The 60,948-nt window shown below is 45.3% G+C and overlaps 1 protein-coding gene across 1 annotated transcript; it reads right to left on the reverse strand.

Annotated features, from left to right (window-relative positions):
- Positions 1-7,599: 7,599 nt before the first annotated feature.
- LOC139009571 (phospholipid-transporting ATPase ABCA3-like) lies at positions 7,600-58,958 on the reverse strand. Its single transcript, XM_070413829.1, has 6 exons — positions 58,947-58,958; positions 33,009-33,077; positions 31,775-32,036; positions 14,012-14,139; positions 12,171-12,365; positions 7,600-7,674 (listed from the first exon to the last, which is right to left on the reverse strand). Exons 2-6 carry the CDS (start codon positions 33,066-33,068, stop codon positions 7,600-7,602), a joined length of 720 nt encoding a protein of 239 aa, XP_070269930.1. The 5' UTR covers positions 33,069-33,077; positions 58,947-58,958.
- Positions 58,959-60,948: the final 1,990 nt, after the last annotated feature.

Below are 60,948 nucleotides of genomic sequence, written 5' to 3' on the forward strand. Positions count from 1 at the left end.
AAAATCAGAAATGATAGAGGCGAAATGACAACAGACCCCACAGAAATACAAATGATTGTTAAAAATTACTATGAACAACTCTACTCCAACAAACTAGACAACCTGGAGGTAATGGACATATTCCTAGAAAAACACAACATTCCAAAACTCAATCAGGAAGAATCTAAAAATCTCAATAGGTCAATAACTGTGGAAGAAATTGAAGCAGTCATCAAAAAGCTTCCAGCAAACAAAAGCCCAGGACCAGACGGCTTCACAGGGGAGTTTTACCAAACATTCAAGGAAGAACTAAAACCTATCCTTCTCAGATTACTACAAAAAATTCAAGAGGAAGGAACACTTCCAAGCTCATTCTATGAAGCCAGCTTCACCCTAATACCAAAACCAGATAAAGACAACACAAAGAAAGAGAACTACAGGCCAATATCCCTCATGAACATAGATGCCAAAATCCTCAACAAAATCTTAGCAAATCGGATCCAGCAGTACATCAGAAAGATCATACACCATGACCAAGTAGGATTTATCCCAGGGATGCAACGATGGTACAATATCCGCAAATCAATAAACGTGATACATCGCATAAACAAATCAAGAGAAAAAAACCACATAGTCATATCAATTGATGCAGAAAAAGCATTTGACAAAATCCAACACCCATTTTTGATAAAAACTCTCAGCAAGGTGGGAATAGAAGGATCATACCTCAACATAATAAAAGCCATATATGACAAATCCACGGCCAACATCATACTCAATGGACATAAACTAAAACCATTTCTCCTAAGAACAGGAACAAGACAGGGATGCCCACTCTCACCACTCCTATTCGACATAGTACTGGAAGTATTAGCCATTGCAATTAGACAAGAAGAAGAAATAAAAGGCATCCACATTGGAAAAGAAGAAGTAAAACTGTCCTTATTCGCAGATGACATGATATTATACATAGAAAACCCTAAAGACTCCATCAAAAAACTATTAGACTTAATAAATGAATTCGGCAATGTAGTAGGATACAAAATTAACGCCAAGAAATCTATGGCATTTCTATACACCAATAGTGAACTTACAGAAAGAGTTTAAAAAAGCAATCCCATTTACCATCGCACCAAAAAAATTAAGATACCTAGGAATAAACTTAACTAAAGAGGTAAAAGACCTCTACTCAGAAAAGTACAGGACGTTGAAAAAAGAGATAGAGGAAGACATAAACAGATGGAAGAACATACCATAGAATCAACATCATTAAAATGTCCATACTGCCGAAACCGGTTTGGCTCAGTGGATAGAGCGTCAGCCTGCGGGCTGAAAGGTCCCAGGTTCGATTCCGGTCAAGGGCATGTACCTTGGTTGCGGGCACATCCCCAGTAGGAGATGTGCAGGAGGCAGCTGATCAATGTTTCTCTCTCATCGATGTTTCTAACTCTATATCTCTCCCTTCCTCTCTGTAAAAAATCAATAAAATATATTTTAAAAAATGTCCATACTACCCAAAGCAATCTATAAATTCAACGCACTCCCCATTAAAATACCAACAGCATATTTCACAGACCTAGAACGAACTCTCCAAAAATTCATCTGGAATAAAAAAAGACCCGAATAGCTGCAGCAATCCTGAGAAAGAAGAACAAGAGAACAAAGTCGGCGTTAGTTATAGCCATCACAGAACTTAGTACACTGCATCTGTGCATACAACTGTCTCATTCATGTGCCTGCTTCGCCCTACTGAATTACTAACATCTTGAGGACATAGCTCTGTCTTATCCTGCTTCAACTTCAGTACCTGGCCTGGTGCCATGGACCTGAGAGGGTTTGCTGAGTGAGTGAATGAGTGAGTGAATGAGTGAATGAATGAGCAAGTAAGTGAATGAGCAAGCAGCTACCAGCGGGGATAGTTCAAACTCTGCTCTGGGCTGCCTGACGCAAACCCCGAGAAGTTCCCATTCTGCTCCCAGCGGCCCCACTCCCCTCTGCTGGCTGCATAGTTCGTGCAGGGCAAAGGCGGCCCAGGTGTGCGTTTTGGCAGATTGGTGCATTAGCACCTGCCAGCCTCCAATCCCCCCAGGAGGGGCGTTTGTGGGCGTGGCCAGTGGCAGATTGGTGCATTAGCACCTGTCAGCTGGGGATGCCCCTGGGACGGCTGTTTGTGGGCATGGCCACTGGCAGATCAGTGCATGAGCACCTGTCAGCCGGGGATCCCCCAGAGGGCCGTTTGTGGGTGTGGCCAGTGGCAGATCGGTGCAGTAGCACCTGTCAGCTGGGGATCCCCCCCAGGAGGGCTGTTTGTGGGGTGGCCAGTGGCAGATTGCTGTGGTCCCACCGCCGGCCCTGGGTCTGTTCCCATACGGGCTGCCTGCTGCCCGGGTCGCAAATAGCAGGCCTGGATGGCAGCGAGACAGGCGGGATGGTGCTGTCCCGCCCTGCCTGCAGTATGCAAATTAGCCGCCATCTTTGTTGGCGGTTAACCACCATTTTGGTTGGCAGTTAATTTGCATATCGCCCTGATTAGCCAATGGAAAGTGTGTCGGAGGTACGGTTAATTACCATGTTTGTCTATTATTAGATAGGATACTAATAATAGAGGAATATGCAAATTGTCCAGGATGCCATCACAGTAACAGTAATGACTGAACAGTAGGCTGCGTGGGGCAACCAGGCTGGCAGGGGGGTTAGTGAAAGATGACCAAACAACTGAACAGCAGTCTGCATGGGGCAGCCAGGCCAGCAGGGGGGCAGTTGGGGGCATCCAGGCCAGTGGGGGGGCAGTTGGGGGCAACCAGGCCAGCAAGGGGGAGCAATTGGGGCAACCAGGCCAGCAGAGGGGGGCAGTTTGGGGTAACCAGGCTGGCAGAGGGGGGCAGTTGGGGGCAACAAGGCTGGTGGGGGGCAGTTGGGGGTGACCAGGCAGGCAGGGGGAGCAGTAAGGGACGACCAGGCCGGTTGGGGGGCAGTTAGGGGCAACCAGGCCGGTGGAGGGGGGCAGTTTGGGCCAACCAGGCTGGCATGGGGGGGCAGTTGGGGGCAACCAGGCCAGCAGGGGGGGGAAGTTTTGGTGATCAGGCTGGCAAGCAGAGGCGGTTAGGGGTGATCAGGCTGGCAGTGGAGGCAGTTAGGGGCAACCAGGCAGGCAGGCAGGTGAGCAGTTAGGAGCCAGTGGTCACAGATTATGAGAGGAGTGTCTGACTGCCAGTTTAGGTCGGATCCCTAGGATTGGGCCTCAACTGGCAGTTGGACATCCCCCCAGGGGTCCCGGTTTGGAGAGGGTGCAGGCTGGGCTGAGGAGACCTCTTCCCCCCATGCATGAATTTCGTGCACTGAGCCTCTAGTATAGATATAAAAGCCTAAGCGACCAAACAACCGAATGACTGGTGAACCGGGAGCTATGACTCGCACTGACCACCAGGGGGCAGACGAATAACACAGGAGCTTCCCCCTGCTGGCCAGTGTGCTCCCACAGCCAACCTCCTGTGGTCCCTTCCCCGAGCCAGCCGGCCCCAATGGGCTCGATCGGGACTGGGCGAGATGGCACTGATCGACCCCAATCACCGGCCTGGATGAGGGAAACCCACCCATTCTTTTTTTTTTAGATTCTGAGAAATTTTAATGAAGGTAAACACTTTTGATACAAAATACTGTCCACTATGAGTTCTGTCTTGTTATTCCTTGAAATTCTCTCCTTTTTAAAAAAAATTTTGTTTTATTGCTTAAAGTATTACAAAGAGTATTACATATGTCTCCTTTTTTTTCCCCCTTGATATTCCCCCGGCCTCCCCTACCCACCAGTGTCTTGTGTCCATTGGTTATGCTTATATGCATGCATACAAGACCTTTGGTTGACCTCTTACCCCCCCGCCCACCCTCCCAGGGCTTCCCGCTGTAGTTTGACAGTCTGTTCAATGCTGCTCTGCCTCTGTATCTATTTTTGTTCATCAGTTTATAATGGTCTTTATTATCCATAAATGAGTGAGATCATGTGGTATTTTTCTTTCATTGACTGGCTTATTTGACTTAGCATAATGCTCTCCAGTTGCATCCAGCTGTTGCAATTGCTAAGAATTCCTTCTTTTTTACAGCAGCATAGTATTCCATTGTGTAGATGTACCACCGTTTTCTAAGCCATTCATCTGCTGATGGGCACTTAGGCTGTTTCCAAATCTTAGCTATGGTAAATTGTGCTGCTATGAAAATAGGGATGCATATATCTTTTTGATTTGTGTTTCTGGTTTCTTGGGATATATTCCTAGAAGTGGGATCACTGGGTCAAATGGGAGTTCTATTTTTAAATTTTGAGGAAACTCCATACTGTCTTCCATAGTGGCTGTACCAGTCTGCATTCCCACCAGCAGTGCACGAGTGTTCCCTTTTCTCTGCATCCTCTCCAGCACTTGTTGTTTGTTGATTTGTTGAAGACAGCCATTCTGGTAGGTGTGAGATGATACCTCATTGTTGTTTTGATTTGCATCTCTCCGATGATTAGTGACTTTGAGCATGTTTTCATATGTCTCTTGTCTAGTATGTTGGAGTAGAGTTGTTCATAGTATTTTTTAACAATCCTTTGTATTTCTGTGGGGTCTGTTGTTATTTTGTTTCTATCATTTCTGATTTTTTTTATTGGGTCCTCTCTCTTTGCTTCTTGGTGAGCCTGCCTAGGGATTCATCAATCTTGTTTATCCTCTCAAAGAACCAGCTCTTGGTTTCATTGATTTTCTGTATTGTTTTTTTGGTCTCTATGTCATTTATTTCTGCTCTAATCTTTATTATCTCCTTCCTTTTGCTCACCTTGGGCTTTTCTTGTTGCTTTCTTTCTAATTCTTTGAGATGTAGAGTTAGATGTAGAGTTAGATGATTTTTTCTTGTTTTTTGAGATAGGCCTGTAGAGCTGTAAACTTCCCTCTCAGGACTGCTTTCATTGTGTCCCATAGGTTTTGGATTGTTGTGTTTTCATTGTCATTAGTTTCCAGGATGTTTTAAATTTCTTCTTTGATCTCATTGGTAACCCAATCAATATTTAATAACATGCTATTCAGCTTCCAAGTGTTTGGGGTTGTTTTTCTTGTAGTTTATTTCTAATATTATGCCCTTTGGTCTGAGAAGATGCTTGGTATGACTTCAACCTTCTTGAATTTGGGGAGACTTTGCTTGTGACCAAATATGTGGTCTATTCTTAAAAGTGTCCCATGTGCACTTGAGAAGAACGTATATTCCGTGGCTTTGGGGTGAAGTGTTCTGAAGATGTCTATTAAGTCCATCTGATCTTGTGAGTCATTTAGGATTGCTGTTCCTTTGCCAACTTTTTGTCTAGAGGATTTATCCAGTGATGTCAGTGGTGTATTGAAGTCCCCTACTATGATTGTATTGTTGTCGATCTCTCCCTTGATATCTTCAAGGAATATTTTTATGTACTTGGGTGCTCCTGCATTGGGTGCATATATGTTTATCAGGGTTATGATCCCTTAAGTACTATGAAGTGACCTTCCTTATCTCTTGTTATGGCCTGCACTTTGAGGTCTATTTTGTCCAATATAAGTATTGGTACCCCAGATTTTTTTTTCATTTCCATTTTCCTGAAAGATATTTTTCCATCCCTTCACTTTCAGTCTGTGTAAGTCCCTTCTAATGAGGTGGGTCTCTTGTAGAAAGCAAATATATGGGTCATGTTTTTTTTAGTCATTCAGCCACTCAATGTCTTTTGATTGGAGCATTTAGTCCATTTACATTTAAAGTTATTATTGAAAGGTACTTGTTTGTAGCCATTTCTAGTTTTTGTGCCTGTTTTCTTTTTTAGCTATTTATTTCTTCTTTTTACACCAGTCCCTTTAGCATTTCTTGCCTTGCTGGCTTGCTGGTGATAAACTCCCTTAGCCATTTTTTGTCTGTGAAGCTTCTTATTTCCCCTTCAATTTTGAATGATAGCCTTACTGGATAGAGTATTCTTGGATTCAGTCCTTTGCTTTGCATCACTTTGTAAATTTCCGTCCATTGTTTTCTGGCCTGATGTGTTTCTGTTGAGAAATCATTTGATAATCTGATGGGAGATCCCTTGTATGTAACCCTGCGTCTCTCTCTTGCAGCCTTTAAGTTTCTCTCTTTGTTCTGAACATTTGCCATGGTAATTATGATGTGTCTTGGTTTTGGTCTTTTCAGGTTCATCTTGTTTGGGACTCTCTGTGCTTGTGTGACTTCTTTCTTCCCCACCTCAGGGAAGTTTTCTGACATTATTTCTTCAAATAGGTTTTCTAACCCTTGTTCCTCTTTCTGTTATTCTGGCACCCCTATTATTCATATGTTGCTTCGTTTCATGTTGTCCCATAGCTCCCTTAGGCTCTCCTCTGTCTTTTAATTTTTTTCTCCTATAGCAGTTCATTTTGGGTGTGTTTTGCTTCCCTGTTTTCTAATTCACTAATTTGGTCCTCCGCTTCTCCTAGTCTACTGTTGAAACTTTCCATGGTGTTTTTTATTGCAGCTGTATCACTCTTCATTTCTTCTTGATTCTTACATAAGTTATTGATTTGTTCATCCATTTCTTCTTGATTCTAACATAAATTGTTTATTTTTTCCTCCATCTGGTTTATGCACTCTAGGAATCTTATTCTGAATTGTTTTTCTGAAATATGGCATGCCTCCGTTTCACTTAGCTGCTTTACTGGCAATTGCTCCTTTTCTTTTCTTTGGGGGTTTCTTTGTTTACCCATTTTTGGTCTCGCTGAGTGATCTAGATGTTGAGTCGTGCAGGGGCTGTTCCTTGGGTGGCAGTGGTTCCTGGGGCTGCAGTTGCTCCTCAAGTGGTCGTGGTAGTGGCTGCTCCTCAGTTGGCAGCAGCTCCTCTGGTTGGTGCTATTCACAGCAGTGGTGTCTTCTCAGGCTGGTCGGTGAGGCTGCTCGCACAGCTGCTGTTCCTTGGACAGGGGTGGGCTGATCACGGGGCTGCTGCTCTTTAGGTGGGAGCGGTATGAGCGTGGCTGCTGCTCCTTGGACAGCAGCAGGCTGTTCACGTGGCTTCTGCTCCTCGGATGAGCATGGTCTGCTCACGTGGCTGCTGCTCCTTGGATCGGGGCTGGCTGCATGCTGCTGTTGTTCCTGTGATGTGGGGGGCTGCTTGTGAGGCTACTGCTCCTTGGACATGGGCAGGTTGATTGCAAGTCTGTTGCTCCTTGGACAAGGGTGGGCTGTTCTCGCAGCTGCTGCTCTTCAGACAGGAGTGAGCTGCACGCATGGTTGCTCCTCCTCAGACAGGGATGGGCCACTCACCTGGCTGCTGCTTGTCGGACAGGTGCAGGCTATGCGTGGCTCTGCTCCTCGGACCGGTGCGTGCTGTGCAGGGCTGCTGCTCCTCGGACATGAGCGGTCTGCTTGTGTGGCTGCTGCTCCTCGGACCGGGATGGGCTGCTGCTGCTCACAGAACTGCTGTTCCTCAGATGGGGGTGGGCTGCGCACACAGCTGCTGTTCCTCAGATTGGGCAGGCTGTTCATGCAGCTGCTGCTGCTTGGATGAGGGCAAGTTGCTTGCACAGCTGCTGCTCCTTGGACTGGTGCAGACTGCGGACTGTGTGCAGCTGTTGCTCCTCAGAGGGGGCAGGCTGCACAGGGCTCCCACTCTCAGACGTAGGCAGACTGCTCGTGTGGTTGCTGCTCCTCGGACTGGGGAGCGGGCCGCTCACACAGCTGCTGCTCCTTGAACAGGGCCAGGCCACATGAGGCTGCTGCTCTTAGGCCTGGGGCAGGCTGCTCGCGGGGCTGATGCTCCTTGGACAGGAATGTGCTGCTCACGTGTCTGCTGCTCACGTGGTTGCAGTGCCCTGTACAGCTGAGTCTCCTTCGCCAATTCAGGGTGGATGTTATTCGTTTCAGCTGCTCATTCTATTTGCTCCGGGACTAGCCTTGGAACGTGTCCGCCTATTCTGCCACCATCTTGTCTCCCTCCTACCACAGCTTTTTTTATCCACTCATCTACTGATGGGCACTTGGGCTGTTTCCAGATCTTAGCTATTGTAAATTGTGTTGCTATGAACATGGGGGTGCATACATTCTTTCTGATTGGTGTTTCAGGTTTCTTAGGATATATTTCTAGAAGTGGGATTACTGTGTAAATGGCAGCTTCATTTAAAATTTTTTAGGAAACTCCATACTGTTTTCCATAATGGCTGCACCAGTCTGCATTCCCACCAGTAGTGCACTAGGGCTCACTTTTCTCCACATCCTCTCCAGCACTTGTTGTTTGTTGATTTGGTGATAGTAGCCATTCCGACAAGTGTTAGGTGATACCTCTTTGTCCTTTTAATTTGCATCTCCCTGTGATCAGTGACTTTGAGCATTTTTTTCTCTTCATCATCTGTATGTCTACTTTGAATAAGTTTCTATTTAGGTCCTTTGCCCATTTTTAATCTGATTGTTTGCCTTCCTTTTTTGAAGTTGTATGAGTTCCTTATATATTTTGGAGATTAAACCTTTATCCTATGTATCATTGCCAAATATGTTCCCCCATACAGTGGGCTCACTTTTCATTTTGTTGATGGTTTCTTTTGCTGTACAGAAGCTTTTGATGTTGACGTAGTCTCATTTGCTTATTTTCTCCTTAGTTTCCTTTGCCCTAGGAGATATATCTATAAACATTTTGTTATGAGAGATGTCTGAGATTTTGCTGCGTATGGTATTTTCTAGAATTTTTGTGGTTTCCTGTCTTATATTAAAGTCTTTTATCCATTTTGAGCTTTTTTTTACGTATGGAGTAAGTTGGTGGTCTAGTTTCATTCTTTGCATATACCTGCCCAATTTTCCCAACACCATTTATTAGAGAGTGTCTTTACTCCATTGTATGCTCTTGCCTCCTTTATCAAATATTGAGTGTAATGGCTTGGCTTGATTTCTGGGTTCTCTGTTCTATTCCATTGATCTATATGTCTGTTCTTGTGCCAGTACCAGGCTGTTTTGAGCACAATGGCTTTGTAGTATAACTTAATACTGGGTATTGTGATCTCTCCAACTTTGTTCTTCTTTCTCAAGATTGCTGTAGCTATTTGGGATCTTTTTTGGTTCTACATAAATTTTTGGAGAGTTTGTTCTAGATCTGTGAAATATGCTCTTGGTATTTTAATAGGGATTAGAATGAATCTATAGATTGCTTTGGGTAGTATGGACATTTTAATGATGTTGATTCTACCAATCCATGAACATGGTATATTCTTCTACTTGTTTATTTTTCCTCTATGTCTTTTTTCAACATCCTGTAGTTTTCTGAGTGTAAGTCTTTTACCTCCTTGGTTAAGTTTATTCCTAAGTATCTTAATTTTTTTCATTGCAAAGATAAATGGCGTTATTTTTTTAATTTTTCTGAGAATTCATTATTGGTATATAAAAATGCCATTGATTTCTCGGTGTTAATTTTGTATGCTACTACATTGCCAAAATCATTTATTAAATTAGTAGTATTTTAGTGTAGTCTTTAGGGATTTCTATGTAAATATCATGTCATCTGAGAATTGGCAGCATTCCTAATGTGTTTGATGAGTCTCCTTGTGTCTTTTGTGTGTTCTTCTAAAACTTATACGAGCATTCTGTTTGCATATATTTTAATTTATGTAAATGAAATTGAGTTATAAACTTTATATATGCAGTTCTATGTTTTGAAGATTCTGCTATGCATACATCTAGTCCAGTCTTTCTAATTGGTTGTCCTGGTTGTCTTCTACTCCTGCCACTACAAACAACAATGTCAAGCATTTACTTATAAATCCATAAAATAATTTACTTATTTATTTATTTATTTATTTATTTTTTAAAATATATTTTATTGATTTTTTACAGAGAGGAAGGGAGAGAGATAGATAGTTAGAAACATCGATGAGAGAGAAACACCGATCAGCTGCCTCCTACACATCTCCCACTGGGGATGTGCCCGCAACCCAGGTACATGCCCCTGACCGGAATCGAACCTGGGACCCTTCAGTCCGCAGGCCGACGCTCTATCCACTGAGCCAAACCGGTCTCGGCAATAATTTACTTATAAATGTGTTTATACTTAGAAACACATTTTTAATTTGGCTATTGCTATGGTCTGAATGTTTATTTTCCCCTCCAAATTCATATTTTGAAACCCTAACCCAAAAGGTGATGATATTAGTAAGTGGGTTATTTAGGAGATACTTTAAGTGATGAATGGAAATCATGAATGGAATTAGTGCTCTGATAATCAAGGCTGCAGAGAGATCCCTAGCCATTTCCACCATGTGAGGGAACAACAAAAAGGCACAGGCTATTGAAGCATAGTAATCCCTCCTTTGGAAAACTGTTGTTTGAAACTGCTGTTTGAACTACTCTGTTAATCTTAGTCTCTTATTCTGTAGGTCAACTCTGTTATTTATAGACTGTCAAATAACTTTGTTTTTTGCTTGAATAGAAAAGATAAACTTAATTGTCTGACCTTGCAAGCTAGCCATCTGACTGATACACTGATATTGATGGCAGGTGTCTGTATAGATATGATATGATACTCAAGGTTACAGGTGTCTGTGTAGATATGATATGGTACTCAAAGTTACAAGTTGTCTGTATAGATATGACAGGTGTTTGATTAGATACGATATGTACTCGAGGTTACAAGCTGTCTTACACAAAGAACTAGAAGGATATATAAAGGAAATCATCCTTCCTGTGTTTGTTCAGAATTTGATAGAGGTAATCTGCTCTGAACCTGCGTGCAATAATGATGACTCCTAACTAATTGGTTCATTAGGTGTCTTGTCCAGCTCGCTGATTTGCGATACAACATTATGAACCAGCAAGGGAGCCATCACCACCACATGGCCATGCTGGTGCCTTCATCTCAGACTTCCCAGCCTCCAGAATCAGAAGAAACAATTTTCTGTTATTTATAAACTCCCCAGTTGTGGTACCGCTATTGCCAGACTGCTCCCCAGAATGGCCCTCCCTCCAGCAGTGCATTTGGGTTGCTATATCACATCCCTGGAAACTCTTATCATTATCCAGCTTTCTAAGTCTTTCACCAGTCTAACCCTTATAAAGTAATACCTTAGGCCAAAGTTCATAATAAAGTAACGTAAGTTGAAAAAAACATGATTCCCCTTTAAATTTTATGACTGAAAAAATAATATTTAAAATATTTTAAAGAAAATAATATTAAAAATATTTTAAAGAATAAAAAATAATATTAAAATATTTTTAAAGGAAATATTTCAAATAGGAATTATGCTAAATTGATTATAGCTTGTTTCTCTTCATGAATAATTTCCTAACAATAAATGTGCATTATTTTTGGTGAAAGCAAAGTTCTACATGGTGGTATGTGTAGTAAATTTTAAATTAACATAGCTATACTAAAAACTGTTAATCAACTCAACAGAATACCATATAGCTATAATTGTTTATTCTGTGTCAGTACCTGGAAATGTGTATAGTAAGTCATTAAAATCAAAGTTTCATAAGTAAATCTGCATGAAAATATAAGGATATACAATGATAATGAACAGGAAAGGATAAAAATACATTGTTCCAATCTATAGGATTTTTCATGAGTTTTGGGACACTAAAATTTTTAAATTAAAAAACAAACAAACAACACCAGAATAGTAAGTTAAAAATAAATGATTTTCATTAAAAGTTGAAAATTGGCTTAGTGGATAGAGCGTCAGCCTGCGGGCTGAAGGGTTACAGGTTTGATTCTGGTTAAGGGCACATGCCTGGGTTGTGAGCTCAATCCCCAGTAGGAGGTGTGCAAGAGGTAGCCAATCAATGATTCTCTCTCATCATTGATGTTTCTATCTCCCCCACTCCCTCTCCCTTCCTCTCTGAAATCAATAAAAAATATATATATTTTTTAAAGTTGAAGAAATAGCCCTAGCCAGTTTGACTCAGTGGAAAGAGCATGAGCCTGCAGACTGAAGGGTCCTGGGTTTGATTCAAATCAAGGGCACATACCCGGGTTGCAGACTTGATCCCTAGCCCCAGTCAGGGCATGTGCAGGAGGCAACCAATCAATGTGTCTCTCTCACATGGATGTTTCTCTTTCTCTCTTTCTCCCTGCTCCACCCTCCTCCCCTCCCTCTCTAAAAATCAATGGAAAAATATCCTCCAGTGAAGAGTAACAAAAAAAAAGAAAAAAAGAAAAGAAAAAAAGTTGAGAAAATATATGTACAAATAGGGATTGTTCTTACTGTAAAACTAGGATTATTCAAGTAAGTGTGGTTGACGATCTGCTCACCAGGACTCCCCCCGTTTGCCTCATGTTCACTTCTGGGTCCTATCGAAGGAGACTTTGGAAAGAGAGTATCTGTTTCCCAGCTTCCAGGTCGGAAAAACCCCACATACTTGTTCCTCTGAGAACTACTAAAACGCAAATAATATTTTACCTACAAGGAGCAAATAGAAACAAACAATACCGATAAAAGCATAATGAAGCAGGAAGGAGAAACAAAAGGAAGTTAAAGTGCAGTTGGGAGAATGCGGCTGCGAGGCAGCCTCAGAGGCTGTGGCAGTGGGTGTGGAAGTCAGGAGGGGAGCGCAATCTGGCTGCAAGGCTACTGGGGGCTGTGGATGGATCTGCCCCAAATACACAGCTGCTTACACACTAACAGGAAATACACCGAAAGGTTTTATTAATTGCTCTTCCCATTGTGTCAGAGAAGTGTCCTGTGAGGAAAAGCTTCCTCTCCTAGAGGTGACTGCTAACATCAGAATCCTGCCTGAGGATAGAAGGTGCTGCATTTTAATTGTTGAATGAAAGCTAGTACTCATTTAGGAGAACTGCATAAACTTCCATGCAGGGCACGATGCAATAGCTGAGCAGCAGGGTCAAGAGAGAGGAATCAGTAGGATCAGGAGGGACAAGCAGAAGTCAGAAGTCAAGGTAAATATTCATACTTTCAGTTATCACGACAGAAGTTTTAGGCACTTATTACACATTGGAGGATTAAGGCAGAGACCCTGTTACTCAAGGAGCTCAAATTCTAGTAGAGGAAGATTATGTATATTTATGCTGTAGTAAAATCAGTGATAGAGATATGTATAGGAAATGTATGGAAGTATGAAGGAGGAAAGGAGTGGGTGTGGTTGGAAGAGACAGGGTCCAGTGAGTCACAGTAGCAACCTTAAGGGTAAGTCAGAGTAATCAGCCAAGTGAGAGGAGCAGGGTCAGGGAGGTACCCAAGGCATAAGGGGAAGTTTGAAACCGCACCGAGACACGGAGCAGGCTCTAGGGAAGCTGCTAAGCCCCCACCAGTATCAGCTTGCATGGAGTCAGGCACGAGGAAAGTTGCAGTTATGAAGAGATGAGGGGGTGGGAGGACAGAATGAAAAGCTTCCCACAACCTACTTATACCCGGGGGCTTTTCTTACTTTCATTCCATTGTCAACCATCTGTGTCTTAAATGCACAATTATGGTTCCATGAACACTTTATTTCTCTCAACACCAGAGACACCAAGTTCAAAGCACTGTCCTTGCCTCTTCTCCTGGGGGACTAGCACCAGAATCCTCTTCAGTGTCTACACATGTCCTGATTCTAAGTTAGCCTGGCTAAGCCTTAGCACCGTTTTCCAGGCTCAGAATTAGAAATGATGAGATTCATTCAAAAGAAAGAGGAATGTTTCCTGCTTGTGCTCTATCTCCTGACCTCCAGCTGCACCTGCTCTGTCACCTGGTACCCTGCCCAGGAAATGTGCAGGGCTCACTGCCACCTGCAGAGCTGGAGGCTGCTGCCAAGCCAGATACAACCGCAAAAGGGGCACCTCAGTGGTCATTGTTGCCTATGACTGACTTATAAGTAGAAGGCCTGATAGGCAGTGAATTCAAATCTTTCCCCAGCAACATAAAGCCCTGGTGCATAAAGGCAGAGATGCTGACGTGAATAGATTTGGGTTTACATCCTTGCTCTGCTATGTATAAGCAGCATGATCTTGGGTAAATTACAGTCTCCTCGATTATAAAATACTTCCACTTCATTAAGTCCCTGGAAACTGGAAGTATAACCATAAAGTTTCTACATAAAACTTTCTTACCTTAAGTGGCAGAGGATCATGGCTATTTTTGAACTCATGGTCAAAAACAAAAGCAACCATCACTCTTTCAGAGTTATTCCCTTGCTTAACATAATCTTCAAAATCTCTTTCTGAAGGAAAGCCTTGAACTGTAAAGAGAGAAAACTCTAATATGTGAGTTGATCACTTAAAGGCACAATATCTGACAGTTCTTCCTATCTTTAAAATGGAAAACACTTTTGCCGAAACCGGTTTGGCTCAGTGGATAGAGTGTCGGCCTGCGGACTGAAAGGTCCCAGGTTCAATTCTGGTCAAGGGCATGTACCTGGGTTTCGGGCACATCCCCAGTGGAAGATGTGCAGGAGGCAGCTGGTCGATGTTTCTCTCTCATCGATGTTTCTAGCTCTCTATCTCTCCCCCTTCCTCTCTGCAAAAAATCAATAAAATATACTTTAAAAAATAAATAAAATAAAATGGAAAACACTTTACATGGATGAAAGGCTATGAAAATATTATAAATTTCAAACCACTGTTGCTAAAACATTGGTATAATGAACTAATGCATATTTGGAGTGCATAAAATTTTTAGGAGTTGTAAAAGTTTTATCACAAGCTTAGAATACAATTCCTCATTATAATAACTGCACATTGAAGAAACTCTAAGGAAGAGGGTGTTTCACATTGTGTTTTGAAATTTCCACCTTAAAGAAAAATATAAACAAAATTTATCTATGCAATCTATTCTAAGTCCCATACCATTGTGATTTCTAATATATAAATAAAAAATAGAGGAATAAAACCACTTTATAGTTTTAATATTTGAGGCAATTATTTATATTCTTTTTTATTAAATTTATTGAGGTAACACTAGTTAACAAAATCATACAGCTTTCAGGTGTACAATTCTACGACACATCATCTGTACACTGTATTGTGTGTTCACCACCCCAAGTCTCCGTCCATCACCATTTATCCTGCCTATGGCCTCCTCCACCTCCCCAGCCCCTCCTCCCCCTGGCAATCACCAGCTCTTTCTCTTTTTTGCCCAATTCCTCCACCCCCACCATCCAGCCCCCACACTGACAGCCGTCAGCTTGCTCTCTATGAGCCTGTCTCTATTTTGCTTGTTAGTTCAGTTTGTTCATTAGATTCCACATATGAGTGAGGTCATGTGGTGCTTGTCTTTCTCTGTCACTTATTTCACTTAGCATAGTGCTCTCCAGGTGCATCCATGCTATTGCAGAGGGTAAGATTTCCTTCTTTTATACAGCCGAGGAATATTCCATGATGTAAATGTCTCACAGCTTTTTTTATCCTCTCATCTTCTGATGGGCACTTGGGCTATTTACAAATCTTGGCTACTGTAAATAATGCTGCTTTGAACACAGGGGTACATATATTCTTTCTGATTGGTGTTTCGGGTTTCTTAGGATATATTCCCCAAAGTAGACTCGCTGGATCATAAGGCAGTTCCATATTTAATTTTTTGAAGAAACTCCATACTGTTTTCTGCAGTGGCTGCACCAGCCTGCATTCCCACCAGCAGTGTACTAGGGTTGCCTTTTCTTCACGTCCTCACCAGCACTTATTTGTTGATTTGTTGATGATAGCCATTATGACAGGTGAGGTGATATCTCATCATGCTTTTAAATTTGCATCTCTCGGATGATTAGTGACATTGAGTCTCTTTTCATATGTCTATTGGCCATTTGTATGTCCTCTTTGGAGAAATGTCTATTCAGGTCCTTTGCCTATTTCTTCAGTCTGCAGGCTGACGCTCTATCCAATGAGCCAAACCAGTTAGGGCTCTTTGCCTATTTCTTAATTAGTTTTTCTTGCTGCTCAGTTTTATAAGTTCTTTATAAATTTTGGATATTAACCCCTTATCAGATGTACCAGTGACTTGTTTTCAGCTAGTCTTCAGCAAGCTGGTTATTCAGGCTGATTGCTGTGTAATTTTATCGTAATTCCAGTTTGGTCCTGGGAGGAAGTGAGTGTAGCTTCCACCTACTCAATCGCCATCTTGGATCCTTATTTGCCACAATTATGTTTCAATATTTGAGCTCATCCAACAAGGAATTTAGCCTAAATCAAGTTTAACATAATTGAAATTCTTTTAATGTGGCAACATTTGTAGTTCTAAGATATAATACTTAGGCCTTTAAATATCTGTATAAACATTTTCTTAGGAGTAAACATATTTTCTTAGGAGTAAACATATTTTCTTAGGAGTAAACATATTTTTTTCTTAAATTATCTCAGATTTGGCCAGTAGGAGCCTGTAAGCATGTTTTTGTTATGAAGAGGATAACAAAGGCTTCAACAGCCCATAGGTGCTTGTGAAGTTCCATGCATGTTTACTACTAAGATTTGAATGGCTTGATTGAAATCTAGCAAATACCCATGATCTGATTCGCAAAAGCTTCTATAAGCCCATCATCACTGATAGATCCTCCCTTCCCGCAACTGGTGGGCGGAGTATGACGTAACCTGCAGCCTGGAAATACCTGAGTGACTAACCAGGTACTTTATATGGACTATACATTGGACCACCAACCCACACCTGCCAAATACCCTAAGCCCTTGTCCTATATGGACAACACAGTAAGCCACCAATCAGTGTGCGCTGAGTACACTAAACCCCCACCCGTTCCCATTCCACCCCTCAAAAGGCATGCCAACCTCTGCACGTGCTGTTGTTCTCCCCTTGCGAGACAGCCCGGCAGGTGCTTCTCCTCTAATAAAGCCTGTAGTCCTGGTTTTAGGCCTCCGTCTGATTTTTCAATCACCATTGTTGATGGTATAGCCTGTGAGGACACCATCTTCACCAAAGGTCTATCTCAAGCTTCAAAAGCTCCTATTCACAGGAACACTTCAAGTCTTTGTCACATTTGTCATGTGGTTACCAGGTATAATTGTTTATAAAGCTCGTAAAAACTATCATAAAGTCAATTCCCTCAGCTACTTCCCTCCACTCATTTTCTGCAAACAAATCTATAAAAACAACAACACTCTCAACTCCAAAATATCAGCCGCATCTAGCCACACCCTTTTTGTACATAAGGAAACTTGCTGGAAATACCTGGGTTTTCATCGTCTGAAATACATACATTTATGTCAATGTGGTGGTTGGGCACTTGCTTTATATTTGCATAAGAACACAGTCAAACCTCAGTTTTCAAATGTCTCCCATCTCAAACAATTTTGTTCTTGACCAAGTTCACACTCAGTTTTCTAACCAAACTTTGGTTTAGACCTGATAATCCTTTCAGGCTGATACCTCAGCATGACAATAAGCATCTCTCAGGCAACAAACAAAGGAGAGAATGCTTTTCTTGCTGGTGAAATCAATCACTAGCACAATCTTAAAACATAAAGAGGCCATCAAGAGTGCTAATGTTGCTAAGGACGTGAAAGAAACTCTGACCACGGGCAACTGAAGAGGCAGAAAAACTGTTGTTGATTTGGATAAAGGAAAAGCAGACAGCATTTCAGAGGCAGTGATATGTGAAAAAGTGAAGATGCCACATCCTGACTTCCTGAAAGACATCCCTGGACCGAGTGTTGAATGTGATTTGTTTAGGGCCAGTAGAGGGTAGTTAGATATATTTAAGTGTCTGTTTGTAAATTAAATAGTATATTCAACTGTAAAACAGGAAATCATTTAGGGGGTTGGAATGGATTAATTCAATTTACATTATTTCTAACGGGAAAAAATGATTTTGTTTTAGAACAAAGCTCTTCCAGAAGCGCCTTCTGGAATGCATTAACTTTCAGAACTGAGGTTCCAATGTATAGTTGTCACAAACAAAGGGACAGGAAAAAAAAGAATGAGGTCATAGATTCCAGGTCTGACTCTATTTTTGTGTTTCTGGGCCAATGTTTGGCCTTACAAGAACATGTTTTTGAAGTGCCCATTAGAAGAATAAAACATCCCAAACTGTTTTCTATGTCTGCACTTCAAAGCTGACCTCCAGTCAGCAATATAATCATTCCGCAAGGTCAATGCAAGCAACACTGACAATAACAAGAGCTATCACCTTTACAAGAACCAGACATTCCCCAGCTTAAGATGTGACTCCACATGACCCAACTTATACTCAGCTGCCCTTATAAGTCACTCATTAGTTTCAAGGAGCCCCAGGACAAATTAGGACAGGGATTTCTCTGGCTTGCTGCTAATACTGACAATTCATGTTGTGGCCTAGATTTTAGGTAACCGTGTCCAAGATTTTAGTACAAACCTGAGCACCTTACTGCATCTAAAACTGGGGTCAGGGATGGTGTCAAGGATAACTCAATTAGTTTTGACCAATAAAAACTGTTTATTTTGTACTAGAGGCCTGGTGCATGAAATTCGTGCACTGGGGGTGAGGGGTCCCTCAGCCTGGCCTGCGCCCTCTCGCAGTCTGGGAGAGGCTCCCGCCACCGCTGCTGTGCTCACCAGCTGTGAGCCCAGCTTCTGGCTGAGCGGCACTCCCGCTGTGGGAGCGCACTGACCACCAGGGAGCAGCTCCTGCATTGAGCATCTGCCCCCTGGTGGTCAGTGCACATCATAGCGACTGGTCCATTTGCCTATTAGCCTTCTATTATATAGGATAACATGGTTCTTAAGATACACAATGTGATGTTTTACTATACATGTACAGTATGAAATGATTTCCAAAATCAAGTTAACACATCTAAAACCTGTTTACCTTTTTTTTTGCAATGAAAATCCTCTCCAAGATCTACTCTCTTAAAAAATTTCACATATACTACACAGTATTATTAACTACAGTTAACATGTTGTACATCATATCCTGAGAACCTATTCAACTTATAACTGAAAGTTTGTACACTTTGCCAGCATCTCCCTAATTTCCCCAGTCCTTAGCAACTACAATTCAATTCTACGCTTCTGTGAGTTCAACATTTTAAGACTCACGTATAAGTGAGATCATAAGTATTTGTCTTTCTGTGTCTGGCTTATTTTACTTAGCATAATGTCCTCTGGGCATATACACATTGTCACAAATGGCAGGATTTCCTTCATTTTATGGCCAAATAATCACATTTTCTTTATGCATTCATCTTTTAAGATACTTCGGTTGTTTCCCTATCTTGGCTAATTCTGAATAATGCTGCAACAAATACGGGAGTGCAGATATGTCTTCAAGAACTGATTTCATTTTCTTTGAATACATAACCAGAGGTAGGATTGCTTAGTCATATGGTAGGTAGGTCTATTGTTAATTTTTTTTTTTGGAATTTCCATATTGTTTTCTATAATGGCTGTACCAACAGTGTTCAAGAGTCCCCTCTCTTCACACCCTTGTCAACACTTCTTGTTTTTTTTTATAATAGCCATTCTTAGAGGTGTGAGATGATAAGCTTATTGTGGTTTTGATTTTCATTCCCCTTGATAATTAGTTATGTTGAGCATCTTTTCATATACCTGTTGGCCATTTGTATGTCTTCTTTGGAGAAATGTATATTCTGGTTATTTGCCTAATTTTTCATCAGGTTATTTGTGTTTTGCTACTTAGTTGTAAGAGTTCCTTATATATGCTGAACACTAACCCCTTATCAAATATAAGGTTACAAATACTATGTCCTTCCATTTCATAGGTTGCCTTTAATTTTGTTGATTGTTGCCTTTGCTGTGCAGAAGCTTTGTAGTTTAATGTATTCCAACCTGCTTGTTTTTGCTTTTGTTGCCCGTATCACATATCCAATGACATTTCTGGTGTCATATCCAAAAATTATTGCCACGGAATTTTTTTCTGTGCTGTCTTCTAGAAGTTCTATGTTGTCAGATATCACATTTAAGTCTTTAATCCATTTTGAGTTAACTTTTGTGTGTAATATAAGGTCCAATATGGACATCCAATTTTCCCCATTGTGTATTCTTTGCACTCCTGTTAAGATTCAGTTCACCATGTACACTTTGTGTTCTCCTTTCCTTTCCATTGATCTATGTGTCTGTTTTCATAACAGTACCAAGCTACTCCCATTACTAGAGCTTTGTAGTATAGTTAGAAATGCCATGCCTCCAGCTTTGTTTTTTCTGCTCAAGATTGCATTGTTTATTCAAGGTCTTTGTAGTTCCATATGAATTGTAGAATTTTTTTTTTTACTTTAATAAAAAATGTTACTGGGATTGAGAAGTAGTTTGGTAGTCACAAAATAGTCATGGGGATGTAAAGTACAGCCTAGAAAATACAATCAATAATCTATATATATAAAAGCCTAATATGCTAATTATCCCTGACTGTTCAGCCATTGGACCAGTCACTATGATGTGCACTGACCACCAGGGAGTAAACACTCTGACTGGTAAGTTAGCTTGCTGCTGGGGTCCGGCCGATGGGGACTAGGTGAGGTCGGCCAAAGGTGCTTTGGAACCCTCCCATAGTCCCTCCCCAGCCCTGACTGTGCACTGGTGGGGTCTCTTGGCCTGGCCTGCACCCTCTTGCAATTCAGGACCCCTCAGGGAATGTTGGAGAGCCGGTTTTGGCCCGATCCCTGCAGGCCAGGCCTCTAGTATTGTAATAACTATGTATGAAGCCAGTTGGGTATTGGAAATATCAGGGAAAATACTTTGTAAAGTGTATTATTGTCTAATCACTAAGCTGTACACCTGAAACTAATCTATACTAATAGAAGGGTAATATGCTAATTAGACCAGATGTCCTTCTAGACAAAGCCATAGTGGCTGCGAGGGCTGAGGGCTGGCGGAGCAGGAGAGGCAGTGGCACGGGAGAGGCGACGGTGGGAGAGAGGCGGCGCCATGGTCCCTTTCACAGAGGCAGTGCTAGAGAGGCCTCAGCACAGGCCAGTCCAGCGCCGTGGCCCCTTCCACAGAGGCAGTGGGAGAGGGGGCTGCATGGTCCCGGTCCCAGTGCTGCCCCTTCTACAGAGGCAACCACAGAGGCAGCGGAGCGGGCCTGGTCCCAGTGCCATGTGTCCACAGAGGCTGGATGGGGTGCAACCTGCTGTGCCTCAACCTCCCACAACCCCTCCCACAGCCAGCCTGGCCCCAGATTGCCCCCCACCCACCAGTGGGCAGGGGGCAGGACCAGCGCTAAAAAGCGAGGGCTGAGGGCCGGCAGCCACAGTGGTGGTTGCGAGGACTGAGGGCCAGCAGCTGCAGTGGCCAGCAGCAGCACCTGATCAGTCCAGTAGCCTCCCACAAAGGGAACAGGCCTAAGCCATCAGTAGGACATCTCCTAAGGGCTCCCAGACTGTGAGAAGGGGCAGGCCGGGCTGAGGGACCCCCTCCCCAGTGCACAAATTTTCATGCACCAGGCCTCTAGTATAAAATAATATTTAATGTAAGGAAATAAAAATAATGAAAATATCAAAGAAGGAGGAGGAGGAGGAGGAGGAGGAGGATTTCATTTGGATTTTGAGAGGGATTGCATTGAATCTGTAGATCATCTTGGGTACTTTGGACATTTTTAAATTATTGGATTCATTATAAAGTGTCTTGCAGAATGTCTTTTTGCATTGAGAGAGTAGGGGATCTACTAGCTTCAATAACTTGGATGTCCAAGTATCTCCCCCAGTTAAGAAATTAACAGCTATTATTTTTTTTAATTGAGATATAATTAATATAACATTTATTAGTTTCAGGTGTACAATGTGCTTCAATATTTGTATACATCACAATAGGTCTAGCTAACACTTATCACCTTACATAGTTACAAAAAATTTTTTCTTGTGATGAGAGTTTTATGATCTAGTCTTAGCAACTTTTAAATATACAATACAGTATTAACTACAGAACTATGAGATGCATTATGTACCCAGCACTTACTAATTTAAAACTGAAGGTTTGTACCTTTTCCCCCTTTACCCATTTCCTACCCCTCACCTCCACACACACATACCAGTTATTATTTCTTTAAACAAATTTCTAATCCCTTCTGCCTCTCTTCCCTTTTTGGAACAATGATTATCCTGATATCTGAACCATCACTTTTTCAATTTTTTTCTATTCATCTCTGATTGGGTTATTTCAAACTTCCTGTCCTCCAGCTTGTTTGTTCTGTTTTTCATTTGATCTACCCCAATGCAAGTGTTCTCTATTGGATTTTTCATTTCTTTTTGTTATTTAAATCTTTATCGTTGCGAGTACTACAGATATCTACCTCTCCCCCACCATTACTCACCTCAAACAGTTCCCACCCTGCCCCAGGACTTTACCACCCTATTGTTTGTGCCCATAGGTAATGCATACATGCATATATTCTTTGGTTAATCATTCCATGCCCATCCTTCCCTTTGAGGTTCGTCATTTGTTCTATATTTCCATGCCTCTTTTTCTTCTTCTAGAACACCCTGCAACATTTCATGTAATACTGGTTTGGTGATAGTGAACGCCTTTAGCTTTTTCTTGTCTGTGAAGCTCTTTATCTGATCCTCAATTCTAAATGATAGCTTTGCTGGGTAACCTTGATTATAGGTCCTCAATATTCATTACTTTGAATATTTCTTGCCACTCCCTTCTGGCCTGCAAAGTTTCTGTTGAGAAATGAGCTGACAGTCATATGGGCACTCCCTGGTAGGTAACTGACGGCTTTCCTCTTGCTGCTTTTAAAATTCTATCTTTAAATTTTTGACATTTTAATTAGGATGTGTCTTGGTGTGGGACTCTGGGTTCATCTTGTTTTGGACTCTCTCTGTTTCCTGCACTTGTAAGTCTGTTTCTTTCACCAGGTAGGGGAAGCATTCTGTCATTATTTTTTCAAATAGGTTTTCAATACCTTGCTCTCTCTCATCTCCTTCTGACAACCCCATGATGCGAATGTTGGTACACTTGAAGTTGTCCCAGAGGCTCCTTACACTTTCTTCATATTCTTGTGTTTTTTTCTTTTTGCTCTTCTAATTGGGTGGGGTTTTTTGCTTGCTCATATTCCAAATTGTTGATTTGATTCTTGGAATCCTCTGATCTCCTGTTGATTCCCTGTAAATTAGTCTTTATTTCAGTTAGTGTATTTCTGACCGGTGCTTTTTCATGTCTTTGAAATTCTCACTAAGATCCTCGAAAGTCTCACTAAGTCCCCTGAAGCTCTTATTAAGATCCTTGAGCATCCTTATAACCATTGTTTTGAACTCTGTATCCAGTAGTTTTCTTGCTTTCATTTAATTTAGTTCTTTTTCTGGAGATTTCTTCTGTTCTTTCATTTGTGACATGTTTCTGTGTCTCCACATATTGGCTGCTTCCCTGTATTTGTTTCTATGGTAAAGCTGGTATGTCTCCTGTAATTGGTAGAGTGGCCTTGTATAGTAGGTGTCCTATAGGGCCCAGTGGCTCAGCCTCCCCAGTCACCTGAGCTGGGTACTCTAGGTATGTCTCTATGTGGGCTGTGTGCACAGTCTTCTAGTTGAGCCTTGATTGCTGTTGGCACCTATGGGAGGAGTTGACCTCCAGGCCAATTGGCTGTGAAGACAAGCTGCGACTACAGTGGGAGAGCTTCTGTGCAGGAGGCAAGGCCCAGCTGTGAAGCAAGGCAGGTTGGGGCTAAGGCCGGGTATGGGACACAGTCACCAGCTGCAGCTTGTTTGAGAGATTTTAGCAGACTTAAGCCTGAGTCAGGAAAGCCATTATTATGAAAAGGCTGCTGCAAACAGCTTTGTGAGGCTGCAAATTGGATGAGGTGGGGACTCAGTGAATCACCAAGGTGGAGCGAGCAGTGTGAGCCATGTTGATAGACACTCAGATATGGCTGCCAGTAAGCCCTCTGACAGGGAAGGTCCCTGCACAGGACCAATGACCCCTGCAAGCAACCCTGTCTGGGAGAAACTCGCTCCCAAGTTCATGCCCCAAAGCCAGACAATGCAAGTCTTCCCCATATGAGTCTGGTTCCCTCAGTGCTGGAGCTCAGAAGAAGTGGGACTGTGTAAGTTTGTGTGTGGGCCATTTAAGAGGAACACCTGGGATTCCAGCAGTCTCCATTCCACTCAGTCACAATCCCCACTGGTTTTTATGGCCCAAAGTTATGGGGAATTCTCTTCCCAGCTCTGGAACCCTAGGATGGGGGTCTGGTGTGGTGTTGGAACCCCTTGCTTCTCACAGGAAGCCTTAGAAATATCCCTTCTGATTAAAGAAATGCCACATGTGGGTGTTGGACCAGTCCATTCTGTGCCTCTGCCTATCCTACCAGTCTCGATGTGCTTTCTTCTTTACTTCTCTAGTTGTAGGATTTCCATTCAGCCAGCTTTCAGGCAATTCTGAATGATGGTGGTTCTGTATTTTAGTTGTAATTTTGATGTGGTTGTGGGAGGCAGCAAGTACAGGCACTTACCTACACTGCCATCTTGGTTGTCCTCTAATTTCCTTGAAATTCTCACTAAGTCCCTTGAAACTCTCATTAAGATCCTTGAACATCCTTTTAAACATTGTTTTGAACTCTATATCTAGTAGTTTGCTCGCTTCCATTTCATTCATGTCTTTTTCTGGAGATTTCTTCTGTTCTTTCATTTGTGACATGTTTCTGTCTCCACATTCTGGCTGCTTCCCTGTGTTTGTTTCTATGTATTAGGTAGAGCTGTTATGTCTCCTAGAATTGGTAGAGTGGCCTTGTGTAGTAGGTGTCCTGTATGGCCCAGTGGCTCAGCCTCCCCAGTCACCTGAGTTGGGCACTCTAAGTGTGCCCCTGTGTGTGCTGTGTGCAAAGTCTTGCTGTACTTGACCCTTGATTGCTGTTGGCATTTCACTGGAAGGAATTGACCTCTAGGCCAACTGGTTGTGAGGACCAGTTTTGACTACAGTGGAAAAGCTGTTGTGCAGGAAACACCCCTATTGAGCAGGACTTGCTTCAGTGGGGTTTTGGTGCTCACTGAGTCTGCCCCTTGAGTGTGTTGCTGTGGACGTGTAGAGTTGTAATCTGGTGTAGTCTAAAGCTGTCCACTGGGTGCACTGGCTCTGGGGCTCCCCTGGAGATACAAAGTCAACCACTGCCTATGCCCTGCCTGGGACCATCTGTCAGGAGCTACAGAGTGATCTGCAGATGGCTGCTACTTGTGTTGGGCTTGGAAGTGCCCAAGAGAGGCCAAGCTGTGAAACAAGGCAGGTTGATACTAGTGCCGGGCCCTCAGTTGCCTCTTATTGAGAGGAATGGGCCACACCTATGCCAGCTGCTGCTTGAGCAATTTTAGGAAAATCTGGAGCCTGAACTAGGACGGCCATTCATATGGAAAAGCTACTGCAAACAGGTTTGAGTGTGGCTGCAAATTGTGTGGGGCAGGGTCTTATGGAATCATTAAGGCAGTGCCAACAGTGTGAGACAGGGTGATGGAAACTCAGATTTGGTACCTTCCAGTCAGCTATGCAACAGGGAGGGTCTCAGCATAGCAACAATGACCTCAGCCAGCACTTTGGCCTGAGAGAAAGCCACCCCTGAGTTCTTGCCCAGATGCCAGACAATCCAGTTCCTCTTGGTATGTTCCTGGATCCCCCAAACCACTGCCGCAGAGCTGGAGCTCAGAGGGAGTGAGTCTGAGTAAATCCCTGCACCAGCCCTTTAAAATGAACTGCCTGGGTCTCCAGCAACCTCCCTTTCACTCAGCCAGCATCCCTGCTGGTTTTTACAGCCTGAAGTCACAGGTACTTCTCTTCCCAGTTCTGAAACCCTGGGCTAGGGGGCTGGTGTGGAACTGGGACCCTTCACTCCTCACAGGAGGCATCCACAGCCTAGATTTAAAAAATGGCACACGTGGATGTCAGACCTGCCAGTTCCGCACCTCCACCCTCCTACCAGTATCAATGTGCTTTCTTCTTTACTTCTCTAATTGTAGGACTTACATTCAGCCAGATTTCAGGTGGTTCTGAATGATGGTTGTTCTGATTTTGATGTTGTTGTGGAAGGTGGCGAGTAATGGCATTTACCTATACAACCATCTTGGTTTTCTGCATTTTGCATTTCATTAATTGATTTCTTCAGTTTCAGAATTTCTCTTTGGTTCTTTTATATGACTTCTGTCTTTGCTAAATTTTTTGGTTTGTGTATTTTTTCCCTGATTTCATTGAATTGTCTGTTTTCTTGTAGTTCATTTAGTTCCTTAAAACAGCTTTTTTGAATTACTTATCAGCTAGATCATAAGATACCATGCATTTGAACTCAGTCATTGAAAGACTTCTTTGATGACATGTTTTTTAAATTCTTTGTGTTCCTTATAGTTTTGCATTGCTGCTTTCTCATTTGAGGCAGCAGATACCTCAGATCTCTACAAATTGTTTTCAGATGGGGTATACTGTTGTCTGGGCTCCTCTCTGACTTGGTATGTATATACCTGCTCAGCACTTTTTATTTCTGCCTGTGGCAGAATTCTTATGCTTTTATGTTTTCTCTGGTTCTTACAACTCACTGGATGGCTCTGTTTTGTTTTCCTATCAGCACTCCATTTACTGGACTCACTGCCACATTTGAGAGTGTACACAGGAGCACCACAAACTGGGAGGGGGTGTGGGTGGCACTGGCAGTGTTGAGGTGTCACTGGACCAAATGGGGTGATCCTTGGCTGAGGTTCTCCCAGAGGCTAATGAGCAGAATTCCTGCTGAAATCTTGAGTGCAGTCAGCAAGCGCTGTCTTTTTATGCCCTTTGATAGTCTTATCTACCTCTTTCTCGATCTCCTCTCTTCCCCAGTCATAGCAGTCTCACATCAGTACTCGGGGTGTTGCCGGAGAGAAATAGGTTTCTCCAGCAGCATCCCCTACAGTGAAGAATCCAGGCACCCACTCCTCTCCTTTTCTCTTACACAAGAGTTAATCATTGGATAGTTCAGCCCCATGCTGTGCCACCTTGGCAAATGGGTGGCACTGGCAGAGTTTCTTTTGCCCTCCTGTTGCATTCGAACTTGTTTTTGTAAGTTTGTTTGCTTGTTTCTCCAATGACATGGTGGACTGTCCCCTGGTGGGTTGCACTGTACATATTCTTTCTCCTCTGAGGGTATTTACCCAAGTCAGCACTCTGACTTTCCCCCTAGCCACACCCAGGAGGGTTTGGGGCAGGTTTGCTGTCTCTGCTGGTTCTACAGTCATACTGAGGTCTGTTGGCCTGTTACTGGATGCACATGTGGGGGACACCCCTACCAGTCCCTTAGCATATATTGCTGGATCCCAAAACTCCCAGTGGCACTTTGTTCATGGATGGATGCCTAATTAATTGTTTAAATGGGAGGACAAATTGTAGGGATGTCTTAGCCACCATAATCTCAATGGTGTGCTTCTTATCAGGTGTCTGGACAAATGTGGCTCTTGCTGGGTCCCGGGGAAAGCTCCCACTGGGTCACTGAATGGGTCCCTAAATGGTCCTGGCTCGTGGCTGAGATGGGCTAGAGCCACGTTTCAGGGCCAGTTTAAGATCTGAAGTCAGACTGAGGTCAGCGAGCCTGTGTCCAGGTGCACAAGCAGACATGTCTCTCAACGAGTTGCTGGGTGGACAGGATGACTACCTCACCACAGATGAGAGGAGCCAGAGCCAGGAAACCAGTGCTAAAGAGTCTGTAGCCAGAATCAAGGTCAGTGGGCCTATTAGCTGAGGCCTGGGTGGGTGTGACTCCTCCCAGGTCCTTGGCCAATAGTGCTGATGGCAGGGCCAAGGCCAAACAGGACTATAACTAAATCTACATGGGGATGAGGCCATTTCCAGATGTGTGGCTGGGATCATGGTAAGTGAGCCTGCCATCATGGGCCAGCCTCTTCAGTCTTGAGCTCCACCAAAGTTTTGCAGCTTCTATATGGATCCCAGAGTTCCCATAAAGGTCCTTTTGTCCATGGATAGCTACCAAATTATCACTGCTGAGCAAGGAACATCCTATTCTACTGCTTTGCTGTCACTTGTCCCAGAGGGAAATGTACATGTCAGTGTCTTACTCAATGTTAAGGAATCCAGGGCATCGAGAGTGGGGGAAGGAAAGTGCAATGCCAGAACCAGGATGAGGCCAGCAAAGCACCCAAGCCACAGCTTGTAAGAAGGCACTCACTTTTATGGTTGTATAAGGGTAAAATTTGTACCCTAGGTGCCCCACTTATCTGGCATGAAAGAAGAGAAAGTAAAACAAGGCAGCACATTATGAAGCTGGAACTGGCGTAACAAGAGATACAACAAGAAGTCTCTCAGAGGCTGTTTTCGGAACTACTGCATCTTAAGACAGTCCGTTTGTGGGAAGAGGAGCAGGAGATCAATGTGTTATCTCCTTTTCATCTCTATCTTTCACAAATCAAATTTTGCCCCATGAAGTATTAATTCCCCTGATTTGTGGATCTTGTTCCCTGGCCTCTCCTAGGAGTCTCTAGGGAAATGAAAATCTCAGCATGTCAAGATATGTCAAACGTGGCCATTGGAGCCGCTCTGGCTCCTGAGGCACTGGAAATGATAGAGCCCTCTGGTCCTGGGGACTCAGAGTTCAAGCCGTGAAAGGGGAGTGCAGTGGGGGCAAGACTCTCCAATGGACACAAGCTAAGGCCAGTGAGCAGGTGGGGGCAGAAATTCTGATAAATAGCTAAGTGGGGTCTAGTCCATGACCTTGCAGAATATATATCACTAGAGGATGGTTGTATGAAATTCGTGCATTCAGGGGGATCCCTCAGCCCAGCCTGCACCCCTTGCAGTCTGGCAGTCAGACATCCTTAGCGCTGCCGTGGAGGCGGGAGAGGCTCCTGCCACCGCTGCTGTGCTCACCAGTTGTGAGCCCAGCTTCTGGCTGAGTGGCATTCCCCCTGTGGGTGCGCACTGACCACCAGGGGGCAGCTCCTGCATCGAATGTCTGCCCCCTGGTGGTCAGTGTGTATCATAGCAACTGGTCGTTCTGCCATTTGGTTGATTTGCATATTAGCCTTTTATAATATAGGAGTACACAGCATATAAGGAATTTTTATAAAAGTTAATCATGTATTAAGACACACAAAAGAACATCAATAAATTCTGAGGAATCAACAACTTAAAAACTATTCTCTAACTATAATGTAAAATACTTGGAAATAACCAGCAAAAACCTTAAAAATTCTCATATAAGAACTTCCAGTTCTAGCTATGATAGAGTAGCTTACATAAGATTAAACTTTCCCACTGCATAAAAGTTGGACAAAATCTATAAAACAGCTTGAAATGCACAAGGTGAATGCCATACTCACCCTGGTATTGCCCCTGAAAGCAACTGCCAAACGTTGCTGACTTACAGAGTTGAAGAAAAAGAGGTGAGAGTTCAGGGTGCCAAAATGGATGGGACTTAAAAGGCAAAATTCAAAGAGAAGAGAATAGCAGAGAAGTGAGGTGAAAATTCAGCACGTATATTCCCCTGAAATCAGTGGCCACCTCCGACCCTGGGCATGCACAGGGTAAGAGTGCAAGAAACCAGCAGGTGGCAGGGCACAATGCTGGGCAGTGATTGCAGCAGCTGGGCAATGCTCAGAGAAAGAATGGAGTTCACACCTCACTAAGGTAGGCAGGCTTCAAAAATACTCCAGACTTCCAGCTGACCCTCGGCGGGCCACACCCTAGAAGCAATGACCAACCCTAGGAGAAGAGGTATCCCTCAGGGGTAAAGAGAAAACTGAATAGAGCAGTCCTTACTGGAACTTAAACCAGGCTTCACTGGAATCAAACTGACAGCCATTCAGAAGAAAACTTAAACCCTCAACTTTCCACCCACAATTTCTGTCATTAAAATATAAGATATGTAGGGAGGTAAGAGGGGTGAGGGAATGGGAGACATCTGTAATACTGTCAACAATAAAATATAAAAGGTTCAGAAATAAAGTAAAATATATACATACAGAATATGTTATAAAACAGAACTCAATGACTTAAGAGAAAAAAATGTACACAAGTAATCCAGATATCAGAACTTTTTGGTAGGGATTCTAAAGTTACTATGGTTAATATAGCTAATAAATTTAAAAATAAAACATTTTTTTAGAGAGAAATGAAAAATTTCAGAATTGAGAAATATTTTTAAAGCAATTCAACAGAAAGACCTCATGACCTAATAATTTCAAAATATATAAACAAAAAGTAAATTTTAATATTATTTTAATATGTATAACCTTTTAGGTATTGATGACACCTAGTTGAAAATGTAATACCCTCCTCAACAACTAATAGAATAAGTAGGTAAAAAATAGTAAGAATATAGGAGATTTGGAAAACATGAGGTTAACCAACTTGTCCTAGGAGACATTCATAGGACACCACAAGCAAATGCTACAGAATACAATCTTACATATGCACATGGAACATTTATCAAAATACTCTATAAACTAGCAATAAACAATTCTCAAAATTTCACACTGACATTATAAAGTGTATGCTCTTATTCAAGGAAATTAAAATAGAAAGTAACAGAAAGATAACAATAAATTCCCAGATGTTTGGAAGGTAAGTAATATACTTCTAAAAATCCCATGTATCCAAGAAGAAAGCAGAATGGAAATTACAGAATATTTTGGGTAACCCAGAGTAGCCTGTAAGAGACTAATTTATTAGAATATTTGTGGTGTATACTTCAAGAATTATTGAGATTTTGCGTTCTTCAGCTTCAATGGTGTTTTTTTATAATAAAAAATGTTTTGAGATGTCACCTACTCTCAAGGACTCTCAAATCCATTGAGAAACAAAAAAAGATTGAAAAAAATACACTGCTGAATAAATATATGTGTATAAAAAGAGGGGGCACTGGAGAGATACCCACCAAACTTCTGATGGTTTTTATTTCTGGGAGGAAGAGGAGAGAAACTGAGTTAAGAATGTGAGGGTAAGTGAAGAATGGGGAACTTTTATAATAATTCTAAATAGCCCGAGTCTTCTATACAGCATTCCTCAGTGACTCGGGCAACGTTTTTATCTAAGCAATCCTATATAATAAAGAGGTGATATGCAAATTGACCATCACACCCTCCCACAAGATGGCCAACCCCATGTGGTCAAAAGATGGCCACCACAAGATTGCCAGCAGGGGAGGGCAGTTGTGGGCGACCAGGCCTGCAGGGGAGGGCAGTTAGGGGTGACCAGGCTGGCAGGGGAGGGAGGACAGTTGGGGGGGACCGGGCCTGCAGGGGATGGCAGTTGGGGGCAACCGGGCCAGCAGGGGAGGGCAGCTGGGGGCGACGAGGCTGGCAGGGGAGGGCAGTTGGGGGTGATTGGGCTGGCAGGGGAGTAGTTAGGCGTCAATTTGGCTGGCAGGGGAGTGGTTAGAGGGTGATCAGGCTGGCAGGCAGGTGAGCAGTTGGGAGCCAGCAGTCCCGGATTGTGAGATCCCTGTGGGATCAGGCCTAAACCAGCAGTCAGGCACTCCCAGAGGGGTCCCATTTGGTGAGGATGCAGGCTGGGCTGAGGGACACCCCCCGCAGTGCATGAATTTCATGCACTGGGCCTCTAGTGTTTGAAATAACTAACGACTTTGTATGCATCAAGAATGAGGATGCATGCCTATGCTGTCCCTTTGAATACCTTTGGCACACCATCATAGACCCCTGGAGTTATACTTACCAAGGTTTAAAAAACACAATGAGAAACAAGGAAGACTGAGTATCACAGAATTGGATGATAATCTAGAATAAAATAAATTGATCATCTGGTTTTTAAATACCACTATTGGCTTTGAGATCTAGGAAAATATATTTTTATGTGAATTAACCAGCCATGTTATTACATACTTAGGAGCTTATTACCTGGTTATGATGATATCCTACAATGTTTTACTTGGAAGATTATGCCCAGTGAAAAGGTTGCAAGTGTGTCTTCACTGAAACAATTTAATAATGCTTTTTTTTTTCCAGAAAACCTTAATTTCTAACCTTTAAAATTGTAGTGTAAATCTCTTTTCACAGTTTCAACGATATCCTTCACCACAACACTTTTGGAAGGCACAAAAGCCAATTCCCACACACCAGACGCAGGGACTTTTCTGAGGAATATAGGCAACTCATCAACAGGCTGCGGAGAGTAATTGAAGGGCCCAGTCTTCTCTCTATATGAAAACCTGCGTGTTAACAGAAGCACGCCAACAAACAGGACAGTCAGGATGAGCTCCGCAGCCAGAGCAGTGCACTGCCGGCGCTAGGAGAGGAAAAGGATACTGTTAGTGGAAGGGTACATTAACTTTCCAAATGACTGGTTATTTGATATTAACAGGCTCTTCATAAAAGAAGATATAGATGGCAAAAAAAAAAAAAGGCTCAGTATACTAGTACACTAGCAGTTTCCTGGACTGTCTGTTTCTCTCTCCTATGAGTCATTCTGGTGTTCTTTCACTCTCTGAGGACCCCACATATGTGCAAGAGATAACCCTGCTCCAGAACTGAGAAACTGCCACAGTACGAATGAAATGCAGTGACTGGGCTGTCAGATGATTTCCGTGATCATCTCTTAGATGTTGCAATCCTATCTAATAAAGAGGGAATATGCATATTGACCATCACTCCACCACAAACATGGTGGTGCCCAGTCCTCTCAGTCCCGGGAGGGTGGCCGCTGAGAGCGGGCAGCGTGAGAGGCCTGAAGGAATGCTTGCTTTGTCACCGCAGCGATGAGGCAAGTGTTCCACCCTGGCCACAGAGGGCCTCTGGGCAGTGGGCACGGAGCGGTCAGGGGGGCTGTGGGGGGGAGAGAAACACTTGCATTGTCGCCCCAGCGACAAGGCAAGAGATCCGTGCCTGGCCACAGAGGGCCTCTGGCTGGGGAGGGCAGTTGGGGGCCATGAGGCCAGCAGGGGAGGGCATTTGGGGGCAATCAGGCCAGCAGAGGTGGGGCAGTTGGGAACGAGCAGGCTGGTGGGGGGCAGTTGGGGGCGAGCAAGCCAGCAGGCAGAGTGGTTAGGGGCAATTGGGCAGGCAGGCAAGCGGTTAGGAGCCAGTGGTCCCAGATTGCGAGAGGGATGTCCAACTGCCGGTTGAGGCCCGATCCCACAGGGACATCCCCTAAGGGGTCCCAGATTGGAGAGGGTTCAGGCCAGGCTGAGGGACACCCCCGCCCCCGTGCACAAATTTCATGCACCGGGACACTAGTAATCCTATAAATAGCTCAACTTACCTTTAAAGTAAAATTCTTCCACAGAAGAACCATAAATTTGTTCAACCCCAACAAATCCATTCTTCAACTCTAAGAAGGAAGTAAAGTTTTTTTAAAAATAAGATTATCTAAAAAAAGATAAATTTTAGGCAATTACTTAAATTTGAAATAATTTTCTCATCAGTCTGAAAGGATGACAACAGAAACAAAGAGCATTTGAAATATTTGAGTTGTTTCTCCTTACTTTTTTTAAAAATATATTTTTACTAGAGGCCTGGTGCACAAAAATTTGTGCACTGGGGGGGAAGGAGGGATCCCCTCAGCCCGGCCTGTGCCCTCTCGCAGTCTGGGACCCCTCGGGAGATAACGACTTGCTGGCTTAGGCCTGCTCCTGGGTGGCAGAGGGCAGGCCCAATCCCTAGGTGCAGCCCCTGGTCGGGCTCAGAGCAGGGCTGATTGGGGAGTTGGGACGCCGCCCTCTGTCATGCACAGAGCAGGGCCCATCAGGGGGTTGGGGAGCTCCCCCCTGTCATGCACAGAGTAGGGCCGATAGGGGAGTTAGGCCACCGCCCCCGTCACACACAGAGCAGGGCCCGTGGGGTGGGGGGGAGGGGGCTTGGGGCGCCGCCACTGTCACACTCAGGGCAGGGCCAATGGGGAGGTTATGGCTCTACCCCATCACACACAGAGCAGGGCCTGTGGGGGGGAGGAGGTTGGGGCGCTGCCCTCTATCACCCACAGAGCAGGGCCGATCAGGGGGTTGGGGTGCCACCACTGTCACATTCAGGGCAGGGCCGATGGGGAGGTTATGGCTCTACCCTGTCACACACAGAGCAGGGCCTGTGGGGGCGGGGGCGGTTGGGGCGCCGCACCCTGTCACAGAGCAGGGCCGATCAGGGGGTTGGGACGCCGCACCCTGTCACACACAGAGCCGCAGGTCAATCAGGGGGTTTGGGCGCTGCCTCCTGTCATGCTGATCCAGTGCCAGGAGGCCTCGAGGCTCCGCTGATCCCGGTGCTGGGAGGCATATTACCCTTTTACTATATAGGATAGAGGCCTGGGGGCCGGCTGGTTTGCCCTGAAGGGTGTCCTGGATCAGGGTGGGGGTCCCCACTGGGGTGCCTGGCCAGCCTGGTAGAGGGGATGATGGCTTTTTGCAGCTGGTCACACACCCTTCAGGGTGGGGGTCCCCACTGGGGTGCCTGGCCAGTCTGGGTGAGGGGCTGAGGGCTGCTTTCAGGCTGGCGGTTATTGACTGAAGCTCCCAACCGCTCCTTTTTTTTCTTTTTTTTTTAATTTTATTCTGGGCCAGCTTTAACTCTGGCTCTAGCTCTGAGGCTTCCACTGGTTTGTTTGCGTTCTATAATCGAAACAATGTATAACTCCAGCTCTGAGATCCCCGGGGTTTTGTTTAGCTTCTATATTTGTTAGAATGTTTCAAACTGCCAGCTCAGAGGCCGGCAAGGCAGGCGGGGAACGTTGGAGTCCTCCTTCACTGAAGCAAGCAAGCCTCATGTTCGCTTCCAGCTGCCTGGCTGCCGGCTGCCATCTTGGCTGACAGTTAATTTGCATATACTCACTGATTAGCCAATGAAAAGGGTAGCGGTCGTACGCTAATTACCATGTTTCTCTTTTATTAGTGTAGATTGATTTCAGAGAGGAGAGGGATAGAAAGATAGAAACATCAATGATGAGAAAGAATAATTGATCGGCTGCCCCCTACTGGGGATAGAGCCCGCAACTCAGGCATGTGCCCTGGAACCCAGGAACCTTCAGTCCACAGGCCAATGCTCTATCCACTGAGCCACACCAGCTAGGGCCCTCCTTACATTTTTAATTTATTCAGCATCTATTGAGCTTCTAATAATGTACAAAACTTCAAGCACAAGAAATGATCAGTGAGTTACTGATGCAAGTTTCCAGGTAAATTTGTCCAGTAGCTTTTCCAATTCTTATCAAAATACTAATTCAGAAACAATACAAAGCAAATCATCAGAAAAAAAGCAAATAACAAGAACAAACATAAAATAACATCACACCTGTATGCCCAACATGCCACTCAGCAATTTATGAAATTGGAAATACCCACATTAACAACATTACTAATGGGAGCAGATTCATTCTTACATTTAATGAATATTTTCTGAATATCTACTATGTGCCACGTTAAGTGTGGGTGCACAATGGGAAACAAAACAAAGAAACCCTTCCCTCAAGGTGTGGGGGGTGGCATGGTAGGTTATTATAACCCAGATATAAGAACAGACTGTCTAGATTGATTTCCTAGCTCTACCACTAACTGTGTGACCTTGAACACTTGACTCCAATTTTGGGGGGCTACCAGGAAGAGAGCTGAAATTCGGGGCCAAGAAGGGAAGGCATATCTTATGAATAAGAATGAATGTGAAGGGAACTGGCCCAATTTCAAGTAATTTCAATCTTTGATACCAGATGAAGGTGATCCCAGATCACAAATGCCTACAAGTGCCTGGCATAAAAAAGAACTCTACTCTGGAGAAAAATAATACCATCCTAGAAACAACTATTCCTACAAGCAATTTTTCTGAATCTGGGCCAAAATTATCAGAAGCAAAATTTAAAATCATTATGCTTACCATTTTCTTTTTTTTTCTTTATATTGAATTTATTGGGGTGACACTGGTTATAAAATTATACAGGTTTCAGGTACACAATACTACAACACATCACCTGTACACTGCATTTTGTGTTCACCACCCCAAGTCAAGTCTTCAGCCATCACCATTTATCCCCCAATATACCCTCCTCCTCCCATGCCCCCAGCTCTCCACCCCACCACTGGAAATGCCCACACTGTTGTTCATGTCTGAGTTTTTTTTCTTTTTTTGCTCAATCCTTCCACCATCACCCCCCACCAACTCCCCAATAGTTCTCAGCTACTGTGGAAAGCAGTATGTGGAGTGACCTCAAAAAGTTAAAAATGGAACTGCCTTATGACCCAGCAATTCCACTTCTAGGAATTTATCCCCAAAACCCAAAACACTAATTAGAAAGAATATATGCATTCCTAAGTTCATGCAGCATTACTTGCCATACACAAGATTTGGAAGTAGCCCAAGTGCTCATCATGGATGAATGAAAAAAAATCTGTGGTACAGCCCTGACTGGTATCTCAGTGGTTAGAGCATTGGCCTGTGCACCAAAGGGTCGAATGTTCGATTCCTGGTCAAGAGCACGTACCTAGGTTGCAGGTTCAATCCCTAGTTAGGATGTGTGTGGTAAACAATCAGTTGATGTGTCTCCCTCACTTGGATGCTTCTCTTCCTTTCTCGCTCTTTTTCTCTCCCTTCCTCCCTTCTACTCTCTCTAAAATCAATGGAAAAAATATCCTCAGGTGGTCTACTAGCAACAATCCATAGACAAGACACCATTATGAAAACCCCACAGCGTGGCTGAGCTGAGTGGGTGGCCCCATCTGGCCAAGGAGCTCAGTGGGCAGTTCTGATTGATTTGGGTCCACAGTCAGAGAGCCAAGGCCATAGAGCCTGTTTCATGACCCAACCTATGCAGGCTAGCAAATTCATTTGACCATTATGGAATACAGTATGGAGATTCCTCAAAAAATTAAAAATAGATCTACCAATGACGCAGCAATTCCACTTGCAGCATATATAACTGAAGGTTAAAGTTATCTCAAAAAGACATCTGCACTCACAGCCATGTTCACTGCAGCATTACTTACCTTAGCCAAGGCAGGGAAAGCCTATGTGGAATATCAATCAGCCATTGAAGGGAAATGCTGTCATTTTCAATAACATGTATAACCCTTGAGGGCATTATGTTAAGTGAAATAAGTCAGACAGAGAAAGACAAATGTGTGATATCATTTACAGGAGGAATCTAAAAGACTGAATTCATAAAAACAGAATATAGATTGGCGGTTGCCAGGGGAGGGGAACATGGGTGAAAGTGGTAAAAAAGTGCTAACTTCCTGTTATAAGATTAATAAATAATGGTGACTATAGTTAATTATACTGTATTGTATGTTTAAAAGTTGCTAAGGGCCCTAACCGGTTTGGCTCAGTGGATAGAGCATCGGCCTGCAGACTCAAGGGTCCCAGGTTCAATTCCCATCAAGGGCATGTACCTTGGTTGCAGGCACATCTCCAGTAGGGGGTGTGCAGGAGGCAGCTGAATCGATGTTTCTCTCTCATCAATGTTTCTAACTCTCTATTCCTCTCACTTCCTCTCTGTAAAAAATCAATAAAATATATTTTTTAAAAAAAGTTACTAAGGAAGTAAATCTAAAAGTTCTCATCACACACAAAAAATTGTAACTATGTGAGAAATATATGTGTTAAATTTATTTTAGAAATCATCTTGTAATATATACATACCTCAAATCATTACGTTGTATACCTTAAATTTATACAATATTATATGTCAACCAGAGGCCTGGTGCACAAATTCGTGCATGGGGTTGGGGGTGAAGGACCACAGGAGGTTGGCCAGCACCAGGAGGTTGGCTGTGGGAGCACACTGACCACCAGGGGGCAGCTCCTGCATTAAGCTCCCTGGTGATCAGTGCGCATCATAGCGACCAGTCGTTCTGGTCATTCGGTCATAACAGTCGCTTAGGCTTTTAAATATATCTATTATATCTATTAAATCTGGGGGGAAATATAGTCAAAAAGTACAGGAAACATTTAAAAAAATGGACTACAGTCCTCAAGAGACACCTCAACGACAGAAGATATACAGATAACAAATAAGTATATAAAAAATGCTCTATATCAGCGGTCACCAACCGGTGGTCCGTGGACCACTGGTACCCCAAGAGGTCCGAAAAGTTGGCGACTGCTGCTCTATATCATATGTCACCAAGGAAATGAAAATTAAAACAACAACAAGATACCATGTCACAACTATCAGAATGGCCAAAATCTAAAACCCTGACATCAATGCTGGCAAATATTTGGAGCAACAGAAGCTCTCATTCATTGCTGGTGGGACTGTAACCTGTATAGCCACTTGGGAAGACAGGTTAATGGTTTCCTATAAAACTAAACAAACTCTTACCACACAGTCTGGCAAACATGCTCCTTGGTATTTACCCAAAGGAGTTGAAAACTTATGTCCATATAAAACCTGCACAGGGATGCTTATAACATCTTCAGTCATAGTTGCCAAAACTTATAGGCAATCAAGATGTTCCTCAGCAGGTGATGGATGAATAACTGTGGTCCATCCGGACAGTGAAAGATTACTCAGCACTAAAAAGAAATGAGCTGGATATAAAAAATGGCAGTAGAGTAAGCAGATGTTACACAGACATGCTCCCAGGACAAAACTGGAATTACAACTAAAATACAAAAAAACCTTCCAGAATAATCAACTGAAGACTGCCTGGAGAGAACCCTGATAATCAGGGACTGAAAGTGGAGACCACATAGAGCAGGGGTGGGCAAACTTTTTGACTCGAGGGCCACAATGGGTTCTTAAAATGGACCAGAGGGTGGGAACAAAAGCATGGATGGAGTGTTTGTGTGAACTAATATAAATTCAAAGTAAACATCATTACATAAAAGGGTACGGTCTTTTTTTTTTTTTTTTAGTTTTATTCATTTCAAACGGGCCGGATCCGGCCCGCAGACCGTAGTTTGCCCACGGCTGACATAGAGTCTGGTAGGAGGGACAGATGTGTGAAAGGGCTGGCCAGTTCCCACAAACAGCAGCTAAAGTTCCGGAGAGGTATCTCAGCTCTGGGGGGGTGCCAGTGAGAACTCTGGGGTCTAATCCCCAAGCTGGGCCCCCCAGCAGAGAGCACCGGAACTGAGAAAGGTGCCCACATAACATCTGGCTGTGAAAAGCAGCAGGGTTGCTGTCTGCCAGGGAGAGATGACTGGAAATTCAGGCACCCTCTTAAATGACCAACACACAAAATTCGGTTTGTAAACATTCACCTTGTGCTCCAGCAGAGGGAGGGCAGAGAAGACTGGAGCTGTGTGAGCAGAAGCCAGGGTTGGGGGCTCTGCAGTTAGAGCTCAGAAGGCAGATGCCCCAGTTTCCTGTGCCGAGTCATTCCCTCACACTGCAGAGATCATTTTTCTCACCCTGACATGACCTATCCAGGGGGTCTTACCTGGGGGAGAGACAGTCAACCTACTGGAAAACAACTTGCCCCATGGTGTGGAGTTTCTGAGGCCCACTAAGAAACTGAGACTAACAATTAGCTTCCAGGCAGAAGCAACTGCCCTACTCTGTTGGCAAAACTCACACCATACCTGTGGATGATTGCCTGAAAGCTACTCAAGGCTAAATCCAATCAGTCTGCAGGCAGAGGCGGGCTCTGGAGGCCTTCAGTCTTTGCCTGATCTAATTAGTCAGAACCAGCTTTTGACACTGTCCTTCACTAGAAACTGAGAGACATAGCAGATCTACCTAATATATAGTCACAAACTCAAACAGGCAGCCAAAATGAGGAGATGAAGAAACAACCACTAATGAAAGAACAAGAGAATTATCTAGAAGAGATAAATGAAATAAATGAAATGATATAAAATTCAGAATAATGATGGTAAAGATGCTCAACAGTATGAGAAAAGACATAGTAACTATGAAAACAGAAATAAAGAACATTATAGCACAAATAAAGAACACACTGGAAAGAACAGACGGCAGAAATTGGAAGCTGAGGATCGGATCAGTGATTTAGAAAAGAGAATAGAAAAGGTCACTCAATCAGAAAACTAAAAGGAAAAAAAAATCAATTAAAAAACAGGAGGACAGCTTAAGAGAGCTGTGGGACAACATGAAACATATTTGCATAGTAGGTGTGCCAGAAGAGACAGAAAGGGAGAAAGGGAAAGAGAATGTGTTTAAAGAAATAATGGCAGAAAACTTCCCAAATCTGGTGAAGGAAAAAGTCACACAAGTTCAGGAGGCACAGAGAGTCCCCAAGCAAGAAGAACCCAAACCAGCCCATGCCCAGACACATAATTAAAATGCCAAAAAGTAAAGAAAATCCATCTTAAAAGCAGTGAGAGAAAAGCAAACTATTACCTACAAAGGATTTTCTGATGATAAATCAGAAACTCTACAGGCTGAAGGTAATAGCGTGAAGTACTCAAGGTAATGGAAAGCAAGGATATGAAATTAAGATTACTATATCCAGTAAGGCTATCATTCAAAATAGATGGTGAAATAAAGAGCTTCCGGGGGCAGGGGGGGGGGGGGGCGGCTAAATGAATTCATCACCACCAAGCCAGCAATACAAGAAATACTAAAGGGGCTGATGTAATAAGAAAACGAAATAGAGAAAGAAACCTAGGCATACAAATTAAAATGGCAATAAATAAGTACCTATCAATTATAGCCTTAAATGTAAATGGATTAAATGCTCCAATCAAAAGACATACAGTAGCTGAATGGATACAAAAACATGACCCAACTACTAGGTGTACCAGTTAATAATGTGGATTTTGTAATCAAAGAAAACAGGATAATTTCAAGAGAAACATCAAAAGTGATTTATTCAAAGTAATGTCCATCGCTAGCTACAGATTTCTCCCATCTTTCAGATAATTTGTGGATACTGTCCCAATAGAACTTTTCTTGTTTTGAGGCAAACCATTCAGAGACCCAATTTTCCACTTCTTCGTACGTTTTGAAGTGCTCCTCAGAAAGTGTGCATGCCATCAATCGCAACAAGTGGTCATCTGAAGGAGCAAGGTCTGGTGAATATGGCAGTTGGGTTAATACTTCCCAGGCAAGATCTTTTAACGAGTCTTTAACTGGTTTTTAAGTGTGTGATGGTGCATCATCATGAAGCAAAATTACTTTGCTGTGTCTTCTGGCCCATTTTGGTCATTTTATGATCAAAGCATGGTTCAAAATGATTATTTGTTGTTGGTAGCGATCAGTATTAATGGTTTCACCTGGTTTTAGAAGCTCATAATACACCACACCTTCCTGATCCCACCAAACGCAGAGCATTGTCTTCTTTCCGAAGTGATTTTTGCCTTGAAGTCAATGTTGATGGTTGACCTGGATCAACCCATGATTTTGTGCATTTGGGATTCTCAACATAAAACCACTTTTCATCTCCAATCACAATTCAATGCAAAAAAGACTTTCATGCTGTTGAAGCAACATTTTACTGATGACTTTTCGGTTTTCCATTTGTCTTTCATTCAGTTGATGTGGCACCCATTTTCCTTCCTTTAAAATCTTTCCCATTGCTTGTAAATGATTGGAAATTGTTTACTGAGCAACGTTTAATCTTTCTGCAAGTTGTTTTTGAGTTTGACACACATCTTCATCCAATAATGCTTGTAATTGTTGGTCTTCACACTTTTTCGGTTGACCTGGACGTTCTTTCTCTTTCACATTGAAATCATCACTTTTAAAGCATTTAAACTTGTGTTCACAAGTATCTTGAGATGGAGCATGTTCATTATATGCTTCCCGAAGTATATGATAACATTCAGCAGCACTTTTCTTCAAAATAAAGTAATGAATTAAAACTTCCCACAAATGCTCTTTTTTGGGCATGAAATTTGACATTTTAAGCATAAAAATATCTATGATGTTAACACCTTCAGCAAATTTAACATATGAAGTTTTGAAGCTTGCTGTCAATACAACAAAATAGCATACATATCAAATCGCATATATATCAACATATGTGTAACTCCATCTATTGAAAAAAAGTCTGCATTATTAACCAGTACACCTAGTATATGCTGTCTACAGGAGACCCGCCTCAAAACAAAATGTTCACACAGGATGAGAGTGAAGGGATGGGAAAAAATTTTCCATGCAAATGGAAATGAAAAAAAAAAGAGGGGGTAGCAACACTCATAACTGCAAAATAAACTTCAAAATGAAGGCCATCACAAGTGACAGTAAAGGTCACTTCATAATACTAAAGAGATCAATCCAATAAGAGGATAAAACCCTGCTAAACATATAATAGTATGTACCCAATACAGGAGCACCTAAATATATTTAAAAAGAGAAACTTCAAGAGGACTTTAAGGGAGAGATTGATGGTAATTCTGTCATAATAGGGACTTTAATACCCTGCTGACATCACTGGATAGATCTTCCAGGCAAAAAATTAACAAGGAAACAGTGACTCTAAAGGACACACTGCATCAGATGGAATTAACTGACCTTTATAGAACATTTCACCCCAAAGCTGCAGAATATACATTCTTCTCAAGTGCACATGGGTCATTTTCAAAGATAGACCACATGTTAGGACACAAAACAAGTCTCTACAAGTTCAAAAAGATTGAAATCATATCAAGCATCTTCTCAGATCACAATGGAATGAAAGTAGAAATCAATCACAGTAAAAACACCCCAAAACATTCAAACACATGGAGGCTAAATAGCATGTTTTTAAACAATGAGTGGGTTACCAATGAGATCAAGAAAGAAACCAAAAACTTCCTGAAAACAAATGAAAATGAACACAAAACAACCTAAATTCCCTGGGACACAGTGAAAGTAGTCCTGAGAAGGAAGTTCGTAGAACTATAGGCCTACTTAAAAAAAATAACAAAAATTAATAATAAACTAACCCTACAACTTAAAGAATTAGAAAGGGAACAACAATATAAACCCAGAGTATACAGAAAGAGGGAAATAATAAAGATTAGAGCAGATTTAAATGACATAGAGGCCAAAAATATCAATACAAAAAAAAAATCAATGAAACCAAGAACTGGTTCTTTGGTAGGATAAGTAAGATTGATGATCCCTTAGCCAGACTCATCAAGAAACAAAGAGAGAGGACCCAAATAAATACAATCAGAAACCAAAGCCGAGAATTAACCATTGACACCACAGAAATACAAAGGACTGTAAGAAAATACTAGGAACAACTATTTAACAACAAGCTGGACAATGTGGATGAAATGGACAAATTCCTAGAAAAATACAATCTCCCAAAACTGAATCAGGAAGAAAACCTGAATAGACCAATAACAACTAATGAAAAAGAAGCAGTAATCAAAAACTCCCAGAAAACAGAAGCCTAGGTCCAGATGGTTTCACAGGGGAGTTTTACCAAACATTCAAAGAATAACCAACACCTGTATTCCTCAAACTATTCCAAAGAATCCAAGAGGAAGGAACACTTCCAAGCTCTTTTTATGAAGCCAGCATTACCCTAATTCCAAAACCAGATAAAGACTACAAAGAAAGGCCAATATCCCTGATGAACATAAATGCTAAAATCCTCAAAAAAAAATTAACGAATGAAATCCAGCAATATATCAAAAAGATCATACACCATGATCAAGTGGGATTTATTCCAGGGAGGCAAGGCTGGTACAATATTTGTAAATCAATAAACAAGATACATCACATAAACAAATTGAAAGAAAAAATCACATAATCAGATCAATAGATGCAGAAAAAGCATTAGACAAAAATCCAACACCATTTTTTCATAAAAACTCAAAGTGGGACTAGAGGGAGTATACTCAACATGATAAAGGCCATATATGAAAAACCTATAGTGAACATCATACTCAATGGGCAAAAACTAAAACTATTTCCCCTAAGAACAGAAACAAGGCAGGGATATCTGCATTCACCACTCTTATTCAACATAGTACTGGAAGTCCTACCCACAGCAATCAGACAAAAAGAGATAAAAGGCATCCAAATTGGAAAGGAAGAAGTAAACTGGCATTTTCCACAGATGAGATGATATGGTACATAGAAAACCCTAAGGACTCCACCAAAAAATGACGAGATTTAATAAATGAATTTGGCAATCTAGCAGGACACAAAATCAATGGCTTTTTTATACACCAATAATGAATTCTCAGAAACAAAAACTAAACAATTGTATTTACCATTGCAACAAAAAATTAAGATACTTAGAATAAACTTAACCAATAAAGTAAAAGACTTGTACTCAGAAAACTACAGGATGTTGAAAAAAAGAGATAGAGGAAGACATAAACAAGTGGAAGAATATACTGTGTTCGTGGGTTGGTAGAATTTACATCATTAAAATGCCCATTCTACCCAAAGCAATCTATAGATTCAATACATCCCTAATAAAATACCAACAACATATTTCACAGATCTAGAACAAATATTTTAAAAATTGATGTGGGACCAAAAAAGAGCCCGAATAGCTGCAGCAATCTTGAGAAAGAACAAGGAGGGAAGCACAATACCCAACATCAAGTTATACTATAAAGCTACTGTAAACTAAAAAAAGCCTGGTACTGCACATGAACAGGCATATAAATCAATGGAATAGAATAGAGACCCCAGAAATCGACCCAAGCCATTATGCTCAATTAATATTTGATACAGGAGGCAAGAGCATACATTGGAGTGAAGACGTTCTCTTCAAAAATGATGTTGGGAAAATTGGACAGGTACATGCAAAAAAATGAAACTAGGCCAGCAGTTCTCAACTGTGGGTCGTGACCCCTTTGGCGGTCGAAAGACCCTTTCACAGGGGTCGCCTATCATCCTGCATATCAGATATTTACATTATGATTCATAACAGTAGCAACATTACAGTTATGAAGTAGCAATGAAAATAATTTTATGGTTGGGTCACAACATGAGGAACTGTAAAGGGCCAGAAGGTTGAGAACCACTGAACTAGACCTAAATAGGCACTTTTCTAAAGTGGACATACAGATGACTAAGAGACATATGAAAAAATGTTTCAAAGTCACTGATCATCAGAGAGATGCAAATTAAAATGACAATGAGGTATCACTGTCAGAATGGCTACCATTAACAAATCTACAAATGACAAGTGCTGGTGAGGATGTGGAGAAAAGGGAACACTCGTGCACTGCTGGTGGGAATGCAGACTGGTGCAGCCATTATGGAAAACAGTATGGAGTTTCCTCAAAAAATTAAATATGGAACTGCCATTTGACCCAGTAATCCCACTTCTAGAAATATATCCTAATAAACTCAAAACACCAATCAGAAAGAATATATGCACCTCTGTGTTCATAGTTGTTAGGGTCCAGCCCCAGCATGTCCAGGGGTTCCCAAAGGTGTGGACTGTGGTAGGGTGAGGGACTGCGCCATGGAAGGGTTACAGAATGTTACAGAATGTGCTGGGAGGAGGGACTGACGTATGGAGGGGGGTTGCAGGGTTAGGAACCATGAAAGAAAAATTGCTAGATTGTCTTAGAGCAGTCAGGTGTGACTCTGTTTACCCCCCCTTTTGTGCTTATGAACTTTCTGTGCACTTCTAAGGTAACACTGTTTTGGTATAAAAATCATAATGCACACTTGCTCTTTGCCACATGCCGCGAGGCTTCCCAGAGGGGGAAGGTAGGGGCTGTGGTCAGCTGGCCAGCTTAATAAACGGCTTTCAAATTTAAATTCTAAGTCGGTGGTCTATCTCGTTGAGCCAACCCATAACATTTGGAGGCCCCAGCAAGATACCCGGCAGGGGTGAGAGGGACCCCTTGTTTAGGGCTGGAGGCTCTCCCCTGGCAGGGGTGAGAGGGACCCCCTATTCAAGGCAGGAGGCTCTCCCCCGGGAGGAGAGGGACCCCCTATTCAGGGCAGGAGGCTCTCCCCCGCTTGTCGCCGGGCACTCAGCGAGATACCCCACACCTGTGGAGAACGACTACCAAGGAGGCCTCCAGTCCACCCAAAACTTTCAATTCGGAAACCGAGCCACCTGGACTCTCGAGAGAGGTAAGGGACCGGTCGTTAAACAGGAATTGGGACGTCCCACGGAAGGACCTAATGGAGGGCTGGACGCAGCGGTACTCCTGGTCCTGACCCGCGGCCACGACGGTGGCCGGGGTCCCTGGTTCGTGCGGCTGTAGGCTGCACTGGGTTTGTCTGTCTGGTGTTTGTTTTTCTTGGTATTTGTTGTCAAAAAGTTGTCTGCTTCTGTGTACACCCTGCTGCAATGTTTTTTGAACATTTTCAGGACTTCAAGGAGCAAGCTGCAGGTTCCGGGCAACCTTAGGTTGCATTTGGCTGATTTATTTTGTCTCTGTTCTTTGTTGTTTTTGTCTTTGTCAAATGGGATAGGGTCAGTCATCTTTGTCGACCCCCTATCTGTCAGGCCCACTCCGGGTGAGTGGAAGGGGAGCTTGATCACCTCCCGGGAAGCTATAGAGCTCCCTCAGGAATTAGGAAATTGTTAGGAATTGGATGGATTGTTTAAACTCTGAGTGAATGTCTGGTGAAAGTGTGTGAGTGTGGAGGGAGGGGGCCTGCCCTCTCCTCTCCTTTATGTGGCTCCACGACTTCGGTTACGGAGTCCGAGTGGGCCCCACCCTGCGGTTCCGCGATTTGTCATATGGCATAACGGTGACTCACCCCCATGTGGAGGTGACCAGACCCGAGGTTTATACGGGTGCACCTTAGCTACGATGAATCTAAGCTCCCAAGGGACACGGCCAGGCGGGCATCTGAGTGAGGATCTGTGAAAACAGGTCACCCCCTCCCTTGTCTGTCTCTCGCCACATGGGGTCGGGACAAAGTTTGTTTGTGTGGGACTGGCCAAATTACTACAGAGAAGGGAGACTGGATACAGCTCCAGCCTGGGCTGGTCTATCAAGAAAGTGTAAATCATTACTGGTCTGTGTGAAGTAAGAGCTACTTTGATTTATTCTGCTTTCTGTTGATACGCTTGGCTGAACGTTTGGGCTGGCCCCTTGGCAGTCTGCAAATAGTCTCTCGGCAGCTGCGAGAATTATTTTTCTCAGAGTCTTTTGCTCACTGTTAAGGAGAATCAGCTCACTTAGTTAATAAAGATTTCTGTCTATCAGCTGCTCTTACCTAGGTTGTAATTTACTGTATTAAACTGAAGTTCTAGGGTAGATTTAAAGGTTATAATGTTAATGCTTTTGATTTACAGCGATTCTGTGAATGGGAGTGGCCCACTTTCTAGGAAGGGTGGCCGGATGCAGGGTCTTTTGATCTGACCACTGCCTACCGGGTCCATTACGTCATACACGGCCGCCCAGGGCATCCTAATCAAATTCCTTATATTCAGGTTTGGGTTGACATATTGTCCAAGAAACCCCAGTGGATGAGGGCTTGCCTCCCGAGGGAAAAAATTGGGACAGAGACAAACAATTCTTTTGGCTGGGCCCCAGAAGGGAAAGGCTCCCCCGGTCCTTCAGGGAGAGCAGGAAGAACCCATTAGCCGACCACTCCCTATGGTCCCCTGGCGCCAGATCTGGGTGAGCCCCGGCCTCCCCCAATGTCAATTGTCTTCCCTCCACACCCACCAATGGGAGGGGCTTTGTCGTCCTTCAACCCCTTCAGTCCATCCCATACTAGACAGGGACAGCGTATGGAGGGAGGGGGGGGAACTGCAGGACCCTGCAACATCCGCCAGTCCTGAAGTTCCTATGTTGCCACTACGGCTGGCAGGCCCTCTAGATCTGGGGCCAGACAAGCAGCCCTCTGGGGAAGCAAGGCAGATCGAGACGCTATTTCCCAGCTCCAGACCAGATTGGGGAGTGAATGAACAAAGAAGGGGAGCTGGATGCCTGAGCTGCCTGCAGTAGCCCTAAAAAAAAAAAAAAGAAGAAGAAGCAGCAGCAGCAGCAGCAGCGAGAAAGTACTTGGGCCTTTGGCTTGCAGGCTACAGCAGTTAAGCCAGAAGCCAGTGACTGGTACTAGCCTTCCTACAGCCCCAGGAATAGAGCAGCAAGCCTGAGATCTATGAAAGCTGCAGATAGAGTTAGTAAAAGCTCCCTGCTTGCAAATGTACTGAAAGGGTTTAGTACCTGTTGCTGCTGGAAGAGGAGGGGCTGATATCCCTTTCCAGTACACTCCCTTGGAAGAGGCCTGGTCGCTGCTCTGCCATAAAGGGGACTAGTGGGAAGACAAGGAAAGCAGGGCCCTGTAACTAATAAACAGAGTTAAGAAAAGGGCACTCTCCCTAGACCTGGAAGCCATCAGGACTTTGAAATTCTCCTAGAGAGGAGAAGTCTGACTCAAAGACTAGCCGAAACCTCATTGGGTTAGGAGGACCGGAGGCTGCATATTGAACCTATAGACTGCAATTTGCTAGGCAGAGGTCCAAGCCCAGTTGTATAGGGATTAAGCTACCTATGTACAGCAAAACAACTTTCTCCTGTGCCAGAATACATTTTAAGGAAATTGGACAAACTGTATTTGTGGATAGAAAGAAGAACTGGCCTATGTGTAAACTGTCCTGGAAAAAGGCTATGTGGGGTGAACCCAAAAAGTAAAGGGTGTCTAGCTGCCGAGAGGGCAGTTGCCCAGGTGGGCAAAGGAGAATACCCATTAAATTTTGGTCTCTATTGAGAGACAGTTGACAGTTAGCAACCTGTATACTGTCTTACAGGCCTGTGTGACCATGCCCATGTCAGGGGTGGCACAAAACCTCAACTGTAGGAAACTGGAGAAGGCCTGTCTAGAACAGAGGAGTTAATAAAGTGGTGAATACCAGCCCTCTGTTACAGGAATTACAGACCCTGTGAGGCCCTGTGACATATAAGACCCTGTAGGGAAATAAAGCTCCTTTAGTCCATTCTGAAAGAACAAATAAAAGACAGATTAAAGGCTGTGTTTCCCTCCAGGCAACCCAACTGGAACCCCTATAGTGACAGGGGAAAGGAGGCTCTCGATCGGTATCGCCAGACTCTATTGGGGGCCATCCGAGCTGCTGCTTGGAGACCCACAAACCTCTCTAAGGTGACAGAGACAGTCCAGGGGCCTAACCCTAATGCCCTGGAAAGTCGGAGGGCTGTCAATGTTGCATTTGTTTCCCAGTCGGCCCCAAATATTAGGAAAAAATGACAGAAGTTAGAAGGCTTTGAGGGGAAATCAATCTCTGAGTTGGTTGAGGTGGCCCAGAAGGTTTTCAATAATCGGGAGGACCCGACGGCAGATTTAAACACCCGGATGGCCAAGGTCCTCCTGGCCCTAAATGAGGAAAAAGGCCCAAGGGGCCAGAGAGACAACAAGGGCAAAGAAAAGCCTCGAGGAAGTAAAGGAGTCCAACCCAGGCTTGGGAAAAATCAATGTGCATTTTGCAGAAAGGAAGGACATTGGAAAAGGGAGGGCCCTGAATGTGCGGGGGAACCGACTCCCTCCCATGCTGGTGGAGGAGGTGGATTGGGGTTGTTGGGGCTCAGCTGGCCCCCAGGAGCCCAGAATAACCCTGACAGCGGGGGGCCAAAAGGTGGACTTCCTTGTGGAACTCATAGCACTCACTCAGGCCCTCTGGTAGGGAAAGGGAAAAAGAGTAAACATTTCAGCTTCCTGAAAACAGCTGCCTTGAACCCTGCCACACTCCTCCTGGACAAGGAGGCAGAGGCCCCTTTGCCTGACTGTGAGGAGACACTGACTACCCTCACTTCCCTCCGTGAGGACCTTGTGGACCAGCCCTGCAGAATCCGGATGAGTCCCTCTACACGGACGGACGACGGGAGCAGCTTCGTAGAGGAAGGTACCCAGTAGCGGGGGGCACATGAGGAGGAGCCAGGGGAGATCTAAGAAGCCCTGGTAAGCGCCCCGGCACTGGCCCTGCCAGACCTACCCAGGGACTACAGGGATATATCTCCTCACACTGCCCTTACAGGAGGACACGGGAGCCATCTTAAAAAAGTCTCCTGACCTCAGGAGGAAAGGAAAAAGCTCCTGAGATACTTAACCACCTGGCAGCCATATAGGTGCCAAGGAATTGGCTAAAAGACCAGTAGGGCCCCTAGAAGTTCTCGTAGCCCTGCCAGCACGAAGGCTCCCAGAGAAGCCTACTCACCTGCCAGAGGAGCAGAGGCTAGCTGAGAAACTAAGGGCCCAGGAAGGAGAGGCTGGATGGCAAATTCTGCCAGATGGGAGGCCTATAATGCCAGAAGCCCTGGGGCGGACCATCGCTTCCCAGACCCACCAGAGCACCCACCTGGGGGAATGAAGCTATCAGAACTACTGGGAAGAGAATTTTACATCCCAGGGCTCCAGAAAATATCTCAAGAGTTGGCTAGAAGGTGCCAAGTGTGTGCCCGGGTGAATCAAGGGCCCCCTGTTGTGGCCACACCGGGACAGCGATTCCGAGGTCAGAACCGCGGAGAACACTGGGAAGTGGACTTTACTGAGATACCAGGAGGACAAGGAGGGTATAAATACCTGCTGGTTTTCATTGATACCTTCTCTGGCTGGCCTGAGGCATACCTAACCAAGGCAGAGACAGCACAGGTAGTAGTTAGAAAACTCCTCACTGAAATTGTCCCCCGGTTTAGCCTGCCACTATACATGGGGTCCGACGATGGCCTGGCGTTTATCGCCAAAGTTACAATCCATAGTTAAGGCCCTAAGAGTTACTTGAAAATTGCATTGTGTCTGTCTGTAGACCACAGAGTTCTGGACAGGTAGAGAGGATAAATTGGATCTTAAAGGAAACATTAACTAAGTTAAAATTAGAGACTGGTGAAAACTGGGTAAGTCTCCTTCCTTTTGCCCTCCTCAGAGCTAGGTGCACCCCGTATATAAAAGGACTCACCCCTTTTGAAATTATGTTTGGTAGGCCGCCACCTCTTCTTCCCCGCCTAAGGGAGGAAGAAATTGCCCGGCTGTCTACCCGAAATTTGCTTAAGTCCTTACAGGCTTTGCAGAGCAGCGCCACGTCAGCACAACGGGTGGTGAGAGCCGTACGGGAGGAGGACGCACCGAGAACCAGTCCAACACAGCCTGCCTTCTCTCCGGGTGACCTCGTCTGGGTGAAACGTCACAACCCTGGCAGCCTAGAACCTAGATGGGATGGACCCTACCAGGTGGTGCTGAGCACTCCAACCACCATCAAAGTCGCAGGAAAGAGGCACTAGAAATTGTAACTCCGTCCTCCTCATGCCTCTCGCCTGGTGAACTGACCAATGGGAAGGAGAAAGACATGGGAATTAAGACTCTATGTCAGTGGCCGAGACCCTGGCCAATTCTTCACCATCAAATGCCAGACTCTTCCCTGGTGGCTTGACCCCTAAATTGCCAAATGCCTCCTCAATTTCATATCGTAGAGGAGGATACTGAATCAAAGATTTGATTCGGGCATAAGACCAGTAGGGAATGTGCTAGGGTGAGGGACTGCGCCATGGAAGGGTTACAGAATGTTACAGAATGTGCTGGGAGGAGGGACTGACGTATGGAGGGGGGTTGCAGGGTTAGGAACCATGAAAGAAAAATTGCTAGATTGTCTTAGAGCAGTCAGGTGTGACTCTGTTTATCCCCCCTTTTGTGCTCATGAACTTTCTGTGCGCTTCTAAGGTAACACTGTTTTGCTATAAAAATCATAGTGCACACTTGCTCTTGGCCACATGCCGCGAGGCTTCCCAGAGGGGGAAGGTACGGGCTGTGGTCAGCTGGCCAGCTTAATAAAAAGGCTTTCAAATTTAAATTCTAAGTCGGTGGTCTATCTCGTTGAGCCAACCCATAACATGGACGGAGTCGGCGAAGGAAGGACACGGAGGCAGCATTCAGTTGATCAGCATAGTCGGGTTTTCTCACCTGGTTCTATCCAGGATCTCTAGCCAGGATCTGTCCAGGTTCTCTAGCCATGTTCTCCAGCCAAGTTCTGTCTAGGTTCTCTTGCCAGGTTCTGTGTCTAGGTTCTTCAGCCAGGTTCTCTAGCCAAGTTCTAGCCAGGTTCTGTCTTTTATTGTCTTGTTACATCTGTATTTATACCAGTTGATTTTAATCCTGTCAAGTTCTATTCCAAAGGTTAGGGCTTTTCTTATCTCCATTCTAGGGAGTAAAGATTATGTAGCTTAAGGGTGATTGTTCGTAGTTAAAGTGATTAACCACCCGCCTGACATTTAGTTAACGGGTTTTATTCCCTCCCTAACTTCAGGGAAAAATTCCTACCTGGGGAAACAACCTTTCTCGGAGAGGTGACCTTGGTTAAAACACATAGCGCCAAGAAGGTGAGCAAACATATTAAGAACAGTATGACATATACGCCAGGTCCCTTGAAACATACGCTGTGCAGATGTTTCTTCCCTGCAGCGACTGTGTCAAGCAGCAAGGATGGACCGGCTTCTGGCACATAGTAGCACAATTTACAATAGCTAAGAGCTAGAAACAGCCCAAGTGCCCATCAGTAGATGAGTGGATAAAAAAGCTGTGGCACATTTATACCATGGAATACTATGCAGCAGTAAAAAAGAAGGATCTCTTACACTTTGAGACAGCATGGAGGGACCTGGAGAGTATTATGCTAAGTGAAATAAGTCAGTCAGAGAAAGACAAGTATCACATGATCTCACTCATATGTGAGAAGAAACTGATGAACGGAGTGGATCCAGAGATATGGAAGCATGGAAGAGTGCGCGTAATCTAGTAGGAAAGGTGGAGGAGGTAGGTGGCTGGGAGTTAATCAATCAACGACCTTGTATGCATATATGCATAACTCATAGACACAGACAGTAGGGTGGTAAAGGTCTGGGATGATGGTGGGCTGGCAGGGGTCAATGGGGGCAAAAAGGGGACATATGTAATACTTTTAATAAAGAATTGAAAAAGTGAGCTATCAAACCATATGAAGACAACTGAGGAACCTTAATTGCATCCGACTAAGTGACAGAAGCCAATCAAAAGGCTACACACTGTGATTCTAACTACAGTGGGGCCTTGACTTATGAGTTTAATTCGTTCCGTGATGGAGCTCATAACTCAAATTACTCGTATGTCAAATCAATTGTGAACGAGTGAGAAACGTGATGCTGGGCTGATGTTGTGGCATTCACTGTGACGTTCGCTGCGCCAACTAGCGGTGGGGTATCTGAAGCTGGCTTGTAACCCGAATTTTAGCTTGCAACTCAAAGCAAAAAATCGGCCGAGAGACAGCTCGTATCTCAAAAAACTCGTTAGTCGGGACACTCGTAAGTCAAGGCCCCACTGTATCTGACATTTTGAAAAAGGCAAAGCTATGGAAATAGTAACTATATCAGTGGTTGCCAGGGTTTGGGGGTGGGAAGAGGAATAAATAGGTGGCACTCAGAGACTCAGAGCAGTGAACCTACTCTGTATGACACTGTAATGATGGACATATGTCATTATACACTTGCCAAAACCCACCGAATGTACACCACCAAGGGTGACCTAATGTCAACTATGGTCTGGGTGATTTTGATCACTTTCAACTGTGAAGGACATACCACTGTGGTGAGGGAGTGGTGTGAGGGAGGCTGGGCATATGCAAGAGGAAGAGGTCTGCCCAAACCGGTTTGGCTCAGTGGATGGAGCGTCGGCCTGCGGACTGAGGGGTCCCAGGTTCGATTCCGGTCAAGGGCATGTACCTGGGTTGCGGGCACATCCCCAGTGGGAGATGTGCAGGAAGCAGCTGGTGGATGTTTCTCTCTCATCGATGTTTCTGACTCTCTATCTCTCTCCCTTCCTCTCTGTAAAAAATCAATAAAAAATATATTAAAAAAAAAAAAGAGGAAGAGGTATGTGAAAAATTTCTATACCTTCCCCTCAACTTTGCTGTGAACTTAAACTGCTCTGAAATGTAAAATCTTTAAAAAACACTGAAAAAACTCAACATTATATGGCATCAGAGAAATGCAAATTAAAACAAAATGAGATACCTCATCAGAGTACACAGCTGGGAGAGCCTGGGAAGGTTCTGCCCACATGGTTTTCAGCTGGGAGATTCTGCCCCCCAGAGACACTTAACACTATGAAAGTGGAGACAGGATGTTTACCGAAATCACGTGTCCATCAGGAGATGAATGGATAAAGAAAACGTAGGAATTCAACGAAATCTTCTTCATGGTTCAAAGAAGAGGACAAATACTGCACTTTCATGGGAGGATGATATATTGTAAAAGGGGAAAGTTGCAAAACAGTTTATGTGATTGTAAAAATATAAATATATATGTGAGCATGTAAGGAGAAGACAAATGGGAGGATATACACAGTTTCTTGACAGCCTTTCTCTCTCAGGAGGGAAATGGGAGACTTACAATATTCTCCAATGAGTGCATGATGTTTGAATTCTGTAAAATGCTTCTGTGTCATTTCTACTTGTTTCTTCAGATGGGGGTGAATAAATAATCACCTGATGCATAAGATGGAGAACTTTTTTCTCTTGTTCCTACATTGGTGTGGACAAAAGGGGCCGCATGCGAACCTGACAGCTCAGGGGAGGCCTGCGTGGCGGTCTTGCAAACTCAGACCTAAAGTGACCACAAGGATGGCCTGCAATTAAACTTGAACTAAAAACAGTTATGGTGGGTAAGGCCGGACTCTTCCCTGAAAAGGTCACTCTTTACCTTAACTGGGCCTATGGTCCTTTTGCATCTAAGATAACATATCATTGAAATGTCAGAGGAACTTGTAACCTCCCTTCCCCAGACCCCTCAGGGCACAACCACATGTGGGAAGCCACCTATTGTCTTCACTAGCAGAGAGGTGTGGACAAGGAACCCGGAAGGCTGGTGACCCTTGAAGTCCTGACAAAGGTCAGGGCTGTGCACCCTTAGTCCAGACAATGGTAGCTGAAGCAACTTCCCCATTTATTATTATGTAAATCCTTGCTGATGGGCTAGTCTGCCTGTTACTGGAAATTGCCTGCCTAAGGGTTAGGGGTGTATCCCAAACCAATAAAAGGCTGGTGAGGCCTGAGCACCAGTGGAAATCCTTCCCCTTGAGTTGGACTTGCCCGACTGGCCCCCCAATATTTCCAAATTATCTCTTGTCTTGTCTCTTTCATTTGCGTGCGGCCCCTCTTCCAGATCCTGAACCCTGAACCATGCCGGACACAGGACATGGGGGGACAAACATACATAAACGTTTACATACCACATGCCCTGGGCGCCAGGACAGAGACCACAGATTCCTTCATCGTTACTGTTATTGTGTTAATTGTTGACTGTTGACTATCCTGCACCCACTAAGGATGTGCCTATCATTTTACTTTTTATCCAATCCCAGGGGTCTCTCCGCTTTGCTCTCTCCCACCTCCTCCTCTATCACCAATGGGTTTCGTATAACCCACCTTCGTCTCCTCCTCGGATTGGTTTGTAGAACAAAGTGAAAAGCCGCCACCCTCCAGAGCACTGTCCCAACCCCTTGAGATTCTGTTTCCCGGCAACTGTGGACAATTTGGCTCAAATAAACTCACCAATATTCTTTACAGGTTGGAACATTTTTATGTGAACACATGTATGAGGGGTCTTGTCCAAAGGGTAATGGAAACCACATTGACCTGACAGCAAAACAGTCTCCTCCTAGACACTGCAGAGCGTGAAAGGCAACAAATGCAAACCGAGTTTGAAGGAAAGAATAAATAGGGGGGGAATTGTGAGAATAAACAAGTAATCTTTTCTGTCAAAGAAGGGGGTGTAGGCAGCTGCCATTTTGGCTCCATAACTGCAGCTCCCCTGAAACGGCAAAGGTCAACCCCTCCCTTTTTCCTTTAAAGTAGCCAATTGCGCAAGACTGGGAGGAGCCTAGGCTCTGACCAATCTAGCGTGAGGGACAGATGATGTGAGTCAGGTGTGGACCGCCCCCTGCACCTCCTGCAGGAGGAGCTGCCTTGCTCTCCGGCTCCCAGTGTCCTTTGTGTCCTGCCAGGACCTCTGGTTTGGGGCTCACCTTCTTTCTAGCACAAGGACATCCGCCTGGATTGTCTCCTGGAGAAGGAACAAACTGCAGCCCCTGATGTCTGCTCAATTTTAGCCCAAACATCCTACTCCCTCCCTTGTTGTGTAGCAAGAGCTAGGGCGTAAAAGGGGAGACTGCCCTTGGCTTTCCTGTCCTTGTGATGAGCTGTAGGGCCCTGCTATGGGGTTAAGCCTTGGACTGACCTGTTGGCAGAGCCACAAACAAGTCCCAGCTTAGAGGGCACAGTCCTCTTAGCATAATTAGGCTTGACCTTATGACGCTCCCTAGATCTTATCTGGGTAGCTAATGGCCTGAGGGAGATGCAGCAAGTGCTACCAAAATAAGTAAAACTCACAAGAACATTGCAACTATGGTGACCACTACCTTGTTTACCTCTGGCTATAAAATAAAGGCTCAGCGTGCCTCTGGATCTCTCTGTGGCCTCAGCCAGGCACAGGAGAGCCACCTAGACCCAGCTTATTTTCTTTAATCCTTTGCTGGCCGGCACAATGAGCAATGCCTAGCCCTTTCCCTTCATGGAAAGTAAAATAAACTCCCTATATCTCTCTCTTCCCTCAGGTGTGGATTCCTTCATAACCGGCGTCACCAGCCAAAACCCTGGTAATATGTAACTCTTTTTAAATGCCCTCTTCCCTGCCCTGGCCAGTGTGGCTCAGTTCGTTGACCATCGTCTCCTGAACCGAAAAGGTCACCTGTTCGATTCCTGGACAGGGGACTTACCCAGGTTTCAGATTTGGTCCAAGGTCGGGTGCGTTTCAGAGGCAACTGACTGATGTTCCTCTCTCTCCCTTTCCCTTCCTCTCTCTCTAAAATCAATGAAAAGAACACACTTTTTCTTTTAAACCCTGTTTCCCATTTTACAACCCAAAGATGTCTTTCACAAGGACCTGAGAGTACTCCTTTGAAATGCAGTCCTCCAGGAAAATAGCTCTCCTACACCCAGTTTCTGTGGGCAGTGGGAGCCAGCATCCCTCAGCAAGCACAGCCGGCTGATCGCAGAGAAAACAGGCGAATAACGTCTCTAAGGCAGACCTCCCTGCAAGCCTCCCTTCCGCTGCCCGCACACGCCCTCCGCCCTCCCGGCCCGCGCAGGGCCGCGCCGCTGGGCTCGGGCCCCTGCCCTGCTCCCGCAGCCCATTGCACGCTGCACTTTGGCGCATGTTTTGCTCTCACAGGGAACTAAACTCCCACCTCGCTTTCAGCCGTTTGGTGAGCACTGGCTACGTCCAGGCCAGTTCATATTGGCGGTCACCCTCTGAGACCGGTACGGGTGTCCCTTTTCTTACAGATGGGGAAACGGAGGCCTGGTGAACATAAGCAACCTGCCTTCGCCCATTGATATAAACGGAATGTTTGTGCCCGCCCCCCACTTACATGATGTGGGGTCTTTGGGGAGGATGAGTCATAAGGGTGGAGCCCCCACGAAGGGATTAGCGCCCTCAGAGAACAGACCAGAGAGCCCCCTCTCCCTCCTCCATGCGGGGACGCCAGCATCCTCCCTGAACCCTCACAGCCCTCAGCAGACACCGCGCCCGCGGAGGCGGGGCCGGACTCCCAGCCTCCGGGCCGGCGAGGAGGGAAGCTCCCGTTCCCAGTCGCCCCGCCGGCACTGGCCACACAGCCCCAGCTACAAGGGCGGTCACTCAGACCTACCCAAACTGCTGCCTCCGAAGACCGCGCCAGCCAAGACCTCTCCGCGCCCGCGGCAGCACCCTGCGGGAGGGAAGGCTCCCAGAGGAGTCTCAGGACCGCTGCCCAGACAGAGGACTCGGGGGTGGGAGTAACCGAAGGGCGGGAGGTCTGGACACTCACCCCGCAGGCCTCGCAATCGCAACCGCAACGCCGCCGCCGCCGCCGCCGCCGCCGCCGCCGCCGCGCGCGAGCCTCTTCCCAACGCCCTGCCCAACCGCACCGCGTCCCCGGCGCCCGGCTTCTCGCGGGAGCTTCGGGGACGCCCTCCAGCCCAGGCGCATCGCCTCCGCTTCACCCCTCCCGGACACGCCCCTCCCGGACACGCCCCTCCCGGACACGCCCCTCCTCCCGCCCCTCCCAGACACGCCCCTCCGCCCCGCCCCTCCGCCCGCCACGCCCCGCCCCGGACACGCCTCTCCGCTCCGTCCCTCCCGGACACGCCCCTCCACTCCGCCCCTCCGCCCGCCACGCCCCGCCCCGGACACGCCCCTCCCGGACACGCCCCTCCCGGACACGGCCCTCCCGGACACGCCCCTCTGCCCGCCCCTCCCAGACACGCCCCTCCGCTCCTTCCCTCCCGGACACGCCCCTCCCGGACACGGCCCTCCCGGACACGCCCCTCCGCCCGTCCCTCCCGGACACGCCCCTCCACTCCGCCCCTCCCGGACACGCCCCTCCGCCCGCCCCTCCGCCCGCCACGCCCCGCCCCGGACACGCCCCTCCCGGACACGCCCCTCCCGGACACGGCCCTCCCGGACACGCCCCTCCGCCCGCCCCTCCCAGACACGCCCCTCCGCTCCTTCCCTCCCGGACACGCCCCTCCCGGACACGGCCCTCCCGGACACGCCCCTCCGCCCGTCCCTCCCGGACACGCCCCTCCACTCCGCCCCTCCCGGACACGCCCCTCCGCCCGCCCCTCCCAGACACGCCCCTCCGCCCGCCCCTCCCAGACACGCCCCTCCGCCCCGCCCCTCCGCCCGCCACGCCCCGCCCCGGACACGCCTCTCCGCTCCGTCCCTCCCGGACACGCCCCTCCACTCCGCCCCTCCGCCCGCCACGCCCCGCCCCGGACACGCCCCTCCCGGACACGGCCCTCCCGGACACGCCCCTCCGCCCGCCCCTCCCAGACACGCCCCTCCGCTCCTTCCCTCCCGGACACGCCCCTCCCGGACACGGCCCTCCCGGACACGCCCCTCCGCCCGTCCCTCCCGGACACGCCCCTCCACTCCGCCCCTCCCGGACACGCCCCTCCGCCCGCCCCTCCCAGACACGCCCCTCCGCCCGCCCCTCCCAGACACGCCCCTCCGCCCCGCCCCTCCGCCCGCCACGCCCCGCCCCGGACACGCCTCTCCGCTCCGTCCCTCCCGGACACGCCCCTCCACTCCGCCCCTCCGCCCGCCCCTCCCGGACACGCCCCTCCGCCCGCCCCTCCCGGACACGCCCCCTCCGCCCGCTCCGCCCAGGACACGCCCCCTCCCACCACGTGTCCCTTCCCACCCCCCCTCCCCCAGGCCTTGTGCCTGTGCCCTTGTGCTCGCTGCCCCGGCCGCCGCCGGCCACTCGGCTGACCCACCTGCAAACCCTCCTCCTGCTCCCCGAGTCCGCAGACGCTCCTCTGGACCGACCCCGCCCCAACGGCACCTCCACCTCCGGTGCACCTACCGGCTGGGTCACAGGTTCCGAATGCTGACCCTGCTGTCGGGTGTCCTGTGACTGCCTCGCGGTGCCAGGAGCTGGGCTCTGGGAGCCACAGGTCAGGCTGTCAGAGAGGGCGCTGGAGGACGCGGCTGGACAAGGGCCTCCACTGCTGCTTCAGGCGTTTGTTCTGGGATCCTCTTGTGCAGCCTGAGGACACTCGCCTCACTCACCTCCCCCACCCCACGCCCCGTCCCCACCCCATTAAGTGTGGCTTCCGGGGTTCACGCAGGTGCCCCTACTGCCACCAGCCTGCCAGCCACCCCCGAACGGTGTATCCTGTGTGCCCCCCAGGCCACAGCTCCCAGTGGCCCAGCACGCTGACCCTGAGGGCATTTCCTGCTGCTGGCAGGTGTGAAACAGGCCTGGCCCAGGGCCAGCCCACATCCCCACCTTCTCTTCAGATTTGTTTCTTCCCTGGGTAATGTCCCTTAGCCTTAGGCTCAGGGCATGCTCTTTAGGTGCCTCCTGACAGCTAACCCTGTGGCCGTGCTCCGCAGAGGACCTGGTGCACAATATCTTTTGTTTCTTGCTGGAAGACGCAGAGGTGAGCTGGGGGCAGGGAGGGACAGTGGGAGGGGCTCCCAGAGGAAGGGAATGTCTTAAAGGGTCAGGGAGGAAGCCAACTGGGAGACTAGATGCAAGAGCTACTAAGTAGCTTCTCTCCCCCTGTGAATCGCGGCTAGCCCGGGAAACACATTTTACAATTACAGAAATCGCTTTTGGGAGACCAGTGGTAGTGTGGGAATGGGACTCACAGGAGGTTATATTTAGCTAAAAACAATAGAACAGAGAATACCTTGTGGATGTCATCTTGTACTGTAAGACTGAGACAATGAAAACCTTGAACAAACCATCCCAAAATAGAGCAGCTTCATGGACTCTTTCCATCTTGCAATTCAACAAGGCTCATCCCACTGGCTGCTCACCTGCCCATATTTTGGAGAAATGATTAGACTTCCGTTGTTCATGGGGGACTCCAGCTGTCCAAACAAGAATCAGAAGAGCTCTCTATCTACCTCTCTCTCCACCTCATTTCTCCATCTTTTCTTCTTAATCAGAGGTAGGCAAGGGTAGGAAGGAAACATCCTATTTTCAAAGACTGTTTTTGCTTTATGTTCTTGGACTCTGCGTGGTCTTCGTGCAAACATCATCTTACAAATATAAAATCTTGGTTTGAGTTTTGGAAATAACCCAATTTACCCCTTAAACTTTGCTATTTATTTTAATTAGATTATTTTGGGGTGTAACATTGGTGAGTATGTGTGTGTATGTATGCATGTGTGTATGCATGGGAAATATGCTTTGTTCCAGGCATAATGCTTCTCTTACCCATAACTCAACTTAAAAGTAAATCTCCTGATCTTCCAGCTGTCCCATCTAACAGCGCTATCATTTCTGGATGTTTCTGTTCAAACACTCAGAATTCTCAGAAATAGGTTGTTCCCACCTTGATGAACGCTGGTCTTACATATTTCTAGGAGAGAGAGCATGAATTTCACCACATGTCTTTAGATCTGCACATGCTGGCTTCACAGGCCACCCATGTAAGTCTGCAAAGAAGGGACATATGGTCCTTTGGGGGACTCTTTATTCCATAAGCATATTTACACCAACATCTACACGCGCACAGGAATGCCCCCTAGTATCCAGGTGTAGCAGAGAGAGGCTAAGAAGACAGGCCTCGGGTTGGAACTGAATCTCAGGGCACCTCCTTGTTGCCGTCAAGTCCATTGTTCTCTAGGTTGGCAAAGGTCAGGAAGACTTGTTCCAGCGTTATCTGACTGACAGAATAATCTTCTAAATTGAATTGCTCTTTCGCTTCCTCCAAAACACCAAACACCTTCAACGACAGAAAAGTGCAATCACCATCGCTGTCCTCCCCTCCGGCCCCAACCCAAATGAGCCTCTCCTCCACTCCCAGCCGCTGCGAAGTTCATGTGGGGAAAAGGCACAGAGGGGAGGTGAG

Source organism: Myotis yumanensis, unplaced genomic scaffold (genome assembly GCF_028538775.1).
Source record: "Myotis yumanensis isolate MYYU_CA2020_CCGP unplaced genomic scaffold, mMyoYum1.0.hap1 SCAF_4, whole genome shotgun sequence".
Lineage (NCBI taxonomy): Eukaryota > Metazoa > Chordata > Mammalia > Chiroptera > Vespertilionidae > Myotis > Myotis yumanensis.

What these genes read in the sequence shown, in the direction of transcription:
- LOC139009571 (XM_070413829.1), bottom strand. Translation starts at nt 33,068, where the DNA reads ATGGATTTGTTGGGGTTGAACAAATTTATGGTTCTTCTGTGGAAGAAT. An exon ending in ATGATCCTCTGCCACTTAAG is followed by an intron (nt 12,366 to 14,011) that starts GTAAGAAAGTTT and finishes TGCTCCTTGTAG; the next exon opens with GTAAAATATTATTTGCGTTT. An exon ending in TGAATAATCCTAGTTTTACA is followed by an intron (nt 7,675 to 12,170) that starts GTAAGAACAATC and finishes GCCCTGTTCAAG; the next exon opens with GAGCAGCAGCTGTGTGAGCG.